The sequence below is a fragment of the Podarcis muralis genome, chromosome 13 (genome assembly GCF_964188315.1).
Source record: "Podarcis muralis chromosome 13, rPodMur119.hap1.1, whole genome shotgun sequence".
Lineage (NCBI taxonomy): Eukaryota > Metazoa > Chordata > Lepidosauria > Squamata > Lacertidae > Podarcis > Podarcis muralis.
In genome coordinates this window covers 13,228,586-13,289,533 of record NC_135667.1, presented here as the reverse complement: position 1 = coordinate 13,289,533, position 60,948 = coordinate 13,228,586, and the positions used below count along the sequence as shown (strand labels likewise).

The window sequence follows — 60,948 nt, the reverse complement described above, 5'->3', positions numbered from 1 at the left end:
CAGTTAACACAGCATAAGTAAAAAGTTAGATGCTGAAACCCTCAGATAATTATAAGGGAAAGGAATTTGAGATTAAATGCATTTACATCTAATTAAATTTGATGAAATCGTATTAATGTATATTTTAGGAGCTATTTTGTTATCATAGGGCTGGCCCTACAGTTGAGCAAAGCGACAAAGGCTATTTCAGGTGGCAGATTTTATTTTTTGTTAGCGCAATTGTGTTTTGTTAGCCCCAAAATGGAAAACAAGCAAGGTCCCGAATTATGTTTCCCCATAGCTGTCTGCTTTTAAGTGCATTTGCTCTTATTCCATTTTAAATTTATAGCTAATCAGAAAACATTATTGCTTCTGAACACTGTTCACTTGTGATCTGCTACACACGGTGCAAGGAAGGAAAGGCCCTACTGCACTCCCTAAATTTCATAGCTGTTTGGAAATGTTCCCTTTATATCTTGGTGGAAACAGGCAGACAGGCTCATGTTATGTGAAGAAACCGATACTTCTCTGAAGGTGTATGATACTGCTTCTGTTTTGTGATTCCAGATGGAGATAGTCAATGGTACCACAGTGCAGGAATTCATCTTGCTGGGATTTGGAGTTGAGAAGGAGAAGCGATTAGTGCTCCTCATTGTTTTCACCATCCTCTATATCGTCACTTTAGTTGAGAACATCACCATTATCACAGTGGTTTTCTTCGATGCTCACTTAGCCCAGCTTCCCATGTACATCTTGCTGAGCAACTTCTCCTGGCTGGAGATATGCTACGTGACCACCACTGTGCCCCATATGCTCTTTGACTTGGTGTCTCCTCCTGGGCTCATCTCCTTCCATGCCTGCATCCTCCAGTTCTACTTCTTATTCTCACTTGGCAACACTGAATTCTTCTTCCTCTCAGCCATGGCTTTGGACCGATACATGGCCATCTGCCACCCACTACGCTACCCACAAATTATGTCCCCAAATTCCTGCTATTCCTTGGTAGCCTCTTGTTGGGTCCTTGGCTTTCTGGCCTACATTGTCCCAGCTACTTTGATCTCCAAGCTAACCTTCTGCGGACCTAACATCATTGACCATTTTGTGTGTGACCCTGTGCCAATTCTGTCCTTGGCCTGTGCTCCTCTTGGAAGTGTTCCCTTTATATGCCAGGTCATCATGCATGTCATGTTTTTAGTCAATGTATTGTTTGTTGTCTTATCATATGGCATAGTCATTTTTACCCTGATAAAGTCCTCTGACAAAGGTAGCCGTCAGAAGTCCTTCTCCACCGTATCTATGCACCTCTTAGTGGTGACCCTCTTTTATGGCACAGTGGGAGCTATGTATTTAATTCCACATGGTGAAAGCCAACCAGAGGCCACAAAGGCAGCCACACTTTTCTACACTGCTATTTCGCCTTTTCTGAACCCGCTGATTTACTGTCTGAGGAATGATCAGGTGAGGGAGGCTCTGGGCAAGTTACTTAGGAGAATGTCACGACTGCTGATGACAAAGGACATGGTATAAAAATTGCTGGTAGGAGGGGGAAATAAAGTTAAAACAAAGAAACATGCCCATTTGAAGAGATCATAGAATCATGAAGTTGGACGGCACCCTGAGAGTAATTTTACCAACCTCAGATCAAGTTAATTTATCCCAAGACATACAAGCGGGGTACACATCCCTCTTTTAAGTTAAGTCAATCAACATAGTAGTATAGGTAGAACATATCCTCTTCAAATCCCTTAAGCCCCACACCTTCTAAGGGTTTTGATGGTGTTACAGGAAGTCCCTCTGTTAATGTCCCCACCCTGAAGGGATGTAGTGTAGGTGTGTAGGAGCGTGTGAAGAAATAGCAGCGGCAGAGAGAGATGCAGAAAGGTCCATCAGAGAGGGAAATGTAGGCTGAATGGTACAGGGTGCCTCTCCCAGGGTTTCTGCTGCATGCCTCAACTTATTCTTCACTTGCAAATATGGAAATAAAACAAATATTGCCAAAATAGCACAAATGTCTGATATCCTCTCCTCCGAACAAAACTGATTCTGGTTAAGGTGTTTCTGGAATGAATAATTGCTTATGGAAAGGGGGACCATACCACGATTATATATGCATGAAAACTGACTCCTTTTTGGAAATAAAACATTGTCAAGGCCGATAAGTTTAATTTAAACTTTTAGTTGTAGAACGTTCCTCATAACAAACCAGCTTGGCTGGCCTAGTGGAGAGCAAATCTGTTAATATGACAAAAGGTGTTGATGGGCCATCTGAGAGGAACCCTTCGCCCTTTGAAGGAACAGGAAAAGAGAGTCTTGAGCAGGGGTTGCTGAGAAGAAGAAGAAGGGGGAAAAGAGACAGGGAAATATCTTGGTTGAAGGCTGGCTGCACTTCTGTGGGGGATAAGCTCCTCTTGAAATGAACTTGATATAAGACTTGGACTCTCTCCATGTAGACAGAAGGTGCAAATAGGTAAATAAACCATATTTGTTAAAGCTACGGAAGTCTCCCACTATATCTCAATTCTCCAAAGCAACACAGATCCTGGGTGAGTGCCTGGAGCCCCATGGACTCTTCCTACCACTCCACAAACAGCGGAGGAGGAAGGTGGGTGTGGTAGAGGAGGGCTGCCCCAGGTGTCATCATGAGGGGGGGTGACAAAATGCTCAATGCGCCCACTCCCAGACCCCGAAAGAAAGCAGTGCCTTCAGACAAATAATGCCGTCATGCTCCTTCCGCTGCCACAGGTTGCCCTGGTGGGAAAGGAGAAGCGGGTGGGGTGGGGCGGGGCGGGGAGGCTGAGGGTGGGGAGAGGTCAATGCGAGCCCAAACCTACAGGACACCGTCTCCAACCCTTGAGCCTGGCCGTGGCTCTGCCTCCTCCTTCTCTTCTCAGGGAGGCCACTTGACTTGGACCGGAGGAAGGGGGAGAAGCCGGGATCTATATTGGATAGCTGCCTGCGCAGCTGTTTTTCACTGGGGGGGGGGGGAGGAAAGAGGAGAAGCCAGAATCTACATCAGATAGCTGCCTGCACAGCTGTCTTTCACAGGGGGGTAGAGGGAGGAATGGGGAATTTCAATGTGGGGGGGTGGCAAAAAAATTCTGTACCGGGAACCACCTGACCCTGCTACACCACTCTCCACAAAGAGAAGGAGATGCACCTAAGTTTTGTAACAATATATACCAGATCTTCTTTGCAATATATGACACCCTAGAGTAATGGCCCAGGGTAGCTGGTTGTTCCATGGGAATTAAAAAGTTAGCTAATTGCAGTGCTTTATTTTTAGAAAAAAAGGCCCTGGTACTGTAACATGAAGTTGCTACAGCAAGTCCAATTACATAATTGTTTAGAACTGGTAACTGAGTTGGCCTGTTTCCCTTTCCCCTCCTCATTCCTTTTCCCCTTTTGTGTCACATCTTCTCAAATGGAACCTGTTGGCAGAGACAAAATTATTTCCAATCAGTAAGCAGAATTTAGAAAATTATTGGCACTCTATAAACTAATGATCATAATATCAAGAAGAATACATCACACCAGCTCTGGTTCATGTGCTCCGAGCTTTGGCCATTCAATTTGTTCTTTAAGAACATTTGGAAGAAGTAGTGTTTTGGAAAAACAGGAGGCATGCACCATACCAAAGTGGAGGGAGGCAGCCTGTGGCATAACATTGCATCCCACTCCCAAAGGGTGCTATTTTGATTTTTTTTTTAATTGTTCCTGAAGGAGATATTCCCAAGATTCATTTCAGTTTCTGATTAAAGCTGTAGTTGGCACTGATCGGGGCATTTGAACTCTAGTCTGCATGTACATATATCTGGTGACTTTTAATTTCCTCCAGAACTGTAGTATGGTCCTTTATGTCCTTCACACCATCTGTCTGGAAGACAACTACCAGTTAAATGCACAGAGAAGACTAACCTCCACCCCAGATTCTGTTGCTTCACTTCTGATGAGCCTTCTACTTTATGGGTCAATGTTTTAACTCCTATTGACAACCTTTCCCCCAAATCATGTCATGAATGTCTAGTGAGTTTTTCCTGGATGACAGAGCGGCATTTTGACTCCTACTGAGGTATGGGGAGTGTTTTTGTAGTTGTGTTGTGCTTGTGGGCTTCCCATAGGCCACCTGCTGGAGTAGGTGGGCCTTTGATGTGACCCAGTAAGGATCTTCTTATGGGAGTCATTGCCAGCAAAAAAGAAACTTGGGTGGGAACTGTGGATTTGAATGTCATTTCTCATGGGGTGGCTTCCTCTAGGAAATTTTGAGAAAACATTGCAAAATGATTGTGGGGAGAATTTAGAGTAAGAGGAAAGGATCATGGGAATTTAGAGTAAGAGGAAAGGATCATGCCAATGATTCTAAGCTACATCCTGGATTTTAGATCCCAGATTTTATAAAGTCAAAGGGTTTGAACCGTTTCCCTTCACGCAGACCCCCTCCGCAACTTGCATGTGCATTGCTTAAATTATTGGCTGGAAACCCCCCTTTGTGTGACTGATAACTTGTAAATAGCTGAAATAGGTGCACTTCTAATGGCTAGAAAATATCTCTTTCGGAAGGTAATATTATTTGTAGTTAGAGGGGCATTGAGTAGAGTTGGAGTTTGAATTTAAGAAGGATTATTGTGGTTTAGTTGTCTTCTTCAGGGGACTTGAAGCAGGAGTTCCACTTATTTTGCATTCTTACAGGACCCTATTTATTTCCATTGTGCTTTTATACTTGTAAATAAAGGAAATGTAGAAGCTGCAACTCAAATACCTGCTGTTCTCTCATCAAAAGGATGGGCAAGGCATTTGGGAATGCATAACAATAGAATGAAATCTAACTTCTGTAAAAAAGCAGCAGTAATTGGTTCTAAGATATAATTCAAAGAGCAAACTCTTTCTCATGTAAATTGTACAATGAATCTCAAATATATTATTTAAATCAAGGTTTTGTGCTGCACTTGCTTTATCATTTTAAAATAAAGTAAGCTGGGCACACTATCAGTTTGGTGTTATTTCTGGATTCAGTGGTGTGTGAGAGGAGACAGACTTTAGCATAACTGGGGATATGCAAAGCTCTAGGATATCAGAATTAAATGCCTCAAAGCACTATATTTTAAGTGCATTATGTTATATTTTATACTTAACCAGGAGAAACAGGTGCTTTGGGTGAATAATAACTTGTGAACTGTAACATAGGGTGGGCAGAAGAAATGTCCCACAGCGTTCTGAAATGGCAAGTCTGTACAACCTTTGTTTTTCAATGTAAGCTAATGGTATTTAAACAACTGTATACCTCTTTATGCTGTGCAATAGTGATTATATTATTTGACTCCAGGTAGAGATGGCCAACGGGACTGCGGTGCAGGAATTCATTTTGCTTGGATTTGAAGTTGAACAGCAGAAACAATACTTGCTTTTTGTCTTCATTGCCATTCTCTACATGCTCACTATGGCTGAGAACATCACCATCATTGCAGTGGTCTTCCTAGATAACCACCTGGCTCAGCTCCCCATGTACATCTTGCTGAGCAACTTCTCCTGGATGGAGATGTGCTATGTGTCCACCACTGTGCCCCGACTGCTCTTTGACCTGGTGTCTCCTCCTGGGTTCATCTCTTTCCACGCCTGCTTCCTCCAGTTCTACATTTTCTTCTCACTTGGCAACACTGAATGCTTCTTCCTCTCAGCCATGGCTTTGGACCGGTACTTGGCCATCTGTCACCCACTTCGCTACCCACAAATTATGTCCCAATATTCCTGTTCTGCTCTGGTAGGTGCATGTTGGGTTGTTGGTTTCATGTGGTACCCTATCCCAGTGATTTTGATCTCCAAGTTGTCCTTCTGTGGACCTAACATCATTGACCATTTTTTGTGTGATCCTGGGCCCATTTTGTCCCTGGCCTGCCCTCCACTCGGAAATGTTCCCCTTGTCTGCCAGATATTCATGCATGCTCTGTTTTTAATCAATGTCTTATTTGTTCTACTATTCTATGGCATTGTGATTCTCACCCTGATGAAAACCTCTAACCAAGGCACTTGTAGGAAAGCTTTTGCTACCATATCTTTTCACCTAGTTGTGGTCACACTTTTTTATGGCTCAGTAGCAGCGATGTACTTGATTCCAAGTGGAAAAACTCATTCAGCAGTCACTAAGGCAGTCACACTCTTCTACACGGCAATTACACCCTTTCTTAACCCCTTGATCTACTGCCTGAGGAATGACCAGGTGAAAGAAGCTGTAGGCAGGTTGCTGAGGAAAAAGGAAAGATGGTTGAGGAGAAAGATGGTAGTTTAATAAGGCTGAAGGAAACAAGTGTCACAAAACACCCAAGCATGTATTCAAATTTATTAAAATGAATGTATTTACAGTTGGAGTCCATAGGGTAGAATCCAACACTGCATGGATTGACATCTATTTGTATAGTGTGACTTAACCTTCCTCTCTTTCCCCTTGCATAACCCCCAAAATCTCCTCCAGAGGAACCATCAAAAGCAGACTTTGAGGAGAAGAAGGTAAAGTCCCATTGTGCTAGCAGAAATCTGATCTGTTTTTGCACAGATAGCATTGGATACAACCCTTAATGACCAGTCAGGATGACCAGTATCTATGCAGGATCAAGGAGGACCTCAATGCTTGGTGCTCAGCATTCCAAAGATATCCAACTATGCTTCTGGAATGCAGTTAAATTATAATTTCATTTTGGCAGAATCCATTGAAAACAAAATAAAACGAATAATCTGTTTTGCACACTGACTGGAAATAGTACATTAAAAAGATTGTCTGTGGGCGTGTTTTTTTCCTCCTAAAGTGATAAACACACTGGTGTGATTTGTGTTTCAGAAATGTTATAAATGCAATTTAAAAAATGCAAAAAAGCAAAAAATTAAAAAATTAAAAAAAATTCAATGGAAACTCCAAACAGATGTGCTTATATAGGCAGTGTATGTGTGTGTTTTAGTAAAGGGTAAACACATCATCATTTACCATCTGAACACAAATGTAGCCTTTTAATAAACAAACTTGACTTCACTTTCCATGTTCTGCCATTTTCGGCCTTTTTCTGTGCACTCACTGCCTCTAACAGAAAAAGCATCATATCCTCATACATAGTCACAGTCAATAATGCTGTATTGTTTTTAACACTTGATTGGGAGCTGCCCAGAGTGGCTGGGGAAACTCAGCCAGATGGGCGGGGTATAAATAATAATAATAATAATAATAATAATAATAATAATAATAATTATTATTATTATTATTATTATTATTATTATTATTATTATTATTATTATTATTTGTAGATGGATATCATATCAGCTTCATTAATGTGTGACCCCGAAATTCCGGACCCCTGCAAACTGAATTCCAACAACATCATGTATGATAATCCAGATATTTTCATTGGCCATCTGTGGGGATGGAAAGGGGAATGCATTCATTTTGCTCACATGCTGAGGCAACACTCCCTGTCTTGCTATGGCAGTTGCATTGTGAATCTCAACTTTGGAGCAAAACTTCCCTCCACATTCAGTTGAAGAGAATATTTTCTTAGTCATGATGAAGGTGGGTGGAGATAATCAATTCAGTCAAATATGCATCACACTGAAAGAAAAGCAATGTGGTTGTCTGGCAGCTGCATTATCCAATACACATCTAGTTATTATCCATACGCAGTGCTTTATGTTCAATAGAAATGATATTTGAAAGGACATTGAAGTGGGCATTGCACCAACTAGCTATCTATGCTTGATTTGATTGTCAACGTCTTGGATTAATTGCCTTAGAAAGATCTTTGTCCAACATCCACTCCTCTCCTCATAATTTCACACCCGTTTACCCAGTGCTTTTTTTCTTTAAAAAATGTTTAGGGGTACTCTCACTTTGGCTGCTCCCCTCCCCTTTCCTCCCCCTCAACCCCTCAACCCTGGACAAGGGACTCGAGGCAGCAGAGTCACTGAGAGGACAGGAAGGCCCTTGGTGATGTTGACGGCAGAGTCGGCTTGAGCAAGGAGGGGTGAGCGCTCGCCAGCTGGCTCTAGCCCAGCAAGAGGAGGAGGAGGAGTGCCTTTGCCTTCACTGCGGCCACCCCAGACTCCCCTTCCCGGGCACCAGAGGGGAGAATGATGGAGCTGCAGTCCGCACTGCTACTGCAGAGACAGCTGGCATGTTGGTTAGTCCGTCAGGGCAACACAAATGTTTAGGGGTACGTATCCACCTGCATCCCCCCAGAAAGCAGTCCTCACTGCTACTGCTTTTACAAATGAATGAATGAAAGATATAACAGAAAAGCAAGAGCATTGGCAGGGAAATTGGGTGACAAAATGTGCCCTCTGTTTTGGCTCAACATTAAAATGACCTGTACTGGCACCAAGGCATCTTGGTACATCCTGGGAAGGGATAGGACTCAGAGAAACATTAACCACAACTCACAAAATCCAGTGTGATGGGACTATATTGTTATTCCAGGTAAGATAGCACCACTGTAGTCATCTTATCAGGTAGTCTGATATATTGGGACCCCGCGACCCCCGCTAATTGATTTATTGGTCCACAATTAGCTTTTTTATGGCCGCCCGGCACACTTCCCCTGCGCACGCTCTCAGTCAGCTCCAGTCACGCCAGTAGCAGAGTTGAGCACAGCGGTGAAACTGTCACGTCCTTCAATTAGCTTCCAGACAAACACAGAGTCCAGGTTTGTCCATTTCAGCTCTTTATTCCGACATTCCCCCAGGGATCTCCTGGGCTCCTTGCAGCCATTACGGACTGCGACTTTCCCCCTCAAAGACCCAGGAGGAAGAGAACAGAAACTCCTCCCAGCTCCTCCCAGCTTCTACAGCTGACGTCAGAATGTTGAGGCATCATGGGAACTTCTTAACCAGTTAAGTTCCAAACTTCACACCCCCTCTTGCTGAAACCATTCTGACAAGACCCTTTTGCGTTCAACACCTTGCCCTTTGCCTTGTGCCACTTCCCGGCATCTTTCCCAGGCACCTGTTGAACCCCTTCAACACTCCCAGAATCACACTGTGCGACACTTTTCCACGCACCTGTGACCTGATACCCTACTGACCCATTAGGGCCAGCAGTTGTGTCTTCTCCGTCAGACTCTTCCCCCTCTGACTTGACAACCCGTCCGTGAGCTTTCTCCATTACCGGAGATGAAGCCTCACACCTGGACACTCCTTTCACAACCCTTGGAGATGCCCAAACCTGCCCTGAACCCTGACCCTGGACTTGGTCCCCATCACCGGGTTTTGAACCCTGATTCTGGACCTGATCCCCCGTCACCGGGTTCAGTAACAGCCTCCCTTCTCCCTTGAGAAGACTTTGCACCCGTCACCTGGTGACGTATTCCCTTTTCCTTGAAAAATTCCTCCAGAGCAGACCCAGTAAACTGTGACCCTCGGTCGCTCTTGAACCCTTGCACCTTGGTGGAAAACCTTAGTTCCACCTCCGCAACCCAATCCTTGATCAGTTGTGCCACCTCCCCCTGTGATTTGAGAGAGAGAGACACCAGCCCACCTGGCTGTGGCCATCTGTCAGCGATGGCACATACCTGGCCTCACCCAGACTCTCACACCTCATGGGTCCTGACAGATCTGTGTGTGAACAAGCTCAAAGTGCTTCTTTGGCTACCCTCCCAAACCCGGGAAAACCGTGTACCTGTGCACCTTTGCATGCCCTGCACCCTAGGGACCTCCCACATTTCCGGAGTTTGTACCCTTTTGTGCACCCGTGCAACTTTTGCACATCTTTGGGAACCTTAGCACACTGCGCCTGTGCTTTTCCAGTTGTCGCCCCCCCTCTGAAAATGGAACAGGTATCATTTTCAAAGCATTTTTGAACCCCTGCGTCATTAGAGCAGATACAGATAAAAGACAACTATTCAGTCCCGGCACAACGCAGACCTCTTGCTCCTCCTGTAAAGGAGAGAAAAACACGTTAGCCACACCACAGACTGATTTTTTGTGCTCCGTCTGCGAACATAACAGTCAATCCTGTTGAAACAGCCCTGCAGTTCCGCATTCCGCCTGCAGGCTTGCCTATCAGGTGCTGCCTGATAGCAGAATCCAAAACACCCAGCGTGTCACCGTGTCCTGGCTGGAGTTGTTCTTCACAGTTGCCATAGAAGCAACAAACGTCCCGCTGCCTCTGTCCTTGGCAGCGTCCGAAACCGCAACATCCTGCGTTGCTCTGAAGACTGGACTTATCTCAGAGTTCCCAGACAACTCTGCAGCACGTATCTCCCTCTGCAGCAGATGGCTGGCCTTGAAGCCTGTAGCTGTGTCCTGTTTCCCAGGCCTCGACTTTTGACGCAAACATCTCTTGGCAGCCTTTGGAAAAAAAGGCTTTTCTGTGCTTTTACTGCTCACCGCCCCCCCCACTGCTCCCAGGGCTCCCAGGACGCTTTCCTGCACCCCCAGTGGTAGATAAAGGGCTCCCAGCAGCTTGCCTCTCTCCAAGCTCCTCACGCAGATGTTGAACTCCAGTGGAAAATCACTGCCTTGGGCTCCTCCCAGCTGGCCTCCTTCTCCTTCTTCCGGAAAAGCACTCCTTGCCAGCTCCGCCCACTCTGAACCTCCACTTAATTCCAGCACGCTTCTTAAACTTGCCTTTGGAAACCTTCGCCCCCCCCCCTCTGGGGCCCACAGCCCTTCCCAGCTGTGCACCGGCTCTCATGAAGGTGGTCAGCGCCATCTTGCCTTTCTGTTCTGAAGCAGCCATCTCCCGGCCCTTGCTGTCCGCCTCCAGCCTCACAAACTCCCTGGAGCACTAGGCAAACGGCCTCTGGCTTCCTGGCACCCAGAACAGTAGACTTCAGATCAGCAGCCAGGTTGCCCAACTTCTTAAAGTGAGCATGGAATGTCCTCCAAGACCTGGCAGCCTGCCATCCTCTTCCGTTCTCCCAAGAGGCCCCAAGCTGTACTTACAGTTCACAAGCTCCTCTGGCACTCCCTTCCGTGGAGAAACGATTCCTCAGCACAGGCAAACACTTTGCGTTTTTCAGCCAGCTGCTTTTAGCTCCGCAGCTCCCCTTGCCTCTTAACACCAGGCAAAATCCCTCGACATCAGGCGAGACTCACTGAAAGCAGCCTCCGACCTCCGGCCAGCTTCCGTTTCTCAGATCGCCAACTTCAAACGTATTCCGGCACTTCCAGTGACAGTTTTACAAGCGGTGATTAGTACCCATAACCTGTGGCAATAGATATATTGGGACCCCGCGACCCCCGCTAATTGATTTATTGGTCCACAATTAGCTTTTTTATGGCCGCCCGGCACACTTCCCCTGCGCACGCTCTCAGTCAGCTCCAGTCACGCCAGTAGCAGAGTTGAGCACAGCGGTGAAACTGTCACGTCCTTCAATTAGCTTCCAGACAAACACAGAGTCCAGGTTTGTCCATTTCAGCTCTTTATTCCGACATTCCCCCAGGGATCTCCTGGGCTCCTTGCAGCCATTACGGACTGCGACTTTCCCCCTCAAAGACCCAGGAGGAAGAGAACAGAAACTCCTCCCAGCTCCTCCCAGCTTCTACAGCTGACGTCAGAATGTTGAGGCATCATGGGAACTTCTTAACCAGTTAAGTTCCAAACTTCACAGTCTCTTTGGATTCTGATCTCACACCTACATTTTCTTCCTAGTGCACAAAACAAAAGGGACTCAAGATTTCTGGCACCTAGCCTTATCTCTATGATCCAGCAATTATCTCTATTGGCAAAGGCATCTGCATGGGGATCCGGGATCTACCTCTGTGACCCCTTTCCCCCAGGGCATAATCATAGGCCACTGAAATATTCCAGGTGTGTATCTTGGTTCACCGTAGAGAAAATGAGCACGTCACCAGTTTCCTTGGTAGAGTGACTACAGCAAAGATAACTGCTATGGGTGTTCTTGGTTCTCCAAAGAATAGTCTGTGTATTTTACCTACACCCCTGGATAATGAATCATCTGAGCTACTACCATGAGGAAGTATTTCTGATCTCTGACTCATGGCTTTAGAAATAAAGAGGGCATTGGAAATGATAGTAGGAATGATTAGGGACAAAGAAAGAAAATGCTGTGTTTGACAGCTTTTGAAGGCATCTGCCTGACCATTACTGTAAACAGACTGCTCAGCGAGATGGACCTTTGGTTGAATCCAGGAAGACAGACCAATTCCTATGCTTTTGCTTAAGAGTGAACAGAAAAGCTGAGGATCAGGATTTCAACATTTCTGACTTGATTCTCTTGTGAGTGATATATTGCCTGCTCTTAAGCTCTGATGGTGGCCTTGTTGTGGAAAAAAGCCCAAGACGACCAGGAGCAGAGGGAACATAGGAAGCAGACCTATGCTAAATCAAACCATTGGTCTGTCTTTCTTAGCATTGTCCACTCTGACTGGTAGCTCCTCTCCAGGGTTTAAGACCAGGAATCTTTCCCAGCCATGTTTGGCTTTGCCAAGAATTGAATATGGGACCATAGCTCTACCACTGAGCTATGGTCCTTCTCTCCAAAAGGACCTCTTTTTTCCTCCCCTTTTCCTCAATGCTTAACACATTTGCCCTGAATCCTTATTCCTCCCAGCAGTGCTATCTCAGGAGACAAACGACCCTGGAGAATATTCTAAGACAGATCAGTGCTGCTTAATGAAAAACAGTACATGGGAAATGGGAGGGAGACTTGAAGCCATAAAAGGTTTTCTTAAGTGGGCATCAGATGTTTGTGTATTGGGGCTGCAGGATCTTCTCAAGCTGCTGGAGATGGTGGGATCTTCATTCTGGGAGGGGGGCACTAGGCCATTGATGTATGTCTTGACGTTAGTGAGAAGAAGGTATTGAGGGATAATGCTCACAGAAAATAAGATATTTGGAGCTGAGTATGTTCAGTGTCCCAGGGGTTGTTTGGGCAGTGTCACTGCATTCTTAGCTCTTGGCTGTGGTTGGGATGGCATATTGCTCTGAACCTGATAATGCTGACATGGGTTGTTAGGATGTGCTTGTAAAGAATATTTTCTTCATGAAAAAGCTCCCATGTTCTTTCCTTGGCATCTCAAGGTAAGGATGGGGGGGGGGTCCTATTTTAATTGCTGGTGAACCAATGCTGAGTGAACTAATGCCCTGACTTGGTATGGAACAGTTTCCTATGTCCCCATGTACCTGGACCTGCTGCATTGAGCATCCGAATTAGAACTTTCCCCAGCTTTCATTTTGACAAAATAACAATTGGCCACCAAACAATTACGGAATATAAACAGCTTCTAATTTAATGTACGTTTACTGGTAGTAACTGACAATGAATTATTTATCCATCAGATAATCCAAGCTTCTATCCTATCCACACTGCTTGGGAGTAGGTCCTATGGAATGTAATAGGATATATTTCTGTGTAGAGATGGAAAGGTTTGCAACAGTGCAAGACACTTGAATCAAATAATTACTTGCGTCCAGTGCTATTTTTCTAGAAAAAGAGGTGCCAAAACTCACCATGAACGCCCTTGTTCTCTTATCATGACAATGGCGCCCACTTGAGAGGTGCTAGAACTGAGTTCTGGTGAGCTCCCACTGGAAAAAGCCCTGCTTGCATCAGTCTCTTGATGTGTGTAAATCTTGAGTCATATATTCACTCTTTAGCTAGTTCAGTAGCAAATGTATTTTGATGATAGCTTCAGGGCCTAGTGAAACTGGCGGGCTGATATGGCTGATATGGGGGGGTTGGGGGGGAAGATTAATTGAAGATTGAGTTTTGAATCTTCTGAGTTTTGAATCTTCCACTAATGAATAACTTGATGCTAGTGGATAGGGGAAATTAGCTATTATCATTCCCTGAACTTTAGGCTGAGTGTCATTCATTTTATAGTCAGATGACACCAGCCATGCACAAGAGGGATGGGAGAGCAGATGTAGGCATGAAATTGTAGAAGAAGAAAGAAGCTCCACAATGTGGTGGGAGGAATGCCCTAAACAACCCAAAGAGCATTGATGGTGTACAATGGTCATGTAAGGAAACAATGGTGAGAGGAAAATGGAATGGTTTAGCTAGAATTCTAAGTACCGGCACATGGCAACATTTTGGCAATATGTTGAGGGACTTTGAGGATGCCCTAACTGAGTTTATACTCTGTGTTATAATCCATTAAATAGATATGTTGTAATAATATGTCCCTGTGCAATGCAATAAAATGAATTAACTTTACTGAATATAATTATATGATGTTATTTTTGATTGTAATACTTATAGATCACAATAGGAAGTTGTTCTGTGCTGTCTTTGAACAGCATGGAATAGATTGTCTAGAGGTGCTAATAGTAACACCTTCTTGCCTCTCTCCCACCCAGGTCCAGCCGTCTCCATGAATGCTTCCAGTGTCACTGAGTTTGTGCTCCTTGGTCTCTTCCATTCCCACTCCATCCAGCTCCTTCTCTTTGTCCTGGTCTTTGCCTGCTACACAGCAACCCTTGTGGGCAACCTCCTCATTGTGGTGACTGTACATGCAGAGCCCCGCCTCCTTCTGTCCCCCATGTACTTCTTCTTGTCTAATTTATCCATTCTTGACACTTCCTTGGCTTCTGTGGCTGTGCCTAAAATGCTGGCAGACCTGGTTAGCTATGGCCAGACCATTTCCTATGGAGGCTGCATGGCCCAAGTCTTCTTCCTTCACTTCTTTGGGGGTAGCGAGATGCTGCTTCTCACTCTCATGGCTTATGATCGTTATGTGGCTATCTGCCACCCACTGAGATATACAACTACAATGAACCGCCAACGTTGCATGAGACTTCTCGCATCCTGCTGGATTGGAGGTCTTATCCATTCTGCCACCCAGCTCATCCTGGTCCTCCGACTCCCATTCTGTGGACCAAATGAACTGGACAATTTCTACTGTGATGTTCCGCAGGTGGTCAAATTGGCTTGCGTCAATACCTACGTCACTGAGATACTCATGGCAGCCAACAGTGGCCTCCTCTCCCTGGTTTGCTTCCTTATCTTGCTAATCTCCTATGGTGTCATCCTGGTCAGCCTACAAGGCCGCTTCAAGGAGAGTAGAGGGAAGGCTCTGTCGACCTGCAGTTCTCACTTGACCGTAGTCAGCCTCTTTTTTGTGCCCTGCCTCTTTGTCTATCTTGTACCCTTCTCCAACACCAGTGTGGACAAAATAGCCTCCACATTCTACACTGTAGTCACCCCTGCACTCAACCCTATCATATATACTCTCAGGAATCAGGACATGAAGAAGGCTATGGGCCAGTTGAAAAACCAGTGCATTTTCTCCCATTGATCTGTGATGGGAGAAAGTTGAACTCTCTCCCCAAAACATGTATCTGTTAATAACTCCCAGACCTCTCCTGCTTTCTTGATGGATGTGTGGTTGGTTGATAAGCTTTTTATAAAGCTCCAAGGGCCTTCTGGCAGTTCCCTTACTGCAAGAAGTGAGGTTACAGGGAACCAGGCAGAGGACCTTCCTGGTAGTGGCAGGAATATTTGCGCTGTAAGCCACCTAGAGTGGCTGGGGAAACCAAGCCAGATGGGTGGGGTATGAAATGTAAAATTTATTATTATTATTATTATTATTATTATTATTATTAACCTGTGGCTTTCCAGATGTTGTTGGACATGTGTCCAACCAGTGTAGCCCATGGTTACTGTGATGAGAATTGTAGTCCAACAATATTCAGAGGACCACTGCTTAGCCATTCTTACCTTATTGTTTGAATGCAATGGTATTTGAACTGTTGATATGACAAAAATGTTGTGCATATTCATGGTTTAAAAACATTATAAATGACATTATTTTATTTGTTTAATAAAGTTGTTTGTCTTCTTTGAAAAATTATATTGGTAAAGTTGTATTTTTCATTATATAACATTCAAAAGTAGAATTCAGTTTGCATTAGAGCACCAGGCTCACTGATGAGCTAGGAACAGTGTAACTGCAATGGTCTGGAGCAAACAGACCTGAAATGTATTGTTGCACAATGTCCCAATCTCTGAGTGGGACCCTGGGTAACCCTTGCTCTGGTGATGCTCTGATATCCACATATTGCTGCAACTAGGCAACAATGCATTGCTGTATTAGGCTAAGAATCATTGGTCCAATTGCCTTGGAGCTATCTTACTCCAACAAGGTGCAGGAGCATTTTTGGTCTCTCCCAGAGTTGATGAGTCTTGTTTTACAACAATGAGAAATCGAGCCTTTACAGCCATCAGCCCAGTCCTGTAGAACATCCTGCCAATAGATATTCAGTGGGTGCCTTCTGCACCAACGTTTTGATATTCCAGATAGCATAGAACCTCTGTGAGTTTGTTGTTGCATAGTTATATTCATTGCATTATGCAGTCTCTTTGGCTTTTGGCCACCTTCCTAAATTTTCTGTGAAATACATGAGACAAAAGGGACTTGAGATTTTTGGCTCCTGGTGCTTCCTCTATGATTGATTCAGCAATAAACTCTTTTGGCAAAGGTATCTGAAAGGGACCTGGGATCTGCCCCTTGCCCCCCAGAGTATAATCACCAGCTCCTGAAATATTATAGATGTGTTTCTACTCCCACTATAGAGAGAAACTGCAGGATACTTTGTTCCATAGTTAGAGAGACTGCTGGGTGTCCAGTACTGGAAGCAGAAAAAGGCAATGAATGGTTACATCTAGTTCTCCAAATTACAGTCTGGAGGTTTTTCCAGTAGCCCTGGGTGAGGAATACTCTGAGCTGCTACAATGAACAGGCTTTGCTGATCTCTAGAATAGAGGGAAAGAAAACTAGGGTTTAAAATGAAATGGTAGGTTCGAATAAAGCTGATAAACCCATTATGCTGTCCTTGAGCTTTTGAAGGCATCTGCCTGCCTATTGCTGTAAGAAGATTGGATGGTAGATTGACCTTTGTTCTTATGCTTGTGTTTGGCAAAGGTTGGGAATCTGGATTCCTGAATTCTGTTTTGATAGTCCACACTTAACACTTGTGTAAGGTAATTCATTCCTTGCCCTCAAGCCTTGATGTTGGTCACGTTATAAAGAAATAATAGAAAACTAGTAATATTTTTTTCCTTTTCCCCTCCTATTTCCCTTTAGCGTTAACTTTTTTCTTCTGAATCTTTCTTCACCTTTGAAGTGCAATCTCTGGAGACCAACAATACAGAAGGGCACCCTAAAGCAGATCAATGCTGACTGAGAACAAGGTATGTGAGAAAAGGAGTAGAATGTTGAATGAAAGAAAGATACCATTGAGGTGGCACCGGAGGTTGTTGTATTGGGGTTCCAATATTTTCTCAAGCTGCTGGATATGAGGTGAGGGCTTTATTGTGGGAGCACTAGATCACTGAAGTACTGGATACATGAACTTAGTGAGAAGACATATCTGCTTATTGCAAAAAAGAGATTTGGAACCGAGTGTGCTCAGTAACCCAGACATGCAGCATTGCTCTGATGGTGTCCTTGCATGCCTAAGTAACCGTATTTTTCTGTCTATAAGATTCCCCCATGTATGAGATGCCCCCTATTTTGGGGGACTCGGGTTTAAGAAAATCCACCCTCACCACTCTCCATGTATAAGACACCCCCTAATTTTTGACATTATTTTTTAGGGGGGAAACTTAGTCTTATACATGGAAAAATGCGGTATATGTGTGACTGTAAGAACACATTCCAATGAAGTTCTAACTCTGAAATGGTTTATTTGTTGCATTCAGAGTGGGTAAGAAGGGAGCTTCCTGGTCTCTGACCGTAATAAACTGATTGATTGGTTATTTGAGCTTCCACCAGCTTCACTATGGCCTACCAGATGGGAGAGGGAAAGACTGCAAGGAACATGGCATGGTACCAATGCACCAGTAGTTCTGCTGATGCATTCTGGCAGTTCTGCTGGTTTGTTTGCACCACACTGACCTGCCAGGCCCCTCTCCACTCTCCTCTCCCTCCCAGTAAGCTACAGTGATTCTAGTGATGGAAAGTCAGGTAAGCATTATCACTCCTTCCCACAAATTGCTACTGCTTGCATTGTTAGTTACACTAAAATGGGTTGATACTAGGCAGGGGTTGAAACTCAGGTGTAGAGTGCACATGTTGTATGTGAAAGTTTCCAGTTTCTATTCAAGGTATTACTTGGAAACACTCCTGTATGAAAGCACCTATATGAAAACGAGTCAGTGCTGGCGATACTGCAAATGGACTGACATGGCATGAATCTACTGTATTAGTATCTGAATGAGACTCCCCCTCAACTTTTAAATTGGCAAAATAGTCACTGGCCATCCAAACAGTTGCAGAATATAAATAGACAGGTTTTTGTGTAATGTGTGTCAATACTGACAGTCTTCTTTCTCTTCTTCTTTGGTGATCACCGGTAGCCGAGTAAGATTGTCTTTCATGAACACGGTTTTAAAAGTGAGTCTGAAAGTGACTGTGGAGGCCAATTCTGGATCCACACGTCCTTCCACAGTGGGGACATTGGTTTCCAGGCAGGAGTTGATCATGGTGAGGGTTTTCTAAGCGTGCCTTCCCCTTAGCATGTTTCTCCCTTTCGTCTTGAGTTTGAGTATAGGCTGCAGGTTTTTAAGCCTACAATCTGATCCAAACTTCCTGGGAGTACTGGACTCAATAGGACTTCTAAGTAGAAATGGATAGGAATACACACAGCAAGACACGTTGGTCAAATAATTTATTGCATTAATCTTTTGGTTCTTGTATTTGCTCTTTGTCTGATCGCCAAGAGTAGCTCCTTGAGCAGCAAACAGGTTTTGATGATAGCTTCAGGGTCAAGTGAAGCACAGAAGACTAGGCACTATGGAGGCTGATAGTCCAAGCCATGATTGCATTTTTTTTCAGGGTAAGATATAATTTGTGGGATTTGTGGGATCTCTACAGAGGCAAAAATGCTTTGGTTTGCATGAAAGCTGGCAATGTTAACATGGCTCTGATACTCAGTTCTGGTACTCTTTTGAGTGCATTCACTAGAGATGTTGAGCAAAATTAATAAAATAGTTTGAACAGAAGAAAGACTTAAACACCCATTTCTCTAAACTTATGCCTGAAAACACACTGAATATGAACTAAGACATGATTAGGTTTGTCAGGGAAAGAGAAGGGTGGCTGAAAGCATGGTGAAGGTGTTACTTGCTTTAGGGTGAGAAGGGAAGATTATCAGAACACAGAAAGGGGTTGGGTCCATGTGATTTCTTTCCTTTCCTTTAAAAAAATTTCTTTGTTGCTGGTGTGGCAGGAAAGACTACAATGAATCTTCCTAACAATATGTTCCATAAAGTCATGCATTGTGGAACTTTGAGGATCCACTGCCTAGTTGTGTTAGTATTCTGCATTCTATGCTAATAATTTAAACTAAGATATTGCAATAAAAACATGCTTTATCACTGTGTAATGTGATAAATATATTAAGTCTGCTGGATATCATTACCTGAGGTTAATCTTTCTTGTCATACTTATACGTAAATCCCAACAATAGGGTATTCTGTGATGTCTTTGAACAGTGAGGAAAAGATGGACAAGAACTACTGGCTCTTAACATGTCTTTGTCTCTTCTCTCTTCAGATCCAGCCACCTCTATGAATACTTCCAGTGTCACTGAGTTTGTCTTCCTAGGTCTCTCCCGCTCCCACTCCATCCAACTCCTTCTCTTTGTCCTGGTCTCAGTCTCCTACACAGCAATCCTACTGGGCAATCTCCTCATTGTGGTGACTGTGCATGCAGATTCCCATCTCCTCCAGACCCCCATGTACTTCTTCCTGGCTAACTTATCCATCATTGATACTTCTGTGGGCTCTGTGGTTATCCCCAAGATGTTGGCAGGCCGAGCAAATTATGGCCAGACAATCTCATTCGGTGGCTGTATGGCCCAGGTCTTCTTCCTTCACTTCTTTGGGGGTACCGAGATGCTCCTCCTCACTGTTATGGCCTACGATCGCTATGTGGCCATCTGCCACCCACTGACGTACACAACCAGAATGAATCGCCCACGTTGCAGGAGGTTCCTGGCATCCTGTTGGGTTGGAGGCCTCATCCACACCGGAACCCAGCTGGTCCTGGTTCTTCGACTCCCATTCTGTGGACCAAATAAACTGGACAATTTCTTTTGTGATGTCCCACAGGTGGTCAGATTGGCTTGTGCTGATACTTACAGCACTGAGATACTCATGGCAGCCAATAGTGGCCTCCTCTCTTTGGTTTGCTTCCTTATCTTGCTAGTCTCCTATGGTGTCATCCTGGTCAGCCTTCAAGGCCACTTCAAGGAGAGTGGAGGGAAGGCTTTGTCCACCTGCAGCTCTCACTTGACTGTGGTCAGCCTCTTTTTTGTGCCCTGCCTCTTTGTGTACCTTGTACCCTTCTCCAGTTCTGGTGTGGACAAAATGGCTTCCATATTCTACACCGTAGTCACCCCTGCACTCAACCCTATGATATATACTCTAAGGAATAGGGAAATGAAGGAGGCTATGGTTCGGTTGAAGAATCACTGCATCTTCTTCCGTTCTTGTGTCCATGGACAAAAATGAGTTCTCCCCCAAAATAGTGGAAGTGAACAGCTGGCTTCGCAAATGGTGTAAACAGGAGCGGTTTGGATTCTTAGATCACGGACTGCAGTTTCTTGAAGATGGACTTCTGGCAAGCGATGGGCTGCACCTCACAACGGTTGGGAGGAATGTTTTTGCCAAAAATCTCAGAAACCTCATCAGGAGGGCTTTAAACTGACTAATGTGGGGGAGGGAGACAGTGCTCCTGAAGGTAGGAGTCTATCAATTGATGAAGATGATCATCCAAATGTCATAGACCAAATGGAGCAAACAGCATGCAGACCTAGTGGTGGGAGGAAAAAATCCTTAAATAAGAGACACGGGGGAATGATTAATGGACTTCAATGTCTGTACACTAATGCGCAAAGCATGGGAAATAAACAAGATGAGCTTGAGCTCTTGGTACAGCAAACTAAATATGACATAATAGGCATCACTGAAACCTGGTGGGATAAGTCCCATGATTGGAATGTAATAATGGAGGGATACAATCTATTTCAGAGAAACAGACCAGACAAGAAAGGGGGAGGAGTGGCGTTATATGTCAGGGATGTGTATACCTGTGAAGAGATCCAAGATTTAGAATCTCAAAGCCAAAGTGAGAGCATTTGGGTCAAAATTAAGGGAGAGAAGAATAACAGAGACCTCATTGTGGGAGTTTACTATAGATCCCCAAGCCAAACGGAGGACATAGATGATGCCTTCCTGGAACAGATGGCCAAGCATGCAAAAGGAAGGGAGATAGTAGTAATGGGGGACTTCAATTACCCGGATATTTGTTGGATGTCAAACTCAGCCAAGAGCATAAGGTCAAACAGATTCCTCACTGGCCTTGCAGACAACTTCATTGTCCAGAAAGTGGGAGAAGCAACAAGAGGAACAGCCATTTTAGATCTGGTCCTAACCAATGTTGATGACCTGGTTAGTGGGGTAGAAGTGGAAGGATCATTAGGCACGAGTGATCATGCTCTTCTGAAGTTTACTATACAGCGGAAAGGAGCAGCCAAGCATACTAGGACTCAATTTCTTGACTTTAAGAAAGCCGACTTCATAAAACTTAGGGAAGTGCTGGGTGAAATCCCATGGACAGTAATACTAAAAGGAAAGGGAGTTCATGATGGCTGGGAGTTTGTTAAGAGGGAGATAGTAAAAGCACAACGTCAGGCAATACCAATGAGACGGAAACATGGAAGGTGCCTAAAGAAGCCAGGGTGGCTATCTAAAGAACTTTTAACTGAGTTAAGATTAAAAAAGGATGTGTACAAAAAATGGAAAAGGGGGGAAACCACCAAAGAGGAATTCAAACAAATAGCCAGCACGTGTAGACACAAAGTCAGGGAAGCTAAAGCACAGAATGAACTCAGGCTTGCTAGAGAGGTTAAAAGCAACAAAAAAGGCTTTTATGGGTATGTCCGTAGCAAAAGGAAGAACAAAGAAACAGTGGGGTCACTCAGAGGAGAAGATGGTGAAATGCAAACAGGGGACACAGAAAGGGCTGAACTCCTCAATGCCTTCTTTGCCTCAGTCTTCTCCGATAAAGAAAACAATGCCCAACCTGAAGAATTTGGAGCAAATGATTCAGCAAAGGAAACACAGCCCAGAATAACTAAGGACATAGTACAAGAATACTTGGCTAGTTTAGATGTATTCAAGTCTCCAGGGCCAGATGAACTGCATCCAAGAGTATTAAAAGAACTGGCAGATGTGATCTCAGAACCACTGGCAGTCATCTTTGAGAATTCCTGGAGAACAGGCGAAGTCCCGGCAGATTGGAGGAGGGCAAATGTTGTCCCTATTTTCAAAAAGGGGAAAAGAGAGGACCCAAATAATTACCGCCCAGTCAGTCTGACATCAATACCAGGGAAGATTCTGGAGCAGATCATTAAGCAAACAGTCTGTGAACACCTAGAAAGGAATGCTGTGATCACCAATAGTCAGCATGGATTTCTGAAAAATAAGTCATGTCAGACTAACCTGATCTCGTTTTTTGACAGAATTACAAGCCTGGTAGATGAAGGGAACGCAGTGGATGTAGCCTACCTTGATTTCAGCAAGGCATTTGACAAGGTGCCCCATGATATTCTTGTAAAGAAGCTGGTAAAATGCGGTCTTGACTATGCTACCACTCAGTGGATTTGTAACTGGCTGACTGACAGAACCCAAAGGGTGCTCATCAATGGTTCCTCTTCATCCTGGAGAAGAGTGACTAGTGGGGTGCCACAGGGTTCTGTCTTGGGCCCGGTCTTATTCAACATCTTTATCAACGACTTGGATGATGGACTCAAGGGCATCCTGATCAAATTTGCAGATGACACCAAACTGGGAGGGGTGGCTAACACCCCAGAGGACAGGATCACACTTCAAAACGACCTTGACAGTTTAGAGAACTGGGCCAAAACAAACAAGATGAATTTTAACAGGGAGAAATGTAAAGTATTGCACTTGGGCAAAAAAAATGAGAGGCACAAATACAAGATGGGTGACACCTGGCTTGAGAGCAGTACATGTGAAAAGGATCTAGGAGTCTTGGTTGACCACAAACTTGACATGAGCCAACAGTGTGACGCGGCAGCTAAAAAAGCCAATGCAATTCTGGGCTGCATCAATAGGAGTATAGCATCTAGATCAAGGGAAGTAATAGTGCCACTGTATTCTGCTCTGGTCAGACCTCACCTGGAGTACTGTGTCCAGTTCTGGGCACCACAGTTCAAGAAGGACACTGACAAACTGGAACGTGTCCAGAGGAGGGCAACCAAAATGATCAAAGGCCTGGAAACGATGCCTTATGAGGAACGGCTAAGGGAGCTGGGCATGTTTAGCCTGGAGAAGAGGAGGTTAAGGGGTGATATGATAGCCATGTTCAAATATATAAAAGGATGTCACATAGAGGAGGGAGAAAGGTTGTTTTCTGCTGCTCCAGAGAAGCGGACACGGAGCAATGGATCCAAACTACAAGAAAGAAGATTCCACCTAAACATTAGGAAGAACTTCCTGACAGTAAGAGCTGTTCGACAGTGGAATTTGCTGCCAAGGAATGTGGTGGAGTCTCCTTCTTTGGAGGTCTTTAAGCAGAGGCTTGACAACCATATGTCAGGAGTGCTCTGATGGTGTTTCCTGCTTGGCAGGGGGTTGGACTCGATGGCCCTTGTGGTCTCTTCCAACTCTATGATTCTATGATTCTATGATTATACCTACTACAGTCGCACATTCGTCTCCTGATTTATGAATGGCTTTGTCACCGAAGCAAATGGAAAACTAGCTCTCTGTATAATTAGAGGTCTTTGGCGGTGCCTATTCTATGGCTAGTGTCCCAGGAGCTGCTGTGCAAAGCCCACATATGCACAGATAGAAAGAGGCGTTCTCCTTGAATCCATGTGGTTGTAGTGGTTAGATCTGAATTTTGAAGTGAATGTAAATGCTGGTTCCTTCCACAATTTTATCTTGCCTACCACAAAGTACAGGCAACACTTAGACCACTGATGGTTAATTTGTTGCTCTGCATATGTTGTTGGATGCTAACTACCACCAACTGTGGCTAGCATGACCAATGGTCAGGATTGAAGGGAGTTGTAGTCCAACAAGATTTGGAGGGCTAGAGGTTAGCCGCCCCTGCCTAAATGTTTAAATAAAATTAACATTGAACTGTTGGTGTACAAAATAGGTTGACAATATTTAAGTAACTTTTATTTCATTTTATTTTTAAAGCAATGGCTTTCTTTGAATGAGACAAAATCACATGGACCCAGTCTGCTGTATTGTCAGAAATGAACACATCTCAAAATCTCAGTCACCTCTCTGGCACAGATATAGGGAAATGTGTTGTCTGTCAGTCAATATCCCTGCTTTTCAGGATCTCCCATTTGGATATTACTTGGTGATACAAGTCATGAGTTCATCAGGCCTTTTGAGACTTTACATCAGGTTATCCACCCACCCACTGGGTGCAATGGTGGGGAGAGGGGAAGCTTCCTTTCTGCATCACTGCGACCAATCAGGGTTACACTGCTGTTTACACAAGCAGTGGGGAATAGTTTTCAACCGAAGGGCCACATCCCCTTTTTGGGAGCTGCACACTTGCACTCCATGGCAAGACTTTCCTCCACATCCTGCTGAGGACATGCATTTCTTAGCAACAGCTCATTGGCGCTGAATATGTGGATGGAGATGGGGCTATGGGCATCCATTGCTATGCTGTCTCACATTGATAATGACACGATGTGATTGGATTACAGATTTGGGGACACCTGCATTATTGAATACCCATCCAATTATTATTAGTGCACACTTTGTTAACTTCCATGACTGCCTCTTGACATCTGGGTCCCCAAATCTGCATATTACCCCAACTAGTCAATGCTAGGATTGAGATAAGGGACCATTGGCTAACTTGCCATGGAGAGACCATCTTCTAACATTCACCTCATTTCCCACAGTTTCACACCCTTGTTGTTGTTGTTGTTGTGGTGGTGGTGGTTGTTTAGTCATTTAGTCATGTCTGACTCTTCGTGACCCCATGGACCAGAGCACGCCAGGCACTTCTGTCTTCCACTGCCTCCTGCAGTTTGGTCAAACTCATGCTGGTAGCTTCGCGGAGACTATCCAACCATCTCATCCTCTGTCGTCCCCTTCTCCTTGTGCCCTTGTACAAAGGGCAGTAATGATTGTAAATGAGGGGCATGCCTGGCAGAGAAATCTGGTCACAAAATAGGCCCCCTAAACATTAAAAAGTTTTCCGTTTACAATTTGGATGGGTATACCTTAGTGCACTCCTTGGGATGGAATTGGAGTTGGACTCATAATTCTAAAACAGACCCCCCAAGACACCCAGTGTAACAGAAAAGCACTGATATTCTTCCTATAATTCCAAGTAAAATACAGTTGCAAGTTTTGTGGGCAAGGGGAAGCAGGTTAGGCTATATGATGCCCGAGTGCCATCTAATTCCTGGATCTAATCCCTGGATCCAGTGTTAAAATCTAATGAAGGATCTCCTTGTTGAATTAGCCAGGCAAGGGCCCCAAGTACGGGTCATTAGTATAATAAAAGAAGTTACTCCGTGCTAGAGGGCAAGTGGGTGGGTCCCCCTCCCTCACCTGACTGCTAAAGAGAAAGAAGATGCCAGAGTGCTGTGAGAGAGCTGGTTTAGAAGCAGGCAGCAACTGGAGAGACAGAGCCATAGAATTGTAGGATTTGAAAGGACTACAAAGGTAATCTAGTCCAACCTCCTGCAAAGCAGGAATCTTTTCTCAACATGGGGCTTCAACCCACAATCCTGAGTTTAAGAGTCTCATGCTCTACTGACTGAGGGCCTTCTTGGTGGTGGTGCCCACCAATGTGGCATGCCCTCCAATTAGATGTCAAGGAAATAAATGGCTATCTGACTTTTAGAAGACATCTGAAGGCACCCCTGTTTTAATGTTCAATGTTTGATGTTTTATTCTGTTTAATATTCTGTTGGGAGCCACCAGGAGTGGGCAGGTTATAAATATTATAAATATAATTATTATTATCATGAGCTACTATTTTTGATTTCTGCTTGAATCCAAGGTTGTGACGAGGGAAGAAGCAAGACCTTTGAGGTGGTGAGCACCTCCATTGTAGGCTCAGGTTGTATATGTGTGTAAATAAATCATATATAACACAAAGTCTGTGGTCTCTGCTGTTCCTTATTCCAAGAAAACTGATCCCTGGATAGACACCTGGAACCCCTAGTATCTTGGAGATTGGGGTGGTATGCAACAGTGTGATGGCTGTGACTTTGTGGTTGTACCATTGTTACAATCATATTAACTGGGCTTTCTGGATTTTGAGCACATATGTTCATTTTCTTTCTCACGCAGGAGACAAAAGGGACGAGAGTTCTGGCTCCTGGCGCAGCATCTATGAATCAACAATTATCTCTTTTGGCAAAAGTATATTAATCAGGATACTGGGATTTGCCTTTGTGACCCCTTTCCCCCCAGGATGCAATCATGGGTTGCTGAAATATATCTTAGATATATTCTTGGCTCACCATTGAGAGAAGAAGAAGAAGGACTCATTCCCTTGCCAGACCCTGCTGGATCTTCTGGAATTGGAAGCAGAGCAAAGTAATGTATTTATGGCTACTGATGTTTTTCCAAAGAATCTCTAACCTTGGATGAGAAATAGACTGAGCCAATAGCATGGACAGCACTGCTGATCTCTCACCCTGAGCTCTTGAAAGAGTTTCCTGAAAGGGTTTCCTGAAGTGATGGTAGGTGTAGAGAAAGATGAGAAACCCATGATGCTGTGCTTGAGAGATTTTGAGCCTATTGGTGGGTCTAAGCATAAGTGGTCTTATGTTTGTACTTAAGAGTGAAAGGAAAAGCTGGGCATCATGATTTCTGAGTTCTACCTAAACCTTTCCTACTTGATGCTGTTGTGAGTTCTTCAATGCTTGCTCTTAAGCCCTGGTGGTGCTCTTGTTACACAGAGATCTGAGAAGACTTTCCAAATTTCTTTACCACTTTTCCATCTCTTTCCTTTTGTGCTTAACACTTTCCCCCTGAATCTTTCTTTATCCTTGCAGTGCCATCTTGGGAGAACAGTGACCCCAGACAGATCAATGCTGGTTGAAAATAAGGTCTGCGAGAAACAGAGCAGAGTGTTGAATCCATGAATGGTAAGTAGGCATCAGAGATAGGTGTCATGGAAATCCAGGTTTTTCTCAAGTTGCTGAATATGAGGTGGGCTCATTATTGCAGAGACACTGAGTCATTGATATATGTCTTGCTTTTAATGAGAAGAAGATATTGAGTGAAGGCAGTGTAGATGCTATAAAGGGGGTGAAATCATTTGGATCTGAGTATATTCCATGTCCCAACCATGCAGAATTGCTTTGATAGTGTCACTGCATCTCTGCTTCTAGTTGTTGTTGTTGTGGGAGCCTATTCTTCTCAATCTGATAATATGGGAAAGTGTTCCTAGTTGCATTGTGAGTTACGCTGAAATGGATTTATAGTTGGGAGGGGCTGTAACTTAATGGTACATAGGAAGCTGCCTTTTACCCAATCAGTCTCTTGTTCCATCCAGCTCAGTATTGTCTACATGGACAGGCTGTGTCTCTGCAGGGTTTCAGATCAGGTTTCTTTGCTAGCCCTACTTTGAGTTGCCAGGGATTGAATATGGAGTTTCTGCATACAAAACAGATCCTCTAACACTGTGCTATGGTCCATGCTTTAAACATCCTTTGCATAAGAAAAGGTTTAAGGTGCTGTCCCCCAGCATCTCAAAGTGGGGCTGGGGGAAATGAATCCTACCTGGAGCCTGGGTGAGTCACTGCCTGTTAGTATTGATAACGCTGGCCTGGACGGACCAATGGTCTGGCTTGGTATGTAGTGGTTTCTATACTGCTAAGTATGTTTGTCGTCCGAATGAGTACCACCCAATATTCTGAAGAAGTGTGCATGCACACGAAAGCTTATACAGTGGTACCTCGGGTTACATACGCTTCAGGTTACAGACTCCGCTAACCCAGAAATAGTACCTCGGGTTAAGAACTTTGCTTCAGGATGAGAACAGAAATCGTGCTCTGGCGGCAGCAGGAGGCCCCATTAGCTAAAGTGGTGCTTCAGGTAAAGAACAGTTTCAGGTTAAGAACGGACCTCCGGAACGAATTAAGTACTTAACCAGAGGTACCACTGTACCAAGAACAAACTTAGTTGATCTCTAAGGTGCTACTGGACAATTTATTTATATATATATATATATTTCGACTGTGCCAGACCAACACGGCTACCTACCTGAATCTACCCAATGAGGCTTATTTTTGCATAGTGGCTTGACTTCACCCCCAGAGGCACATTACATTCTTTCTGGAGACAGACAGATGCTAAGCACTGTTAAGACATTCATGCATTGTCTACACCTTTGCTTTTTAAATTTAAAGCACATTGTGGCAAATACAAACCGTTCTGCTTGTAGACTATAGAAGAGGCAGCCCATGGAAGAACTGAATCATACAGATATCTGCATCTTTCTTTCTCTCCAGAATATCTGCAATAAAATGAGGAATGCATCTGTTTCTTAGGGTGGGGTGGGGTAATAGTTTCCTTATTACTAGTTTGGCATAAAAGATCTGACTGAATCTTTAATTATGTTCCATAATCCAATTCATATCTTGTGAAAGTTTGAGAATCCACTGGTTAGTTAAGTTGGTACTCTGGGTTCTTTTCTAACGAATCACTGAAAGATTAAACAAAGATAATTATTTAAACAAAAATAAGCAGTTGATTTAATACTGCTTTTGTACAGTGTGATAACATGTCCTGCTAATAATATTGCTTGGATATATTAAATATGATCTCTTATGAAGATTAAGAGATCTCCTTTAAAAAAAAACACATTTTTTTTTAATTAACAAGAGGAAAACTTGGACACATCAAGAACGGAGTGTGGGAAACCATTTTTTGGGGAAATTGTATTCATTTTGTCTTTGTGGCTGAGTTGGTAAAATTTGGAAGATCAATAAAAATGATTTGGCAAAAAAATGTATCGATACAATTTGTGTTGTTTTTTAATTACAGGGAGATACCTCCCCAACAGTTCACAAATATTTTATTATTGGTGAGAAAAGAGAATTATGAATAATGAATGGATATTATAAAGATGTACATTTGCATATATGCAACTCTCTCTCATCACTTGATGGGTACAAATATTTTTAAAAAACAATTAAAGTCCTCAGGATCTTCTTACATTCCTAATATTTTATATTTAGAATGATTTAGAACTAAATCAAACAACAGAAAAATATTCAAATAATTGACAATGGTTATAATTGGAACATCACAATGTATGCTTCTAAATTATAAAGTCAATATCATATTAAAAGGTTTAAAAGATGATATAACAACTGAATCTTATCTAAGGTTGCAATTACTAGTGTTGTTGTTGTTGTAGTAGTAGTAGTAGTAACAGCAGTAGTAGTAGCTGACATATGAAAATATCACAATAGTTGGTTTTTCTGTATTGTCTTTGAATAGTAGAATAGGTTGATGAAAATTGTTCATGGTAACACCCATTGTATCTCTCTCCTATTCAGGTCCATCCATCTCCATGAACATCTCCTGTGTCACTGAGTTTGTCTTCCTGGGTCTCTCCAATTCCCGTTCCATCCAGATATTTCTCTTTGTCCTGGTTTTCGCCTGTTACACTGTAATCCTATTGGGCAACCTCCTCATTGTGGTGACTGTACATGTGGAGCCCCGCCTCCTCCAGTCCCCCATGTACTTCTTCCTGGCTTGTTTATCCATTCTTGATATTTCTGTGGGTTCCGTGGTTGTCCCCAAGATGGTAGCAGACCTGGCCAGTTCTGGCCAGACGATCTCATTTGGTGGCTGTATGACACAGATCTTCTTCCTTCACTTCTCTGGGGGCAGTGAGATGTTCCTCCTCACCCTCATGGCTTATGATCGCTATGTGGCCATCTGTCACCCACTGACATACACCACCAGAATGAACCGCCCACGTTGCACTAGGCTCCTCTTACTCTGTTTGGCTGGAGGCATCATCCACTCTGCCACTCAGTTTATCCTGGTTGTCCAACTCCCATTCTGTGGACCAAATGAACTTGACAATTTTTACTGTGATGTTCCACAGGTGGTGAGACTGGCGTGTGCCAATACCTACATCACAGAAATACTCATGGCGGCTAATAGTGGCCTCCTCTCCCTGGTTTGCTTCCTTATTTTACTACTTTCATATGGTGTCATTCTAGCCACCCTTCGAGGCCACTTCAAGGAGAGTGGATGGAAGGCTCTGTCTACCTGTAGCTCTCACTTGACTGTAGTCAGCCTCATTTTTGTGCCCTGCCTCTTTGTATATCTTGTACCCTTCTCCAGCTCCAGTGTGGACAAAATGGCCTCCTTATTCTTCACCATTGTCACCCCTGCACTGAATCCTATCATATATACACTAAGAAACAGAGAAATGAAGGAGGCTATTGGGCGGTGGAAAAAACCACTGCATTTTCTTCCATTCTTGTGTAAAAGTAGGTAATGTACAAGTAGTTCTTCCCAGGAGTATTTAGTCAGCTGTAAGAGTGCCTCAGACTTTTCCTGCTTTCTGAATAGCCGTGTGACTGGAGTCTACTAATAGTTTTCCATAGCCATGTTATGGGGTGAAATTTTAAAAGATGTCATCCTAGAATTTCCTATTTGAAAGAGAAAGTAGAAGGAGGGAAGAATGCAGTCTTGAGTCAAGTGGAAGAGAACGCATATGTCAAAGCAGTTTGAATATTGTATAAGGACCTATGAGGTCTGTCTCCCTTCCATGTCCTCAAAGGGGAGCCCTGTATTGTAAGGCAAACCAGTTTTGAATCAGCAGGGATTTTCAAAAGAATTTTGTGGAGAATGGAGTTGGGACCATTGAGGTAATTGAAGTTTAAAAGTGTGTGGCTGTGTGTGTGTGTCAGCATTTTCTCAGGCATGTACAAAACACTGGATGTGTGTGAAATGCAGTAGATTGTCTCATTCCAGGGTCGCCTGCCACCTTTGCTTCAAAGAACAATTCTTAAAGCACTCATTGCTTATTAAGAAGAAAATGTACAATATATTTCTTAGCAGAACTTCATATTGAGCAGGCGTGTCAACTTGAGTAAAATATTGATCAATCACAAGATGTGGTGCATGCACACCATTTGAATGGCAATGCCCATCAACCTTTGGGTGGGAGGGGCAGCCCCTTCAAATATTTTACTGAGGGGGCCAAGGGAGTTGGCTCCTGTGTTTTTGAAAAATTATTTAAACAAGTAGAATCTGCAACAAAACAATAGTATTGAATGCTGATGATTACATACACAATTTCATTTATCTCCCTCCCCCCGCCTTCAAGTTTCCATCCATTGCCATCGAGTACCCAAAATTTACTTTGGAACATTTCCACCTTTAGGATTTTTTCTTCTTCTCCTGCAAATTTCCCCCTCATCCCTGCTATACATCCCTCTTGAGTGTGACCCTGAAGGGGTTTTTTTTTTTGTTTGGTTTACAATCAAGTGCTATATAAATTTCATATATAAATTTCATATATATATATATATATATATATATATATATATACACACACACACACACACACACACACACACACACACACACACACGGCTATATAATGAATGGTACCCAGAGCCTCAGTATCAGAATTAGAGGGAATGATAGTAGCCCAAGATCCCTTTCTATTGGGGTAAAAGCAGACATTAGTCAAATCAGAGCCTTGGAAAGGGTCAGGCGCAAGGGAATCATGTATGGGAAAGTGCTATAAATTGTCTTTGTAACCTATGCCCTGGGTCCACAATCTGCAAATAATTCCTTGGGACTATTTTACGCTTTCTGCAGACTGCAATAAATCTTATCTCTTTCCACAATGCTTGTAAGTGTTTATTTGGCTAAAAGAACCAGCGTTATCTCCAGACATCCTTTGCAGCGTAACATTTTTACAAAAGCCGCATTTCCAGATTTGGGGTATGTAAAAAATGAATCACTTCATCTCCTCTAATGTTTTGTGGGCAGCTAGCCTGAAATGTGTGAAGAGCTGCACTTCTGGAATTACCACTGAGGGACACCGGTGGCGCTGTGGGTTAAACCACAGAGTCTAGGACTTGCCAATCAGAAGGTTGGCGGTTCGAATCCCTGCGACGGGGTGAGCTCCCATTGCTTGGTCCCTGCTCCTGCCAACCTAGCAGCTCAAAAGCACATCAAAGTGCAAGTAGATAAATAGGTACCCCTCCAGTGGGAAGGTAAACAGTGTTTCCGTGCACTGCTCTGGTTCGCCAGAAGCAGCTTAGTCATGCAGGGCACATGACCCGGAAGCTGTATGCCGGCTCCCTTGGCCAGTAAAGTGAGATGAGCACCGCAACCCCAGAGTTGGCCACGGCTGGACCTAATGGTCAGGGGTTTCTTTACCTTTACCTTTACCTTTACCTTACATTGATTATTGCTTTCATTTGATGGATCAGTGGTCTCATTAGATAGTAAAATTCATTTTAAATTGCTGTTTTAGGGGTTGTTTTTAAAAGTCTGGTACAGGTTAATCTATTTTGCATTACTTTCTATGGGAAAGTGTGCCTTGGTTTTGGAATGCTTTGGTTTTGGAATGGGCTTCCAGAACGGATTAGGTTACTACACTTGATCTTAGCCAAAAGGCCGAGAAGTGATTTTAAATTTGGAGTTTTAAGTATAATATGTTGGTATGGGAAACTGTCGTGTAACGGGCCAATGGCCGTAATAAAGATCAATCCAATCCAACGGATTAGGTTTGAGAACCAAGGTACCACAGTATTATAAAAAGCTCTTATTACAATTTATGTGGAAATCATACAGTTTGGTTATGCACTTTTTGGTGTTTTGTTTATTGCTTATGATTATTTTTATTATGTTGTCATTACAACTAATTCTTCATGTGTTCTTCAAGCCAGACATCATGGTTTGAACTTGGAAAGGTGGGATACAAATGTATATATGTATGAGTGTGTTAGCTTCACTAAGGAGCTGGAATAGGTTAGTGAAAAAATCATTTGTGTGTGTGAGTTTGTGTTTGTTGGCATGCTTTATTCCATTGTAAACAGACAGATCTTTGCAACTTTTCCACAGGAGAAGCTTGTGCAGAGGGCTCATTGGAACTTGAGAAACTAAACCCTTCTCCTTGTTATGCTGTTATTCTGTGTCCAGCCTTTTGTTTGTTGGTAGGTTTTGTCGCCAGCCTATAGAGTGAGATGAGCGCTAACCCCAGAGTCGTCCGCGACTGGACCTAACGGTCAGGGGTACCTTTACCTGTACCTTTTTTCACAGTGGTTTGTCCATTCAGACGTGCAGCTTTCTCCATCCCCTGGCAACTTGCCATGTTACAGCGTAGAATAACTTTTGCATTTTAATTCTGCTGGTTGCAAAAAAAATATATTAAAAAATGAGAATGTCTTTGTTATCATCATTAGTGCCTATTATTAATCATCATTATTGTTATTGTATAGAATCACAGAATTGTAGAGTTGGAAGGGATCCAAGGATCATCTGCTCCAACCCCTTGCAATGCAGGAATCTCAGCTAAAGCATCCATGACAGATGGTCATCCAACCTCTGCTTAAAAACCTCCAAGGAAGGAGAGTCCAATACCTTCTCAAGGTCTCTGTTCCACTGTTAAACAGCTCTTACTCTCAGAAAGTTTTTCCTTAGAGTCTCCTTTCGCATAAGGGGGCATGGCTTGCCATGCAAAGGTCTTCTACAGACGTCCTCTTGAGAGTTTGCTGGTGAGAAAGCCAGTGGGTATCTGGCTTCCCTAGCAGGATTGTCCCAGTTTGAGGGGTGCTAGGGGTTTTTATCTACTGTTGCTGCTGAGCCCATCACTTGCCTTGGAAACCCGCATTGGCAAAAGAGCCTCGTAATGTCATGGGGTTTTTGTCTCTCTCCAAAGAACACCACCTGAGCAACACTCACAGCTACCCTTTTAATTTGAGCTGGTGTGAGAGCTTGTTTATAATGTGGTGCTTAGAACAGGGATGGGGTCCATTTTCCAGGCAGAGAACCACATCTCTCCATGAGCAGCCCTCCAGGGACCATCTTTGAGTAATGGGTATAGCCACAGGCAAAAGCAGGTGGAGCAAAGATCAGGAGTCTTGCCTTTGTCAAATGGGGTACATTTTAGCCACACAAATGGCAGGATAATAATAAGCATTAGGAAGAACTTCCCCAACCTGATGCTTTGAGATTCTCAAAGATTTCAACTCTCACCAGCCCTAGCCAGGATGGCCAGTGGTTGAGGATGATGGGAGTTGGAGTCCTTTGGATCACATCTGTGGATGCTATAAGTAGTTCAAACCTTTTTCTTTGCCGAATGGGCTGGATGCAGCTCTATTGCTACTATTACTGGTGCCTATTAAGACCCTTTCTGCAGAACTCAATATTTTAGTATGGCAACACCTACACTTACCCGCTGAATTGCAGGAATTGGGAGAAGAAAAGGCTAAGGAGTAAAGCCTGCACAAATCCTGAGTCAAGTCGCTAAGACATTTGGATGGTGCTCTGTACGCTTCCCTTTGGACGACATCAGCGAGGCCAAGGACATGGGTCTTCCCATCTGGGCAGCCCAGGACCTCCATACACATTGCCCAGGTTTGTGCCACAGAGAGGTCAGTTCCATGCTGATAACACAGTGGTTTTACTTCACCCCCGGAAGTGCACTTCATTGTCTTTCAAGACAGATGGATGCCCACAGCAACAATTATTTCTTACATTTTCTAGCTACACTGCCTGTTGCAATTGAGTTCATCATGGCAGGGAGTCTTAAGCTACTCAGTTCCAGACAACCTCAGTTCGAATCCCTTTCTGCAGTGAATGGCAAGCAAACTCTGGGCTGAAAGACCGTGATGTTTAACACAGGAACTTCAGAAACACCAACCTTGCTTTATTGATTTTTTCCCCCAGCAACAAGTACAGCAGAGGTATGATACATCCCATGATACATGACATCAGTTTTGGGGAAACTTCCACCAGGAGAAATCAATCAAGCCATCATCAGTAATGTTTCCCAATTTAAGAGATAATGAAATGGGTTGAAACCTCAGGTGTTATTCAACCCCTGGGTGAAGGTGAATGGGTGAAGGTGTTAGATGGTATCCTGTCATGCAAATGTAACATTCCCATTTGCTGCTTTGCAACCTTTGTCACTGACTAGCCCCACTTTGGGCTCTGGCCTTGCACATTGCTGTCATGTGGTCATGGAAGTGTGCTCATAAGGGAAGATGGACCTCAGGATCATTTCCTTGATTATATGCATGCAGAAACAAATGCACGTATTTAACAAAGAAAAGCCATCGGAGAGAGGTGCTGAGAGAGCCCTAACAGCAGATGGCCCCCGGCCTCTTAAGTGAGATGGGCACACGTACAGGCAGGGGTACCTTTACCTTTACCTTTACCTTTTTAACAGCAGATAATCAAAACTGGTGCTGTTTTACATGTTTACTTCTGCAACCATAAGCATACAGCCAGGAAAGGGTTGCATCATACTCTGCATAATTTCTATGTAAGATCAAAAATTGTAACTATTGGGCCGGCACTAAGGTGCAGTCCCTTGTAGGCATTTGTTTTCCAGCAGGAGAGGACAAAGACGACTCCTCTGTAGCCAACTAAATATTCTGTAAATTGAAAATATCAGAAGCCAACCACTACGAGCTATATGGCTTCTGAAAATTTCCACATATGGCATCAATTATAGAGCAGGTAACTTTTGGAAATAGATTTGTGGGCTGAATTAGGACCTCTTTTAAGCCAAATTTGGCCTGTGGGTTAAAGGATAACCCACCACTGGCTGTGGAAGTGGCAGACCCAGAAGTGCACCCCTTTTTGTTTCAAGCCAACTACCCTCAAAATACTAGGGAAAATGAAGTGACTCATTTTTGGCATACCCCAAAACTGGAAGTGCTGCCCTAGTAGAAAAACCACTGCAGCTATCTTTCCATGGAATCCAGGATCTCAAAAGAGGTTTCTTTGCATTCATTTGTCAACCAATTCTGCCATACCCCACCTAAAAAGTAATGGATGTTCAGTCCATTCTCATTCTTGGAGCTTTAGAATTTAGGAATATAGGGAACTGTCTTATACAGAGTCAAATTGTTGATCCGTCCAGCTCAGTATAATCTACACTGGGCGTATACAGACTGATAGCTGCTTTCAAGGGTTTCAGAGAAAGGGTCTGCACCTGAGACCTTCTGAATGTGAATTATATGTGTTACCATTATGCTTAGGTCCGTCCCCAAAGTAAGGAAAGCAGGTAAAGAGAAACACAGATGGTGAAGAACAAGAGCCTGGACAGAGACAATTTTAAAGTACCATAAACCAGAGGAAAGAATTGGCAACCTATTGGTATGTTATTTGGGGTTAAGCAGCTGCCGGTGGCAATGGGACATAAGTAGGTGGGTTAGAATTATCAGTAAAAGCCAGGTCACGGCAGTACAATATGTCATCCTTGCCCAAACCCAGCTTGTATTGCCAGAAATAAATGTTGGTATTTGGAGGAAGAGTGAAGCTGACTTTTTCAGAGACATCAGTTGCATCGCTCCATGTTTCTTCTGTGCTGTCAATACTTTTCCCACCATATTGAGCTGACAGGGAGAATTGTGCTGTCAACAGTAATTTTGTGAGACCTTCTGCCCAACTGTAACACTCGAAGATACACGCCAGTTGCGTTCCATGCTGTGCATCTCTTTCTTCGCATATCCAACCTTCTTGGTAATTTGCTGTTCCCAAGCAACACTTATTTTGGCATCATTTCTGACGGTTTTGACAGACTGCCATACACCAAATGCTTTACCATGGTTTATAGACACGCCTCCAGGGAGGAAGTTGAGCACATTAGCATGGAAGGAAATTGTGGAAGGGTTTTTACCCAGCATGTCTTCGACTCGGTAAAACTCAACTCCCCATTTGTTATTTGGTTTCACAAGGTATATTTTGTCCTTGATTCCCCAGTAATACAGACCGTCTTTGAGCGTTGCGTAAAGAGTAGATTCAATGGCATTTTGGTCTGTCTGCATATTGGTGACACGGCGGTACCACCCCCTCTTCTTGAATATAATGTAAAAGTACTTATCAAAGGAGAAGTAATGGTCTCCGTTTTGGCAGTTGCGATGGAGAGTGTAGGTCTTACTATCATCGTCAGTGTTCAGGTTGGTTACTCGGCGGTAAGAGTTCCCCTTGATGATGTAAAAAAAGTCATCCTTATCGGCCAGATAGTGGTCTCCACCACGGACAGAGTTGTGCAGACCAAATATCTCCAGGTCTTTCCCTGCATGGAAATCAGTAGATCTCAAGTAGCAGTCCAGGTCTGAACGGACAATGTAGTAATACTTGTCCACACCACAGAAATCAATTCCTTTAGTTTTGCTCTTGGGAAGTATTCCATGGACCTCTTTAGAAGGAAGAAAGACATGGCTAGTTAGTTCTCTCACTTTCTGCACTTCCGTACAAAACTTTCTTAAAGTCTGTCTATTAATTCTTGCAGGCCTGTCAGTCTCTCTTCAATCTTCTTAGGGGGTTCTGCCACGTCAAACTCATAGTCCGACACACCATGGTCCTCCTCCCCCTCGCATCCTGTAGCCAGGCCTGCCGTAACAAGTCTCTTTTTATAACTGCGTCACAAAGACCTCTCATTCCTTTCCCGATATTCCCACAAGCCGTATCTTTGATTAGTAATTTATTTCCACACAGTTCTTAATCATCCTGCTTGTAATCAGTAATTGCAACGATTCTTCTTGGGGGGGATTGTTGGTACTCACATAAGATAAAAAGAAGAAAAGTCCCCCCCCCCCTCCTTTCAATCCTGTTCCGACATACCAACATCTTTGATTTATCTTCTTGATATATTGTTGGATCCAGCCCGTAGCTCGACTTCACTGAGGTCACTTCAACTAGCAGTCTTAACTCCCGATCTTCACTCGAAATATGTGCATTTGCTTATTGCTAATTGTTTATTTTGAGCTCCTGCAACCAGGCACGCGATCAGAGACAGCGTCAGGGAGAGCCGTCCCACGCGAGGGCTATGCGCCTAGTGCCCTCACCCCCTTTTCGAATCCGGGGGTGATTTATGGCAACTGCAGGCGAGGCAGTGTTCCCCATTCCCTTTGGGTAACAAGGGAGGTTGCATACTCCCATATCAGCCTCTTAATTACCTCGAGTGAGACGGAGAGATGGTATTGTCGGCCATCTTCCAATGCGCCCCTAGCGGCCCCCCAGATATTTAACTTTCTCATGTATACCTATATCTATAAGTTGTTGTAAATCCTTTTTATATTGTTCTGTCACGTTCTTCACACAAGGTCTTAGTTTTATTTTTATTTAATTTAAAGCCTGCTACCTGTCTGAATTCTTAGATCCTCAACAGAACCTTCGGTAAACCATTCTTATGGTCTTCTACAGTAATCACAAGGTCAGACCTTAACTGTTAAGATGGGGTACATCAATCTGGGAATGCTGCCCATGTAAAAGAAGGAAATCTCTGATCCTAAACCTCTACTGCCTTGCAGGATAGCTTTGTGGGAAGAACAGGCTAAGGAGGAAACTCTACACAAATCCAGAGCGGAGTCCCTAAAACAGCTGGATAGTTCTTTGTACACAACCTTCCAACTGGTATAAAACATATTGTTCTGCTTTCCTTTGGACCACATAAGTGAGGTGCAATATGGGGCAGGGGTGAATAAGGAAAAGGGGGGCAGAAATCCCCTATACCCATAGATGGGGTGCCTAAGGTATGCAGCGAAGCCACAGCTCTCTCATTGCAAAAGGCCCTTGGAAACTGCCCTTCCTTTCTCCTTGCAGATCAAACCAGGCAGTTCTGCAGCTGGTGAAGGGTGAAATTGGTGGTAGCGGGGGCTTAGAGGAAATAAGAACAGCCTTGCAGTGGGGTGGCGGGGGCATAGCTGTCTTGCTTTTGTGCACCAGAACCGGGGGGGGGGGGGAGAAAGAACTTGGAAATTCCTTGACCTTGATATGCCACACTACTCAGTATCCCTCCCTGCTAGGCAAGGGAAACCAAGGTAGAGAAACACCTGCATTGCGCAGGGCTGGAATAGATGAAGGGCCTTCTGAAATGTCTCAAGGCAAAACAGGCTGAAACTCCAGGCTGAAGGACTGTGAGACTTAACACAGGAACTTCAGAAACACTAACCTTGTTTTAATTAATGCGTCTCAGCAAAAAGTACAGCAGAGATATGACACGTTCCTTCCTTGATAAGACATCAGTTGGGGAAAACGTCCACCAGGAGAATTCAATCAAGCCAGGATCAGTCATGTTTCCCAATTTAAAAGATAATGAAATGGGTTGAAGCATCAGGCTCTATTTCCCCACCCCACCCCCAGCTACTCTATCCAGCACTTTGAAGGGCTGCCCCCCGGACCCTGCCTTCCACACTACTGCTGCTGCTGCTCTGGTGAGTGCTGGGTGGACCACTCCCTTTCCTGCCAACTCCATCTGGCCTAGGGGGCGGAGCCTGCACTCATCGCCACAGCTTAAGAGGCCTGAGAGAGGCCTCCGGGACACTACTGCTGCTGCTGCTGCTCTGGTGAGTGCTGGGTGGACCACTCCCTTTCCTGCCAACTCCATCTGGCCTAGGGGGCGGAGCCTGCACTCATCGCCACAGCTTAAGAGGCCTGAGAGAGGCCTCCGGGACACTACTGCTGCTGCTGCTGCTCTGGTGAGTGCTGGGTGGACCGCTCCCTTTCCTGCTAACTCCATCTGGCCTAGGGGGCGGAGCCTGCACTCATCGCCACAGCTTGAGGGCCTCCATCAAGGCCTCTGGGATACTGCTGCTGTTGCTGCCTCCGTGAGTGTTGGGAGGACCACTCCCTCTCCTGCCAGTTCCATCTGGCCTAGGGGGCGGGGCCTGCACTCACCACTACAGTTTAGAGGCCTGAGCAGCTACCTGCAGCAAGTGACAAAATGGTGTTAAATGATTTAACTGCTTTTAATTTGCTGCACCTTAAATGGTGGTGGTTGTTTTTTATAATGTTTTATAATTTTATACTTTTATTTCTGCTTGCGGCTGGTTAAGTATTTAGTTAGGGTGAGGAGTAGTTTAATTTTAGCACTATTGTTTTTTGATGTGCTTCTATTTTTATTATTCTGTTAAGTTATTATATAGTTTGTATTTTGCCTTTTAAGGGGAAGGGTCAGGGCTGCCTGGCAGTGGGCCTCAGCCAATAGAATGGCTGGGGCAGGTTCCACAGGAGGGAATATATTGGGACACCCAATCTCAGTGATCATGGGCAGGAGGAGGAGTTACGCTAAGACCAGACCATGTCATTACTGAGGAGGCAGGTTTAGTCCTTGTTTGAGGACTATCCCTGCCTCCAGGTCTGGTCCTGACCGGAAGGATACTGGAATCAGCAAGGGAAACCCACATGACCTGAAAGTGTTGCTGTGCAATGCCAGGTCAATGATGAATAAAACCACTGCCATCCACGACCTGATTGTGGATGGAGGATTTGACCTGGCATGTGTGACAGAGACCTGGTTGGATGAAGCAGATGGGCCTGTCCTTGCCGCTGCTTGCCCACCAGGTTTCTCTTACGCACAGCAACCCAGGCCATGTGGGCAGGGAGGGGGGGTTGCAGTGATTTTTAGGAAGTCATTAGTCTGCACCAGGCGTTCTATTGGGAAGACCCAGTTCTCTGAGTGCATGTTCTGGAAGTTGGGCAATAGGGGCAGTACAGGATTCCTATTGGTGTACCAACCTCCCCGCTGCACCAAGGATTCCCTGCCCGAGCTGCTTCAGGTCATGGCAGATATGCTCCTGGAGACACCTAGCTTGGTTGTCCTGGGGGATTTTAGCATCCATGCTGACACGACCTTACAAGGGGCCACTAGGGACTTCATGGAAAGCATGGCCTCCATGGGGCTGTCCCTGAATAATTTTGGCCCAACCCATAGCCGCGGACATGCCTTAGACTTGTTGTTTACCTCTACGGATGTTGGTGATCTGACATTAACTAAAAGCGAAACAAAAGAAGTGCCATGGTCAGATCACTTCCTGGTGCAACTGGACTTCTCCGCGACCCTTCCCCTCTGCAGGGACGTGGGACTGATTCGGATGGTCCGCCCCCACCACTTAATGGATCCAATTGGCTTCCAGAGAGTGGTAGGGGATGTTTTATCCCAAGTTGATGGCCTTTCAGCTGACTCCCTAGTGGCCCGCTGGAATGTGGAGTTAACCAGGGCTATTGACTGTCTGGCTCTGAAGCGCCCTCTCCGATTGCATGGAGCCCAGACAGCCCCGTGGTTTTCCCCAGAGCTGAGGGTGATGAAACAATCGTTGAGATGGCTAGAGTGCTGGTGGCGGAAAACTCATTCTGAATCAGACCGGACACGGGCTAGAGCTCAACGTCGAGCCTACCAAGTGGCAATGGTGACGGCGAAGAGGGCCTTCTTCACTGCCTCCATTGCATCTGCAGAAAACAGCAGCAGGAGACTTTTTCAGGTGGTTCACAATCTAATGAAACCACCTGCACCACCGGGGCCTGGTAGGGACCCCAAGATCTCCTGCAATGCTTTTGCAAAAATTTTTGCAGATAAAGTCGCTCAGATTCAGAAGGAGGTAGACTCCACCGTGGGAGCAGGGCCAGGGTGGGAGAGTGCTAGAGTTCTGTCTAGTCCTGTTACATGGGATCAATTCCAATCTGTACCTCCGAGGATGTGGACAGGCTGCTTGGACAAGTGAAACCGACCACCTGTCTCCTTGATCCTTGCCCATCCTGGCTGATAAAGGCGAGCCGGGAAGGGCTGGGCGATGGGCTCTGCGGGGTGGTGAATGCTTCCCTCTGTGAGGGAACATTCCCAGACCTGCTGAAAGAGGCAGTCATTAAACCGCTTCTTAAAAAAAAATCTTTAGACCCAGCCAATTTGGCCAACTATCACCCAGTCTCAAATTTACCATTCTTGGGCAAGGTGATTGAGCGGGTGGTTGCCAAACAACTCCAAGCACGCCTGGAGGATGCGGACCATTTGGATCCCTTCCAATCGGGATTCAGGCCTCACCATGGGACTGAAACTGTCTTGTTCGTGCTGGTTGATGATCTCCAGTGGGCTAGGGACAAAGGTGAGAGCTGTTTCCTAGTTCTGCTGGATCTCTCAGCGGTCTTTGACACCATCGATCATAACATCCTTCTGGACCGTCTAGAGGCGCTGGGAGCTGGGGGCACTGTTATACGGTGGTTCCGCTCCTTTCTCCTGGGTGGTGTCCAGAAAGTGGGGGGGGGATGAGTGTTCCGACCCCTGGGCTCTCACTTGTGGGGTGCCTCAGGGTTCCGTCCTCTCCCCCATGCTTTTTAATATCTATATGAAGCCGCTGGGAGAGATCATCAGGGGGTTTGGGCTGGGTGTTCATCAGTATGCAGATGACACCCAGCTATACATCTTCTTTAAATCAGAACCAGTGAAGGCGGTGACGGTCCTGTGTGAGTGTCTGGAGGTGGTTGGAGGATGGATGGCAGCTAACAGATTGAGGTTGAATCCTGACAAGACAGAAGTACTGTTTTTGGGGGACAGGGGGTGGGCGGGGGTGGGGGATTCCCTGGTCCTGAATGGGGTAACTGTGCCCCTGAAGGACCAGGTGCCCAGCCTGGGAGTCATTTTGGACTCACAACTGTCCATGGAGGCACAGGTTAATTCTGTGTCCAGGGCAGCTGTCTACCAGCTCCACCTGGTATGCAGGCTAAGACCCTACCTGCCCACAGACTGTCTTGCCAGAGTGGTGCATGCTCTAGTTATCTCCCGCTTGGACTACTGCAACGCGCTCTACATGGGGCTACCTTTGAAGGTGACCTGGAAACTGCAATTAATCCAGAATGCGGCAGCTAGACTTCTGACTGGGAGTGGCCGCTGGGACCACATAACACCGGTTCTGAGAGATCTGCATTGGCTCCCAGTACGTTTCCGAGCACAATTCAAAGTGTTGGTGCTGACCTTTAAAGCCCTAAACGGCCTTCTGGTGGTTCACTCATTGCGAGAAGTAAGGTTACAGGGAACCAGGCAGAGGGCCTTCTTGGTAGTGGCGCCTGCCCTGTGGAACGCCCTCCCAGCAGATGTCAAAGCAATAAACAACTATTTTACTTTTAAAAGACAACTGAAGGCAGCCCTCTTTAGGGAAGTTTTTAATGTCTGATGCTGTACTATTTTTAATATTCAGTTGAAAGCCGCCCAGAGTGGCTGGGGAAACCCAGCCAGATGGGCGGGGTATAAATAATAAATTTTTATTATTATTATATTACTTCCATCCTAGAATGAATTATTGAACTCTGTTAACGCCTCTTGGTTGTTTGGATGTATAATGTAAAGAGTGTGTGTGGAAGTGTTTGGATACCATGCAAAGATAACATTCCCATATGTTGTTCTGTACACCTTGTCACTGACTGCACCAGTTTGGGCTCTGGCCCTGCACACTGCTGTCAAGTTTGCTCACAAAGGAAGGTGGCTGAAAATGATCCCCACCTTTGCCATGAAAAGGGAGGTGCACTCCAATATACTTGCTTTGATTTCCACAGTGAATAAATACAATCTGCCAAGTGACAAGAAGAATTGAAGAGTTGGAAGGGACAGCAGGCATCATCTAGTTCAACACTCTGCAATGCACGAATTACAACTCGACCAATGACTCTCTAACCGTCCAATGGAGGAGGTTCCACTGACGAGCGCTTCTTACTCTCAGAAATATAATGTTATCCATTCTCTGTCAATAGTTGATGAGAAGATTCTTGGTGGATTTTTCCAAGCAAAATTGACCCAGCAACCATTGGGAGAGACTGAGTCATGTTCTCCTGACTGGCAGAATATTTCCTCCCTTTTCTGCACAGACAACAGAAGTGTATCCAATGTCTTCTCTTTATTCATTTTCCTCTCAAATGGGTGCCCTCTGTTCAGTCTCCCTGAAATCTGGCAGACCTGATATTCAGAAGCACTTCATTTTATTTCAATTCAAAATTTCAAAGAAATCAATAGCAGAATAGATTGCAAGAAATAATGATACCCAAAACACAAATTAACGAATCCCAGATTAATGAAATATTGATGGAAATTATGAAATAAAGGGATTATGAAGATATTTCAAAATCTGAAATAGAAAGAGAATGATGAACATTTTTGTAGTGCTCATTCTGATTATTATTTTTTAAGAAAGAAGAAGGAAAACCATGGGTGAGATTTGCTGTGAGATTTAGTTGAGCCCTAAGAGGAGATAATCCAAGACTGGTGCTACTTTACGTATTCACTTTTGCAGTCATAAGCATACAGCCAGGAAATGATTGCCTCATACTCTGCAGGATTCCAATGTAAGATCAAAAATTGTAACTATTGGGCCTGCACTAAAGCTCAGTCCCTTGTAGGCATTTGTTTTCCAGCAGGAGAGGACAAAGAGAAGCCACTCACTAGGAGCTTTATGACTTCGGAAAATTTCCATATATGCCATCAGTTATAGGGCAGGTAAATTTGGAAATGGATTTGTGGGCTGAATTAGGAACTCTTTTAAACTGAATTAGGCCTGTGGGTTAAAGGATCCCCCACCACTGGCTGAGGAAGTGGCAGTCCCAGAAGTGTACCCCTTTGTGTTTCAGGCCAACTACCCACATGAAATGATTCATTTTTGGCATACCCCCAAAATGGAAGTGCTGCCCTAGTAGAAAAACCACTGCAGCTATCTTTCTAACCTTTGGTTAGAATCCAAAGAATCCATGCTCTCAAAAGAGGTTTCTTTGCATTCATTCGTCAACCAACTCTGCCATACCCCACCTAAAGGTAATGGATGTTCACTCCCATTCTGACTTCTGGAGCTTTAGAATTTAGGAATATAGGGAACTGTCTTATACTCAGTCAGACCATTGATCCGTCCAGCTCAGTATTAGCTAAACTGGGAACGGCTGGGCCTGTTGGGTGATGTAGTTCAGAAACATCTGCAGAGAGCCAAAATTTTCCCACACCTGGTGTATAGAGACTGATAGTGGCTTTCGAGGATTTCAGAGAAAGCGTCTGCACCTGAGTCCATCTGAATGCAAAGTATATGTGCTTCCATTGTTCTATGAACCCTCCCCAAAGTAATGAAAGCAGGTAAAGAAAAATACAGGTGGTAAAGTACAAGAGCCTGAACAGAGACAATTTTCAAATACCGTAAACCATAGGAAAGAAGTGGCAGCCTATTGGTATGTTATTTGGGGTTAATCAGCTGCCGGTGGCAATGGGACATAAGTAGGTGGGTTAGAATTATCAGTAAAAGCCAGGTCACGGCAGTACAATACGTCAACGTTGCCCAAACCCAGCTTGTATTGCCAGAAATAAATGGTGGCATTCGGAGGCAGAGTGCAGCTGACTTTTTCAGAGACTTCAGTTGCTTCGCTCCATGCTTCGTCTTTGCTGTCAATCTTCGTCCCACCATATTCAGCAGTCAGGGAAATTTGTGCCTTCAACAGTAATTTAGTGAGACCTCCTGCCCCAACTGTAACACTCGAAGATACTTTCCAGTTGTGTTCCATGCTGTGCATCTCTTTCTTCTCATATCCAACCTTCCTAACAATTTGCTGTTCCCAAAAAACACTTATTTTGGCATCATTTCTGAAGGTTTTGACAGAGTGCCATACACCAAATGCTTTACCATGATTTATAGACACGCCTCCAGGGAGGAAGTTGAGCACACTAGCATGGAAGGAAAATGTGGAAGGGTTTGCGTTTGAAAAGTCATCCATTCGATGATACTCAACTCCCCATTTGCTACCTGGTTTCACAAGGTATATATGATCCTTGATTCCCCAGTAATACAGACCGTCTTTGACCTTTGGGTGAAGGGGTTTCTGAACGACATCTAGGTCTTCATGCATATTGGTGACACGGCGGTACACCCCCTTCTTCTTGAATATAATGTAAAAGTACTTATCATGGGAGAAGTAATGGTCCCCGTTTTGGCAGTTGCGATGGAGAGTGTAGACCACACTACCACTGTCAGTGTTCAGGTTGCTTACTCGGCGGTAAGAGTCCCCCTTGATAACATAAAATAAGTCATCACTATGGGCCAGGTAGTGGTCTCCACCACGGACAGCATTGTGAAGACCAAATATCTCCAGGTCTTTGCCTGCATTGAAATTAGTAGATCTCAAGTAGCAGCCCAGGTCGGAACGGACAATGTAGTAATACTTGTCCACACCACAGAAATCAACTCCTTTAGTTTTGCTCTTGGGAAGTATTCCATGGACCTCTTTAGAAGGAAGAAAGAAATGGCTAGTTAGTTCTCTCACTTGGTTAATTGTTGTTCAGCGTCCTTGCACCAACCTATTCCCAATGCATATTTCTTACAGAAAAACCTGTTTTCTTATCTAGTTACAGCAAAAGCCAGTCAGAAATTGACTCACCTGGTATAGGTCAGGCAAAGACGATATTTCTCTGCCATCCTCTAAATGCCCTCCTGCAGGACACTCCATTCTATTCCGTCTCCTGTGTGCTTTCCATTTCCCACACCCTCAACAGTCAGTCAACATTCTGTGGCAATTCAGCAAGCTTAGGTCTCACTGTGTTGTTTTCCCTCCCAATTAATTACGCCAACCCACACATTCCTGATATTTGTACTGCGAGAACCTTGGACAGTCTGTTGGACACCTTGGACACACTTGCTCTAGACACTAATGTTCTGTTTAAAAGAAACCATTACCAAGCGCAAACTGTTCAATACTCACCAACTGGAGCTGGGGCTGAAAGCCCCTGCTCACATATGCAGACCAGGAGGAACAAGAGGATTTGCTCCATCTTTCTTCTACTTAGTGCTCTGAAGTGCTGCAGCCATTTATTAAATAGCTGGTGTGAGGGGCTGTAGAGGTGGGTCCTGAAAGATCCTGGCTAATCACATGCGCACATAACACACCTGGTCTTGTGGATCCAGATGGGCAGCATTTCCTGGCTGCTTTCCAGATCCAAAGGTATGCAGAATTTTATTGCAAGAGGGCAGACAAACAGGACCCTCTCATAGCAAGCATACCTCTGTTTAAGACCAAGTTGGAATGCTGAGAGTAGCCTCCCACAGAGCATCCATGGGGTTGCCCCTTGATATTTCTGCATTCCCCCCTAGTCACATTGGAAATGTTGCCTCTGGTCCCTTGCAGATGACCTGTTTGTTGAGCATACATTCTCTCTTGCCTCCTGCTTCCAGAAGGGTGATGGCCCAATGGCAGGGAACCTGCACTACATGTAGAACACCCCAGGTTCAATACCCAGGATCTTCACATAGGGCTGGAAGATGTCCTGTGTCATCTAGTTACTTAACTCACTGGCTTCAGGGATGGGACATAGATATGCATTGTATAATTAATTCACTTTTTCATAAACTCAGGTAATCCAAGTAACCTGGCTATGGTTCTATGCACCAGTATTTACTGACAGGCATCTGTTGGCCACTCCGAGAACGGGAAGCTGACCTATTGTGGTTGATCCAACAGGGCTCTTCTGATGTTCTTCACTGGTTTAATAAATAATAAAAGGGGAAAAACCAGCCAAAGACCAGATCCTGAAAATGAGAGACAAAGCAAAAAGCTGTAAAATCAGTTGCGAGAAAGCAGGGAAGATAAGCAGGAAATTTCAGGAGAAGGTAGCAAAACTAGTTTTTTTATGAGTGGCTCATGCTTAAGATGTCCCTCCGTTGACCAATAAATTCATCCATGGGGCAGAGATCAAGTACGTATGTCATTAACACATTGACCTGCAGAGGAACGTATACCAGACCTTCATGGTTGCAAAACAATTCTGTTGTCTGCTAGGTGCAGAGATCTGTATCCAAAGTCCCTGATGTTTTGGAAGCACCCAAAGAATGGCTACCTGCCCTAAAACAGGGTTTTTTGACTAAAAGCAGGGCTTGCCTGCCCATTAGGCCATGTGAGGAGACTACGTCAGGTGTCAAGATTTGCCCAATCCACCGGGCAGCGGATCTGACCCCCAACTTATAAGTGCCGTTCCCACTTAGATATTTCTCCAGCTGCATCCCACCCCTCTCCTACTGTGGCCTCAGCCCTTTAGATATTTGAAAATGGCTATCATATCTCCTCTTAGCCTCCTCTTATCGAGGCTAAACATGCCCAACTCTCTCAACCATTGCTTATGAAGCCTTGACTTCCAGAGCCTTCCCCATCTTGGTGGCCTTCTTCTGCACCTCTTCCAGCTGATCTTTATCCTTCTTATATTGGGGTGCTCAGAACTAGACACAGTACACCAGGTGTTGTCTGACCAAGGCAGAATAGAGCAGTACTATTATTTCCCTTTATCTGGACACTAGACTTGTTTTGATGCAATCAAGAATAGCATTAGCTTTTTTTGGTGCTGCATCACACTGTTGACTCATGTGATGACTGTGGTCTACCAAGACCCCTAAATCCTTTCCCCGTGTACTACCAGCAAGCCAATTGTCCCCCATCTTATATTTGTGCATCTGGTTCTTCCTGCTTAAGTGTAGAACCTTTCAGAAAAGACTGAGAGGAGATATGATAGCCATCTTCAAATATCTAAAGGGCTGTCACATGGATGATGGAGCAAGCTTGTTTTCTCCTGCTCCAAAGGGTAGGACCCAGACTAATGGCTTCAAGTTGCAGGAAAGAAGATTCCGACTAAACATCAGAAAGAACTTTCTGACAGTAAGAACTGTTTGACAGTGGAACAGACTTCCCTTGGCAGGTTGTGGACTCTCCTTCCTTGGAGGTTTTAAAGAAGAGGTTGGATGGTCATCTTCCATGGATGCTTTAGCTAAGATTCCTGCATTGCAGTGGGTTAGGCAAGATGACCTTTGGGATCCCTTCCTACTCTACAATTCTGTGATTCTATGCTTTAATCAGGCATTGCAGAAAAGAAAGATCCAAGGTTCTTTCCTCAACATCTGAAGGTGGGGAAAGGAAAAAGAATCATACCTGCAAAGCTGGAGAGTCACTGCCTGCCAGTATTGATTGTGCTGGCCTGGATGGACCAATGGTCTGGATTGGTATGAGGCATTTCCCTACACTTCTGAGTGCATTTATCATCTGAATGAGTTTCAACCATAGCCACTAGCCACCAAATGATTACAGGATGTAAATAGCAGGTAAATAATGTACTCTTCTGGGACGCGGGTGGCGCTGTGGGTAAAAGCCTCAGTGCCTAGGGCTTGCCAATCGAAAGGTCGGCGGTTCGAATCCCCGCAGCGGGGTGCGCTCCTGTTGCTCAGTCCCAGCGCCTGCCAACCTAGCAGTTTGAAAGCACCTCTGAGTGCAAGTAGATAAATAGGGACCGCTTACTAGCGGGAAGGTAAACGGCGTTTCCGTGTGCGGCTCTGGCTCACCAGAGCAGTGATGTCACGCTGGCCACGTGACCCGGAAGTGTCTCCAGACAGCGCTGGCCCCTGGCCTCTTGAGTGAGATGGGCGCACAACCCTAGAGTCTATCAAGACTGGCCCCTACGGGCAGGGGTACCTATACCTTTACCTTTAATGTACTCTTCAGAGCATAGAATGCAAGTTTCTAAGGCTGTAATCCTATCCACACTTTGGGTGAGGAACATAGCTGTCAACGTTTCCCTTTTCTAAAGGGAAATTCCCTTATTCCAAATAGGATTCCTCGCAAGAAAAGGGAAAAGTTGACAGCTATGGAGAGTAAGCCCTATTGAAAGCAAATGAGGCTTACTTTTGCATGAAGACACTTATCCAAGCATTTGTTAAATTGATTTCCTGGTGTATCTACATTTCTAGAGAGGAGAAAGCTTCTGATCTTTTTGCTAATGTGTGCTTTGACCCTAGTAGATAGGGGCAGTTGACTACTCTCATTCCCACTAATTCTGGTGGTTAGGCTCCGCGTGTCCTTCATTATGTAGACACGTTATTAATTTTTTTATATTGTGAAATTTATATAGCACTTGATTGTAAACAATGATCCTGGGAAATCCAGTCACATGGGTGGGGTATAATAATAATAATAATAATAATAATAATAATAATAATAATAATAATAATTGTCAGGTGTGCGTGCAGGAGCCAGGCCCTGTGACCATTAGTTCTGGGACCTTCCTAAGTTTGTTAAGAAGAGGCAGGGTGCGGCCTCACAAGTGAGGCCGAATGGTAACTCACAGCACCTGGTGGCAAGAGCTGGGAAGGGATATAAGGTCAGCATTTCCCTTCGGCTATTTGCCACAGCAACATGCTCTCTGCCTTGCTGCGTTTGGCTTCTTGCTTCATTATCCTTGAACCTTGGCTTCTTGACTCCCTGCTTCTTGACCCTTGGACCCTTGGCTTGTTCATTCCCAGGTCTCTGACCCTCGGACTCTTGCCTTCCTGACTCCTGGTTTCTGGACTCCCATTCCTGCTCCCACCCCACCATCTTGCTCCCAGTCCTGACGTCCCCTGTCAAGACTTCGATCATCCATGAACCAGACTGTGACAATAATAAGAATTACTATTATGTATCAGCAGGGTTGAGATGGAGGTTTGCAGGAGAAGGTGGAATTATCCCAAGGAACCGAAAGCAGAAATTGGGCTCTCAACAACAATAGATGAAATCTGGAGGAGGGCGGGGAGAAATTAATATTTATATAAAGGGATTCTCTGAATCTCAGGACTTATATTTTATTCTTGGTCTCTTCCCCTGCCATATAAATCTAGAAATATCTTTTTGCCATTCCTTGAGGCTTCCTGTGCTGCTGATCACTGGTATTGACTGGAATAAAAATAGCATTCTTGGCAATGCATTCATTTTTATAACTGATATACTTCCCCCAAAAGATAGATTCATCCTTCCCCAAATTTCTAAGTTTCTATTTCTTTCCAAGTATTTATGTAGCTGTCTTTAAATATATTAATATTTTAGATGTCAGCCATACACCCAGATATTTAACTTTCTTATGTATACCTAGATCTGTAAGTTGTTGTAAATTCTTTTTATATTGTTCTGTCACGTTCTCCACCAAGGTCTTAGTTTTATTTTTATTTAATTTAAAGCCTGCTACCTGTCCGAATTCTTGGATCCTCAACAGAACCTTTGGTAAACCATTCTTATGGTCTTCTACAGTAATCACAAGGTCAGACCTTAACTGTTAAGATGGGGTACATCAATCTGGGAATGCTGCCCATGTAAAAGAAGGAAATCTCTGATCCTAAACCTCTACTGCCTTGCAGGATAGCTTTGTGGGAAGAACAGGCTAAGGAGGAAACTCTACACAAATCCAGAGCGGAGTCCCTAAAACAGCTGGATAGTTCTTTGTATACAACCTTCCAACTGGTATAAAACATATTGTTCTGCTTTCCTTTGGACCACATAAGTGAGGTGCAATATGGGGGCAGGGGTGAGTACGGAAAAGGAGGGCAGAAATCCCATAGATGGGGTGCCTAAGGTATACAGCGAAGCCACAGCTCTCTGATTGCAAAAGGCCCTTGGAAACTGCCCTTCCTTTCTCCTTGCAGATCAAACCAGGCAGCTCTGCAGCTGGTGAAGGGTGAAATTGGTGGTAGCGGGGGCTTAGAGGAAATAAGAACAGCCTTGCAGTGGGGTGGCGGGGACATAGCTGTTCTGCTTCTGTGCACCAGAACCGGGGGGGGGGGGGGGAGAGAACTTGGGAATTCCTGGACCTTGATATGCCACACTACTCAGTATCCCTCCCTGCTAGGCAAGGGAAACCAAGGTAGAGAAACACCTGCATTGCACAGGGTTGGAATAGTTGAAGGGCCTTCTGAAATGTCTCAAGGTAAACTCCAATACACTTGCTTTGATTCCACAGTGAATAACTATAATCTGCCAAGTGCCAAGAAGAAGAATTGTGGAGTTGGAAGGGACCGCAGGCATCATGTAGTTCAACCCTCTGCAATGCAGCAATTACAACTAGAGAGTCCCTAATCAATGACCACCTAACCGTCCAATGGAGGAGGTTCCACTGAGGAGCACTTCTTACTCTCAAAAATATGAAAGTTATCCATTCTCTGTCAATAGTTGCTGAGAAGATTCTCAGTGGATTTTTCCAAGCAAAATTGACCCAGCAACCATTGACAGAGACGGAGTCATGTTCTCCTGACTGGCAGAATTTTTCCTCCCTTTTCTGCACAGACAACAGAAGTGTATGCAATGTCTTCTCTTTATTCATTTCCCTCTCAAATGGGACCCCTCTGTGCAATCTCCCTGAAATCTGGCAGACCTGATATTCAGAAGCATGAGTCTCCTGCCTGCCAACTTCATTTTATTTCAGTTCCAAATTTCAAAGACATCAATAGCAGAATAGAAGGAAGGACACTAGTTGCAAGAAATAATGATACCCAAAACCCAAATCCCAGATTAATGAAACATTCTTTGAAATTATGAAATAAAGGGATTATGAAGCTATTTCAAAATCTGAAATAGAAAGAGAATGATGAACATTTTTGTAGTGCTCATTCTTTCCCTGGTTATTTGTATGCAGAAACACATGCATGCTTATCAATTTTTTTAAGAAAAAAAGAAGGAAAACCGTGGGTTAGATGTGCTGTGGGATTTATTTGAGCTCTAAGAGGAGATAATCCAAGACTGGTGCTACTTTACATATTCACTTTTGCAGCCATAAGCATACAGCCAGGAAATGGATGCATCGTACTCTGCAGGATTCCAATGTAAGATCAAAAATGGTAAGTATGGACCTGCACTAAGGCTCAGTCCCTTGAAGGAATTTATCTTCCAGGAGGAGAGGACAAGGCGAACTCCTCTGTAATCAACTAAATATTCTGTAAAATGTTCTCCTGATTTGCAGAATATTTCCTCCCTTTTCTGCACAACCAATGAAGTATATTCAATGTCATTTCTTTATTCATTTTCCTCTTTCATGAGAGCCCTCTGTCTAATTTCCGTCAAAACTGGCAGACTTGGTATTCAGAGGCAGGAATCTTCTGCCTGCCAACCCTGCTCCATTTGGATTTAAAATTTAAAAGAAATCAATAGCAGACTAGACTCTAGTTGCAAATTTGAATTTCCAAAAAACAAAGTAACAGATCCTGACTTTAACTAAATATTGAGGAAAAATTATCAAATGAAGGAATTTGAATCTGAAAGAGAAAGATAATAATTGACATTTTTCTTAAACAGATCATTTCCCTGATTATATGCATGCAGAAACAAATGCATGCATTTAACAATTTTTCCAAATGAAAAAGAAAAGCCCTCAGAGAGAGGTGCTAAGAGATTTAGTTGAGCCCTAACAGCAGATAACCAAAACTGGTGCTATTTTACATGTTTACTTCTGCAACCATAAGCATACAGCCAGGAAAGGTTTGCATCTTACTCTGCATGATTTCTATGTAAGATAAAAAATTATAACTATTGGGCCGGCACTAAGGCGCTGTCCCTTGTAGGCATTTGTTTTCCAGCAGGAGAGGACAAAGAGGACTCTTCTGTAGCCAGCTAAATATTCTGTAAATTGAAAATATCAGAAGCCAACCACTAGGATCTTTATGGCTTCTGGAAATTTCCACATATGCCATCAGTTATAGGGCAGGTAAATTTTGAAAATGGATTTGTGGGCTGAATTAGGACCTCTTTTAAGCCAAATTTGGCCTGTAGGTTAAAGGATAACCCACCACTGCCTGAGGAAGTGGCAGTCCCAGAAGTGCACCCCTTTGAGTTTCAGACCAACTACCCACAAAATACTAGGGGAAATGAAGTGATTCATTTTTGGCATATTTAGGAATATAGGGAACTGTCTTATGCAGAGTCAAATTGTTGATCCGTCCAGCTCAGTATAATCTACACTGGGAACGACTGGGCCTGAGGGGAGTTGAAGTTCAGAAACATCTGCAGGGAGCCAAAGGTTTTGCATGGACAGGCGGAGTCCCCCAAACTGTTGATTCCCAGGTAAGATCCTTGCCCTATTGTGTGGGCAGGATGGTCCCTCCCCCTACCTGGCCTGATTACTTTGGCAATGCCTCCCTAGGTGGAATGGGGCAACTGGCTGAGGTAAGCGGAGACCTCCAGGTATCCCACCTGGGGAAGGCAAAGCCAAGCCTGTGCTAATGGTGCCGCGTAGGGTCCCGGGGGCTGCGCACGACCACACAAAGGGCGTCCTCCATTTAATGTGGGGCGTGGTCATTCCCACACCTGGCGTATACAGACTGATAGCTGCTTTCAAGGGTTTCAGAGAAAGGGTCTGCACCTGAGACCTTCTAAATGTGAATTATATGTGTTACCATTATGTTTAGGTCCTTCCCCAAAGTAAGGAAAGCAGGTAAAGAGAAACACAGATGGTGAAGAACAAGAGCCTGGACAGAGACAATTTTAAAGTACCACAAACCAGAGGAAAGAATTGGCAGCCTATTGGTATGTTATTTGGGGTTAAGCAGCAGCTGGTGGCAATGGGACATAAGTAGGTGGGTTAGAATCATCAGTAAAAGCCAGGTCACGGCAGTACAATACGTCATCCTTGCCCAAACCCAGCTTGTATTGCCAGAAATAAATGTTGGTATTTGGAGGCAGAGTGAAGTTGACTTTTTCAGAGACTTCAGTTGCATCGCTCCATGTTTCTTCTGTGCTGTCAATACTTTTCCCGCCATATTGAGCTGACAGGGAGAATTGTGCTGCCAACAGTAATTTTGTGAGACCTCCTGCCCCAACTGTAACACTCGAAGATACACGCCAGTTGTGTTCCATGCTGTGCATCTCTTTCTTCTCATATCCAACCTTCTTAGTAATTTGCTGTTCCCAAGCAACACTTATTTTGGCATCATTTCTGATGGTTTTGACAGACTGCCACACACCAAATGCTTTACCATGATTTATAGACACGCCTCCAGGGAGGAAGTTGAGCACATTAGCATGGAAGGAAATTGTGGAAGGGTTTTTACCCAGCATGTCTTCGACTCGGTAAAACTCAACTCCCCATTTGTTATTTGGTTTCACAAGGTATATTTTGTCCTTGATTCCCCAGTAATACAGACCGTCTTTGAGAGTTGCGTAAATAGTAGATTCAATGGCATTTTGGTCTGTCTGCATATTGGTGACACGGCGGTACCACCCCCTCTTCTTGAATATAATGAAAAAGTACTTATCAAAGGAGAAGTAATGGTCTCCGTTTTGGCAGTTGCGATGGAGAGTGTAGGTCTTACTATCACCGTCAGTGTTCAGGTTGGTTACTCGGCGGTAAGAGTTCCCCTTGATGATGTAAAAAAAGTCATCCTTATCGGCCAGATAGTGGTCTCCACCACGGACAGAGTTGTGCAGACCAAATATCTCCAGGTCTTTGCCTGCATGGAAATCAGTAGATCTCAAGTAGCAGCCCAGGTCTGAACGGACAATGTAGTAATACTTGTCCACACCACAGAAATCAATTCCTTTAGTTTTGCTCTTGGGAAGTATTCCATGGACCTCTTTAGAAGGAAGAAAGACATGGCTAGTTAGTTCTCTCATTTGGTTAATTGTTGTTCAGGGTCCTTGCACCAACTTACCACAATGCATATTCCTTAGAGAAAAACCTGTTTTCGCATCTAGTTAGAGCAAAAGCCAGTCAGAAATTGAATCACCTGGTATAAGTCAGGCAAAGATGATATTTCTGTGCCATCCTCTAAATGCCCTCCTGCAGGACACTCCATTCTATTCCGTCTCCTGTGTGCTTTCCATTTCCCACACCCTCAACAGTCAGTCAACATTCTATGGCAATTCAGCAAGCTTAGGACTCACTGTGTTGTTTTCCCTCCCAATTAATTACGCCAAACCACACATTCCTGTTATTTGTACTGTGAGAACGTTGGATATTCTGTTGGCCTCTTGATATTTTCTGATTATTTGTGCACAAATTGTGCTATTTCGCTACAGGATCTATGACATTCACCTCTGAGATAACATCACTGCTTTGATATTTTTTATGAAATAGCAGTCTATAAGTTTTTTAATTAAAAAAAAAACCTATATAAATTTAAAGGCTTTCCCCCACCCCTGCTCTAGACACTAATGTTCTGTTGAAAAGAAACCATTACCAAGTGCAAACTGTTCAATACTCACCAACTGGAGCTAGGGCTGAAAGCCCCTGCTCACATATGCAAACCAGGAGGAACAAGAGGATTTGCTCCATCTTTCTTCTACTTAGTGCTCTGAAGTGCTGCAGCCATTTATTAAATAGCTGGTGTGAGGGGCTGTAGAGGTGGGTCCTGAAAGATCCTGGCTAATCACATGGGCACATAACACACCTGGTCTTGTGGATCCAGATGAGCCGCATTTCCTGGCTGCTTTCCAGGTCCAAAGGTATGCAGAATTTTATTGGAAGAGGGCAGACAAACAGGACCCCCTCATAGCAAGCATACCTCTGTTTAAGACCAAGTTGGAATGCTGAGAGTAGCCTCCCACAGAGCATCCATGGGGTTGCCCCTTGATATTTCTGCATTCCCCACTAGTCACATGGGAAATGTTGCCTGTGGTCCCTTGCAGATGACCTGTTTGTTGAGCATACATTCTCTCTTGCCTCCTGCTTCCAGAAGGGTGATGGCCCAATGGCAGGGAACCTGCACTACATGTAGAACATTCCAGGTTCAATACCCAGGATCTTCACATAGGGCTGGAAGATGTCCTGTGTCATCTAGTTACTTAACTCACTGGCTTCAGGGATGGGACATAGATATGCATTGTATAATTAATTCACTTTTTCATAAACTCAGGTAATCCAAGTCACCTGGCTATGGTTCTATGCACCAGTATTTACTGACAGGCATCTGTTGGCCACTCCGAGAACGGGAAGCTGACCTATTGTGGTTGATCCAACAGGGCTCTTCTTATGTTCTTCACTGGTTTAATAAATAATAAAAGGGGAAAAACCAGCCAAAGACCAGATCCTGAAAATGAGAGACAAAGCAAAAAGCTGTAAAATCAGTTGCGAGAAAGCAGGGAAGATAAGCAGGGGAATTTCAGGAGAAGGTAGCAAAACTAGTTTTTTTATGAGTGGCTCATGCTTAAGATTTATAACATTTTGAAAAATGTATGTTGCGGCTTGGGGGATGTCCCTCCGTTGACCAATAAATTCATCCATGGGGCAGAGATCAAGTATGTCATTAACACATTGACCTGCAGAGGAACGTATACCAGACCTTCATGGTTGCAAAACAATTCTGTTGTCTGCTAGGTGCAGAGATCTGTATCCAAAGTCCCTGATGTTTTGGAAGCACCCAAAGAATGGCTACCTGCCCTAAAACAGGGTTTGACTAAAAGCAGGGCTTGCCTGCCCATTAGGCCATGTGAGGAGACTACATCATGTGTCAGGATTTGCCCAATCCACGGCAGCGAATCTGACCCCCAACTTATAAGTGCCGTTCCCACTTAGATATTTCTCCAGCTGCATCCCACCCCTCTCCTACTGTGGCCTCAGCCCTTTAGATATTTGAAAATGGCTATCATATCTCGTCTCAGTCTCCTCTTATCGGGGCTAAACATGCCCAACTCCCTCAACCATTGCTTATGAATCCTTGACTTCCAGAGCCTTCCCCATCTTGGTGGCCTTCTTCTGCACCTCTTCCAGTTTATCTTTTTCCTTCTTATATTGTGGTGCTCAGAACCGGACACAGTACACCAGGTGTGGTCTGACCAAGGCAGAATAGAGCAGTACTATTATTTCCCTTTATCTGGACACTAGACTTGTTTTGATGCAATCAAGAATAGCATTAGCTTTTTTTTGGTGCTGCATCACACTGTTGACTCATGTGATGACTGTGGTCGACCAAGACACCTAAATCCTTTCCCCATGTACTACCGGCAAGCCAAGGACTTCTTCCTTTGAACATTTGGACATTTGGACTAAAAGTAACAACCCGTGAGTAATACGGAAATTGTACTTAGAAAAGGGAAAATTTTTCTTTGGATTTGGCACGATCGGGGAAGGCGCAAAGAGGAAGTCCGTCTCCCCGCCTTGTAAACAATTTAAAACAAGGACTAGATAACTAAGGTTGAGAGAACATCTTCTTTTTGGGTAGATAAAAGTAATTAATTTCACGTTTTGGCAGTAAACTTTGCTGGAGGATAAAAGTTAACTTTGAGAGTGGAAGAGTCACCCCCCCCCCCTCAGGACGAGGGAATGATCCGTGAGAGAGCCTGTTGAAGAGACATAGAAGATTTTGACAGCTGTCAAACTAGCTGTCAAAGTTGGGGGGAAAAGAGAACTTTGTTTCTGGTGTCTTTGCTGGTTAGATTTGTTACAATCTGGATATAAATTGTTGAAAATAAAGAAGAACAAGTTAATTTGACTTTTGGGTTGGAACTGGAATGAATACTAAGTAACCAGAATCCCTCTAGAGGGGGTTCTGGGACATTACAATGGCTGCAAGTGGAAAAATACTGATTGAATTGAATAGGACTTTCTTTCTCTTGGGAAAGTTACAAGAACAAAGTGATGTTTTGGCTACAAGGGTTACAACACTGAATGAAACAGTAAATAAACTGAATCTGGAAGGGACTTGACTCAATTCTTTGCAACTGAACAAAAAGTCTTTGTAGCTGAACCAAAAGTCTTTGCAGCTGAACAAGAAAAGAAGTCTGAGAAATCTGAGAAAGTGGAAAAAGAGATACATGATGATCTGGAGGGGAAGGAAGGAGGAGCTACAATGTTGCAGATGATCAAGGAGAGCCAGAGGCCTGTTAAGATGGATATAAAGGAAAATAAGATTTGGATGATGAAAATCTGGTTTGAATTGAAGAATGAAGAATGGAGAGATCTCCTTATGTGGAGATCTGAAGACCTATGGATTACAAATTTGACCAAGGTGGAAGCTGGAGCTTTGGGGACATTTGGACTTAAAACAAGCAAGAAACAAGATTTGGGCTCCACTTTTAAATATGGAGGTCTGGCTGGAAGAAAAATGGACATTATTGGGACAGAGCTTCTCCGAGAGTTGGTGTTTAATATAAAGGACGATAAAAAAAACCGGCAGAGAGGAACTGAGAGAGAATTAAGAGCCTAGGAAGTGAGATCTCCAGGCTGATAGCAGTTAGACTGATGGACATTTGTTGGGGATCGAAACCGGGAAAGGGGGGGTGAGGTTTGGGAATCCAAAGGGTGTACAATTATATTTTGTCTTTAGTTTTCTTTTTATTTTTGTGTGATTTTGTTACTAGCATAAAAATTGGGGAATTCGTGGAAGGGAATTGGGGTCGACCTTAGAAAAAGATTTTAAGATTGATGTTTATAAGTCAAAATTGGCTATATAAAATGAACTAAATATAATAATGAACTAAATATAATAAGGTTAAAAATTAGGGATAAGAACTTGTTGAACTAAAAATTGGAATTGGAATACAAGAAGGGGAGGCGTGGGGAAGTCATGGAAATAAGTTATTGAAAATAAGGTTTGTAAATGTTGAATGTTTTTTCTTTTTTAATTTTTCTTTTCTTTTCTTTTTTTCTTTGAAAATTTTAATAAATATCTTTTTTTTAAAAAAAAAACAAATATCTAAAGGGCTGTCACATGGATGATGGAGCAAGCTTGTTTTCTCCTGCTCCAAAGGGTAGGACCCAGACCAATGGCTTCAAGTTGCAGGAAAGAAGATTCCAACTAAACATCAGAAAGAACTTTCCGACAGTAAGAACTGTCTGACAGTGGAACAGACTCCCTTGGGAGGTTGTGGACTCTCCTTTCTTGGAGGTTTTAAAGAAGAGGTTGGATGGTCATCTTCCATGGATGCTTTAGCTAAGATTCCAGCATTGCAGGGGGTTAGGCAAGATGACACTTGGGATTCCTTCCTACAATACAATTCTGTGATTCTATGCTTTAATCGAGGACAGGGGTGCCTGGCGTGTTCTGGTCCATGGGGTCACGAAGAGTCGGACACGACTAAACGACTAAACAACAACAACATGCTTTAATCACTCCCGGGTCTCTGACCCTCGGACTCTTGGCTTCCTGACTCCTGGTTTCTGGACCCCCATTCCTGCTCCCATCCCACCATCTTGCTCCCAGTCCTGATGTCCCCGGTCGGGACTTCGATCATCCGTGAACCAGACTGTGACAATAATAAGAATTACTATTATGTATCAGCAGGGTTGACATGGGGGTTTGCAGGAGAAGGTGGAATTATCCCAAGGAACTGAAAGCAGAAATTGGGCTCTCAACAACAATAGATGAAAACTGGAGGGGAGCGGGAAGAAATGCGGTTGTGTACCTAATCTCCAGCACCTCGCAGTACAACTTTTTGTTAATATACTTGTTAATATAATTTCTCAGTATGAAGTTCTGCTAATAAATACATTGTATATCTTTTTTCTTTATAAGCAATGAATGCTTTAAAAATACTGCTGCAAATTACTCCTTGAAGAATACTGAGGAACGGGTAAGAATAAAGCAAAATGCTCAGTTTCTAGTGAACCACTGAGGTCTCGGGATGCTGCAAAGCATTGGGGCTTAACAAAAAATAATAATCTCTAAAATATATAAAACCATTGCTAGAATGGGAGTCTAAAGACGAATCTCCTGTTGTTTTTAAGCTACACCAAACATTATCTGGAGCTCTTCACAGTGATTAATTAGACTTTAACTGGTTGCTGTTGTTGTTTTTGAAATCATTTTCATTGCTTTTAAAAATACAAAGTACAAATAAACAGAGGGGGGGAAATATCTATATAAAGAGATTATCTGAATCTCAGGACTTCCCCCCATCCCCTCCATGGGGTCTTGTTTTAAACATCTACTACTGCATATTCATCCGTACTCTAATTTTTATATCAACCATATTATCCATAGTAATTTTTACACTACAGTGAAATAAAAAGCCTGCTTCTGTTTCTATCTTTCCGATTATTTTATAAAGTTGTTATCCTCTTGGTTTCTGAGTTTTCCAGTCAGTTTTGCCATCTCAGCATAGTCCATCAGCTTGGTTTGCCATTCTTCTCTGGTAGGGACTTTAGCTTCTTTCCATCTCTGAGATAGTAGCATCTGGGCAGCTGTTGAAAAGTCTTTTCTGTTCCTCTGGTATGTTAGTACATGTAATTCCTAATAAAAAGGCTTCTGCTTTCTTAGCAAAAGTTATTTTAAGCAATTTTTTT

At 44.0% G+C, this 60,948-nt stretch overlaps 6 protein-coding genes and 2 pseudogenes across 6 annotated transcripts; 5 read left to right on the top strand and 3 right to left on the bottom strand.

Moving 5' to 3' along the window:
* The first annotated feature begins 534 nt into the window (after window positions 1–534).
* LOC114608100 (olfactory receptor 11G2-like) lies at window positions 535–1,506 on the top strand. Its single transcript, XM_028752034.2, has one exon. It carries the CDS (start codon window positions 547–549, stop codon window positions 1,504–1,506), a length of 960 nt encoding a protein of 319 aa, XP_028607867.2. The 5' UTR covers window positions 535–546.
* A 3,757-nt stretch (window positions 1,507–5,263) lies between these two features.
* On the top strand, window positions 5,264–6,259 carry LOC114583315 (olfactory receptor 11H6-like; annotated as a pseudogene).
* Window positions 6,260–14,283: 8,024 nt separating this feature from the next.
* Window positions 14,284–15,213, top strand: LOC114582300 (olfactory receptor 4Q3-like). The gene has a single exon (XM_028703226.2). The coding sequence runs from the start codon at window positions 14,290–14,292 to the stop codon at window positions 15,211–15,213; it is 924 nt and encodes a 307-aa protein (XP_028559059.2). The 5' UTR covers window positions 14,284–14,289.
* A 4,274-nt stretch (window positions 15,214–19,487) lies between these two features.
* LOC114583316 (olfactory receptor 4Q3-like) lies at window positions 19,488–22,104 on the top strand. Its single transcript, XM_077916947.1, has 2 exons — window positions 19,488–20,375; window positions 21,907–22,104. Exons 1-2 carry the CDS (start codon window positions 19,488–19,490, stop codon window positions 22,054–22,056), a joined length of 1,038 nt encoding a protein of 345 aa, XP_077773073.1. The 3' UTR covers window positions 22,057–22,104.
* Window positions 22,105–29,526: 7,422 nt separating this feature from the next.
* On the top strand, window positions 29,527–30,468 carry LOC114583320 (olfactory receptor 4Q3-like). Its single transcript, XM_028704648.2, has one exon. The coding sequence runs from the start codon at window positions 29,527–29,529 to the stop codon at window positions 30,466–30,468; it is 942 nt and encodes a 313-aa protein (XP_028560481.2).
* Window positions 30,469–36,118: 5,650 nt separating this feature from the next.
* LOC114583665 (uncharacterized) lies at window positions 36,119–38,160 on the bottom strand (annotated as a pseudogene).
* A 6,872-nt stretch (window positions 38,161–45,032) lies between these two features.
* Window positions 45,033–46,738, bottom strand: LOC114583321 (uncharacterized). The gene is made up of 2 exons (XM_077917986.1): window positions 46,659–46,738; window positions 45,033–46,183 (listed from the first exon to the last, which is right to left on the bottom strand). Exons 1-2 carry the CDS (start codon window positions 46,726–46,728, stop codon window positions 45,153–45,155), a joined length of 1,101 nt encoding a protein of 366 aa, XP_077774112.1. The 5' UTR covers window positions 46,729–46,738; the 3' UTR covers window positions 45,033–45,152.
* A 5,621-nt stretch (window positions 46,739–52,359) lies between these two features.
* Window positions 52,360–55,340, bottom strand: LOC144325202 (uncharacterized). The gene has a single exon (XM_077917783.1). The coding sequence runs from the start codon at window positions 55,338–55,340 to the stop codon at window positions 54,270–54,272; it is 1,071 nt and encodes a 356-aa protein (XP_077773909.1). The 3' UTR covers window positions 52,360–54,269.
* Window positions 55,341–60,948: the final 5,608 nt, after the last annotated feature.

Coding starts and splice junctions, on each gene's coding strand:
- LOC114583316 (XM_077916947.1), top strand. CDS start 19,488: ATGAATACTTCCAGTGTCACTGAGTTTGTCTTCCTAGGTCTCTCCCGC. Junction 20,376..21,906: donor GGGAAATGAAGGAGGCTATG/GTTCGGTTGAAG, acceptor GGTCACTCAGAG/GAGAAGATGGTGAAATGCAA.
- LOC114608100 (XM_028752034.2), top strand. CDS start 547: ATGGAGATAGTCAATGGTACCACAGTGCAGGAATTCATCTTGCTGGGA.
- LOC144325202 (XM_077917783.1), bottom strand. CDS start 55,340: ATGAGAGAACTAACTAGCCATGTCTTTCTTCCTTCTAAAGAGGTCCAT.
- LOC114583320 (XM_028704648.2), top strand. CDS start 29,527: ATGAACATCTCCTGTGTCACTGAGTTTGTCTTCCTGGGTCTCTCCAAT.
- LOC114582300 (XM_028703226.2), top strand. CDS start 14,290: ATGAATGCTTCCAGTGTCACTGAGTTTGTGCTCCTTGGTCTCTTCCAT.
- LOC114583321 (XM_077917986.1), bottom strand. CDS start 46,728: ATGGAGCAAATCCTCTTGTTCCTCCTGGTCTGCATATGTGAGCAGGGG. Junction 46,184..46,658: donor TTCAGCCCCAGCTCCAGTTG/GTGAGTATTGAA, acceptor TTCCTTCTAAAG/AGGTCCATGGAATACTTCCC.